Source organism: Homarus americanus, unplaced genomic scaffold, assembly GCF_018991925.1.
Source record: "Homarus americanus isolate GMGI-L3 unplaced genomic scaffold, GMGI_Hamer_2.0 scaffold45698, whole genome shotgun sequence".
Lineage (NCBI taxonomy): Eukaryota > Metazoa > Arthropoda > Malacostraca > Decapoda > Nephropidae > Homarus > Homarus americanus.
In genome coordinates this window covers 14,779,040-14,842,968 of record NW_024735554.1, presented here as the reverse complement: position 1 = coordinate 14,842,968, position 63,929 = coordinate 14,779,040, and the positions used below count along the sequence as shown (strand labels likewise).

The following is a 63,929-nucleotide window of genomic DNA, read 5'->3' as shown; positions in this document are numbered from 1 at the left end:
GTGGGTTTAGGGTGCTGAGTACTGTATAGTGGTGATGTCCCAGCCCCCTCCTTTGTTGCATCACTGCATAACATTGAATAAATACCCAATACACTTCTAAACAAAGACCAAAATCCAAGATTTAGAGTTTCGGTCTACAAAGATATATTTAGTCTAACCTAACCTAACCAAACTTTACCTATCCTAACCTAACTTTACCTGACCTGACCTGACCTGACCTGACCTAACCTGACCTAATCTAACCAAAGCTAACTTAACCCATTTATCTTGTAGACCGCACGCTATAGTAACACCAGAATTTCTTGCCTCGTCCTTCTTGAACTCTTGGCATATGTGGCTTAACTCGTTCAAGAAGTGCATGGATGCATTCCTCAGACAGTCTATACCTCTTGATGAACTCCTCCTCAGAGAGATGAGCAAAAGGATTTTGATGGTTTCTAATTACAATACCAGAATGCTATAATGCCAGCCTGAAAAAACAAAATCTAATATCTATTATATTATCTATATATTGCGGTAACTACTGTACATAAGATAAATTACGTTTAACAATAGTTTACAAGTGTGTTACATAGCTGTTACAGAGAATTTCTTCAAGAAATTTGTCCATAGTATATTTAACTTTTGTTTATTGTTGTTCCGGTGATGTAAGATATGACTGACACGATTTAAATCGAGTGATTGAAAACACCATTAATCAATTTGGGCACTTTTTTCGAACCCTGAGTTCGGACATTTCATCTAAAAAAATATTTTACGTAACCTAATGTAAACTTACAAATATTGGTAGTACCTAAACACAACCGTCACAACAACCCAAACAGTGAAATATAGCAGAAGAAATTTTTCCCATGGTAATTATCAGCGTGGGTCACAGATGACACTTATTGTACACTATTACCTCATCAACCTACCTAGTATATTTGGCTCATCTTATATCTTTCCTATATAATATATTGGCGAATTGGAAATGGCATTACGTCTATCTATCACAAAGAAAAATGCGTTTTGAACATACTTGAAGCTATAAGAGGATGAGTGTAGGAATGCAATGCTTGATAAAAACGGAGAAGGGCGGTGGGGTGATGAAAAATCTTCGGAGTTGAAGGTAAGACATCACGGGGGGAGACGGCGGTCTTCTAAAAATATATACATTTCCATTGGAACCGGTTATTTGGATACTTAAATATTTGTTTTATTAATTATCTCATCTTAATTTACATATATTATATTTTAGAGATGTTTTCTATTCATATATAACTAGTTTGAACATTCGGGTGCCTACCCACACCTGAGGACTTTTCCCGAACTTTCCAATAATATTGTCGGACTACCAAATGGTAACCCGACAAAATTTGGTTTAAAAAAATGGATTAGCACTCGGAGGGCTTTTCCGGGTTATTAATAAGTAACCCGAAAGTTTAAAAAAATGGCCGTCACAGTTGATTCGACCAAGAAAAGCCCAACAAAGCCACCATGTGCGTTTACCCACCTAACTGCGTGACTCACTAATCCATCTTAACCTTATCACTAAGGCTTAGACTAAAACTGATTCTTAATTAAAACTACGGTGGTTATTTTCATAAAACACAGAGTGTGATTCTTAATGGTTCCTACGATATTTTTTTCTCGGATCACAGCCTCAGTTACTGTATGGTAATCTAATTCAGGAACATATGAGATTCTAAATTTGTGCTACAGTTGAGTTAAAGAAGCTAGGAGCTGTTCTCACATCCTCAGGTAACGGAAGCCATCGCATATACATCTGAGAATACAACTCTGTATTGTAGTTGAGTGAGCCAGTTAAGATATGTCCTCACAGTGTGCTATAGGCTACATCCCTCTCGAATACAAGGAACGTACCCGGATTTGACGGAAGTAGAGAGTTCACCCCTGAGTATTCTGCCTGGAAGGAGGAAACGTAGGCGGCATAATCGACACGATTTATTGAAATGGAGGAAAATTATCAGGTTTACTAGTGTTGACAGGAGGTGCTAGTAGTCGACAAGAAAAAGTCAGGTTTTTTTTTTTTTGTAGGCGTCACTCTCCTACTGAAACCTGCTGTAGCCAATTTTCGAGCCGCCTCTATAGTGTTTTAGTGGATTTGAAATTATTTTAACATACCATTATATGTTTAGTGGAGCCTATACCTGTTATAACACAACATAACATTTTAAATTATTGCAGTGTGTGTGTGTGTGTGTGTGTGTGTGTGTGTGTGTGTGTGTGTGTGTGTGTGTGTGTGTGAGGTGTGTGTTGCAGAGTGGCTCAGTTGCTGATACACAAGGTAAAAAAGGGAGGAGGGAAGAAAGGGAAGTAAGAAAGGTTAATGAGTTACTTCCTTGTCAGCTGCTAGTAGACACCTCCGCCTTCACCGGACACCTGTGACGCGTTAATGTTCTGTAAGTATGAGATAATACGATTTCAACACATTTTCGACTACACGTTCCGTTCGTCAAATCACAAAAAAAGTTATGCAGTATATTACAGTGTATATATAAAGTAATTTGTTATCCTCAACTTCGTTTTAGTTTCCATAGGAAAGAAGAAATTAGTTTTTTGGGGGGGGTTATGCTTCCAATTAACGTATCTGAATATTTACAGTAGATGCTACAATAAGACAAACAAACAGAAAAAAATTCAAGCTACCATATAGACACCGGATTTTTTTTTCGGATTTCTGGAGCATACATAAACACCCGGCGATTTTGTTTGCGATATAAGTTGAAATATATAATTAAGTCATATATTCTATTTATATACTTTTGGGTTTTCTTCGTCAATGAACTCAAATTCTGCATTATAATTTTTTCTATCCATTTATTTTATAATATGAAACACTTGCTTTGTTGGCGTCACTGATCTGTTATCAACACCTTCATTGGGCATTCGTAACAATTCTCTTTCTTAAATTCCTAAAATACTGTAGCTCAGAAAATCAGATCACAATTGTAGCATAACATTTTAAGAATATAGTAGCTCATAATTTTAGCTGACAATTTTAAAATACTGTACAGTAGCTCACAAACACTTGGATTTGTAGTTAGTGTTCGTCTCTAAGGTGTCAGCTGATGCGCTACACCTCATAATTTACCTTCTATAATAATTAGCTCTAATTTGAACGCACATGTATCGATGACGTCATGTATTTTAGGGAAGGTTAGCCCTATATAAGGGCAGGAGGTCGCCAGGGACGCCCACTCTTGTCTCTGCCAGCCACTGAGCAAAGCCATGCTGTTCGGCGCCCTGCTTGTCCTACTGGCTGTGACCTCCACGAACGGGCTCCTCACTGGCAGGCCCAACCCCGAGAGGCCAACAAGAATAGAGGTAAGACTTCTGGGATCCGGCATCCAGTTAAGCAGGTCAAACTCTTGGAGGGTAGAGCGAGTAAGTTAAATCTTTTGTTCACCAGCACTGAGAGGCTACTACGAGTATATGTTAAGCTTTTGACCTACAGCACGACTCGACAATCAGGAAAAAAACCCAGGCCCGAAGTCGAAAGTACAGTGCAAGTAGAGGTCAGAGTCGTGGCCTCCCAGTATAATATGTAGACGGTGAGGCTTCAACACTGGCAGTCGGATTCGTGGTTTCCTAGTTTGCCAGGGTAGAGGCCGGATTGAGGGCGCGTTTACACGAGGCAGGTTATTTGATCCAAGGGCTGGGCGATATCAACTAGAGTCTTACTCGCGTTGTGTCAACGACTAGCCGCGAGTAACTTGCCCCTAGAGCTAGTTGACTCGTAGATTTCCACTTGCCTGTAAGTTGGTAGTCATTCAACTTTCAGTCACTAGTGTGTTAGTGCAGTGGGTAGCTGTAATTAGCAGCGCTGGGTGTTTGACTCATAACAGTGTTCAGTGCAGTTTGAAATGTATCTTATTACATATTTTATGTTTATAGGTTCAGATAAATGTTTAATCTTGAAGCCAACTAATCTGTGACTCACGCAGCTACATATTCATCTGCGGTTTAATGATTTCTTGAGTCCATTGTGGTGTACTGTTTTTTTTTTTCTGAGTAGGGCTAAATATAATGGTTATAAGGTCCAAAACTTGCACGTGACTTAAATTTTATTGGAAGAAATATACATATATATTTTTTAGACTAAACCGGACGGCACCACTACGGGTGCGAGTAGACACCACGTGTCAACAGCCACTAATACGCTAGTGCTGCAGTACAAAGACTTCTCTCACTCGACTCCTGAGCTGGCATATCATTAGCGAGCTTTTTTGTGTAAACGCCTCCCAAACAGAGTTCGTACAACTTTTAAGATACGCCAAGCGCACCGCACAAGTCAATATATATATATATATATATATATATATATATATATATATATATATATATATATATATATATATATATATATATATAATTTTTATCTCTTTACAGTATTCTCATCTTCCTTGGTCAATTACTTCAGGGTCGGGCAATAGAGAAGGCGGTGCGTTGGGTACAGCTTATGTCATGTCGTTAAAAAGAAAAGATTAAAATACTGTAACGGAAAAAATAAAAGGCCTCGTAATGGATTAACAAATATTAAAAAAATCTCTCCTAAACTTAAAATCATAAAGCGTCCTTTGAACAGTCTACTGTATATATTTTTCAGTTAAACTTTCTTTGGGCATATTTATGTTTTTTTTCGGAGATTAGCCAACGCGGGCACAGGTCACTGACCCACATCAGGCATGGGAAATGTGTAATAGTAAAATATAAGTAAAAATAATAATAATAATAATAATAAATAATAATAAAATAAAGAACTATAAAGAAATACATATGAAAAAAAGATCAAGAGTGAGAAACAATATATGTATGTTGTGTTGTCAATAGTACGAGAAACAATTGAAACCCTGCAATTGTGTGTAAAGGAGGGAGAAAGTCAGATCAGCAACCTTTGACTTCGTCACAATTTTCATGATGCCATATGGCAGCAGGGTCTACCATTAGACAATACATTATGCTTCCAGTATCTTCCCATATATTGTAGCTTAAAGTACAGTCAGGGGCAAAAGTTCGCTTCCGGTGGTGAAACTGAGTCACGGGAATGAGTCTCCGAACTGACTTACCCTGACTGTTTCATCTCATTTGGGGTAGATGTTCCTTCATTTTGGGCGGGAGCGAACTTTTGACCCCGACACTTCCTCGCTCCATTAGATGTAAGATCTCGTTGATGACTGTATATGGACAGTGCAGGTATATAAACACTGTATATGGACAGTGCAGGTATATAAACACTGTATATGGACAGTGCAGGTATATAAACACTGTATATGGACAGTGCAGGTATATAAACACTGTATATGGACAGTGCAGGTATATAAACACTGTATATGGACAGTGCAGGTATATAAACACTGTATATGGACAATGCAGGTATACAAACGATGTACAATCAGAAACCATAATCTCTAGCCCACCTGGGTCGGTGCTGGAGGTTAGAACAGTGTCCTTTCTGGACGGGGGCCCACTCTAACTATCACGAGGCAACACACGCACGAACACACACAGTCATAGTACGTCTGTATAGATGACATTATGTATAAGTATTGTTTATGGCATTTTATATACTGCATTATCTTCATACACGCGTAGGCTACCAATGTGAGAAATGACTCAGGGGCCTTTTGAAACACTTCGTTTGTAGTGTCAGTTTGTTTCGTGGAGGAATTGCAACGGCAGTTTTTTTACCGAGTGTACAGTCTCGTTCAAGATTCTTCAAACACTGCTGGAGACAGCTGGCAACTCCAGGCCGTTTGTTTACTATAGTATGGAGCATAATATAATACGAAACAACAAATCCCAACCATTAAATTAAGCAACGGGGAACTAAGTAACCAATCACCGATCACTTTTACATTTATTCATAATTTTTACCAGGTACTATAGTAAACAAACGGCCTTGAGTTGCCAGCAGTCTCCAGCAGTGTTCGAAGAATCTTGAACGAGACTGTACATAGACTGTACATACAAACAATGCACATAGACCGTGTAGGAATACAAACAAAGTACAATGTAGGTATGAAAATAATGTACTGTACATTGACACTGCAGGTATACAAATAATGTACAGAGACAGTGCAAGGTGGGGTCCGATGGACGTCAAAATGAAAAATACAACTCCCGCTGTCTCGGAAGAGATGACCAAGTCCTTCGCCCATTGTGTCACATTGTCTCGCAAAAAGAAAAAAAAATTGGCGCGGAGTGCGTGACAATATGAACACGGCAAAAGACCTGTCCGCGACCCTTAAAAAATGTAAAGAGCAAGAGAAAAAGGGAAAAAGAAAATCAACCTCTTCATTAACATTAAAGAAACTCATCATTACAACCTCTGAAGTTTTTAACATCCCTCTCCACACCCACCACGACTACCACTAATGATCATCTCATGAGTTTGAATGGGAAAAGTATTGCAAACTGCCTCTTGACTTAATAAACATCTAAGCTGTCTAAATTTATCAAGTGTAATGTAAGGCTATGACTTGCTTAGTTTTCGCAATATGCCTAAGCTCCCGTTTGATTAAATTATATAGGATCGTGCTGGAATGTGTATGTGATGGTGTTAGTCTAAGTATGTATGTGATGGTGTTAGTCTACCTGTGTGTGTGTGATGGTGTTAGTCTTCCTGTGTGTGTGATGGTGTTAGCCTTCCTGTGTGTGTGATGGTGTTAGTGTACCTGGGTGCGTGTGATGGTGTTAGTCTACGTATGTATGTGATGGTGTTAGTCTACCTGTGTGTGTGTGATGGTGTTAGTGTACCTGGGTGCGTGTGATGGTGTTAGTCTACGTATGTATGTGATGGTGTTAGTGTACCTGGGTGCGTGTGATGGTGTTAGTCTACCTGTGTGTGTGTGATGGTGTATGTCTACCTGTGTGTGTGTGATGGTGTTAGTCTACCTGTGTGTGTGTGATGGTGTTAGTCTACCTGTGTGTAATGGTGTTAGTCTACCTGTGTGTGTGTGTATAATAATAACAATAATAATAATAATAATAATTAACAGTTTACTGAAAAAGTTCTGCAGCCCGAAGGCTGAAAATATTCATTGGACATAATTGACTTATTTCATACAATGACATTGGTGGTTTAACAAAAGCTTTCATTAGAGAAAGGTAAAGGAATATACAGTGAACATACAGGTTAATTTTTACAGTGGAGGTCACGTAGAACATGTGAGCTGAGGTGTTGAATAGCAGACACGTAGTGTAGTAACTCCCTCACAGATGGTGTTATGAGGGACCTAACAGGGTTTAGTAATTCCCTCACAGATGGTGTTATGAGGGGCTTGACGTGGTGTAGTAATTCCTTCGCAGATGGTGTCATGAGGGGCTTGACGTGGTGTAGTAATTTTCTCACGGATGGTGTTATGAGGGACCTGACGTGGTGTAGTAATTCCCTCACAGATGGTGTTATGAGGGACCTCATGTGGTGTAGTAATTCCCTCAGAGTTGGTGCTATGAGGACCCTCACGTGGTGTAGTAATTCCCTCACAGATAGTTGTAATGAGGGGCTTGACGTGGTGAAGTAAGTCCCTCACAGATGGTGCTATGAGGGGCTTGATGTGGCGTAGTAATTCCCTCACAGATGGTGTGTGTGTGTGTGTGTGTAATAAACATATACATAATAAATTAACGGTTTATTGAAAGGGCATGGCAGCGGAAGGCTGAAAATATACAGTTACATAATTGGAGAATGGGTCTCTTGATTTACAAATAATATACAGGTAAATATAAGTGATACAAATATGATATATAATAACTAGGTGGGGAGAAGCCAAACTACAGGGCATTTCAACATTGTGACAGTGCAAAAAGTAAGATTAACTGGGAGCGAATACACTGGTTGACTACAAGTAAATGATAATTTTTTAAATGGTTGGGACTGGGCTGTTCTTATCGCGATCAGTTCGTGCTCGTATGGGCTGGATGCGGTAGTGGTGTCGAACAGCATTTCTCGGACGAGGGATCTCGGGTGGTAGTAGGAGCCGGTGTCGAGGATGGTGCAAAAGCTTCTCACCAAATTTGCAAATGAGGTAGTGGTGATAGCCAGCGAGAGCCGAGAGGGTCAGTGTGTTGAGCGCTTCTTGATATGTGGAGTAGGAGGGAGAGAAAATCTTGCATGTGTGTGTATATGTGTGTGTGTGTGCAGGGTGGTGTAATACGTCTAGTGTGGCAGCATTATGTAAGTGTTAAGGTGAAAGCTCTGCTTACTTCCTCTCGCTCTCAGATACTGCCACTGGCTAACCTTAGTGGTTAACAAGCAACCAACCTTGCGTAAGTCTTCCCCTGCCAGTACACAGCCTCTTCACCATCAAGACTACTGCGGTGCCTCCTCGTGGCAACACACGATAACTGGGTGTCTCACGTTCCCAGGCTAGACCCATAGGGGCTCTCAGAGCAGCAGGCCCCTACTAACCACTGCCATGCTTGGGGATTAACCTTGGTAGGTATAAGGCTACGGAAGTAAACCCCAAAGAAAAAATCTGAGGTGGCTCCAAGCATCAGGCAGATAATGCTTACAGGCCTCCAGTATGACCCCAACGGCGGAAAAGGCAGAAAAGGTGACCAACATGGAAACCCAACGACTAGACCAGTGGATGAAGGCAATGCAACGATAAACAGGCTACTAAAGCGAAATCCGACAAACTGTCCCTTTAACCATTGATTCTAGATGAGTTAATGGGGCTGGAACAAGTAAAAGTATAAGTTTTAGTAGCAAAACCAAACTGTCTTTCTTCTATTTATTATTAAAATATATTATATACAGTTCCAAGTGTATATCACCGTAACTTAATCACTGTAGCTATGAGTGTTAAATGAGGACGGAGGCTATGTTAAATAGCTCTTCTAAAATACGTCCTGTTGGGGTGAGGGGTTGAGTAAGAGTGCCTGTAATACCTGTCGAGGGAGAACGGTAATATGACCAACGTCTTCCTCGAGGGAAGACGGAACCATCCACGATGGCTCTCAATAACGTCTTCCTCTAGTCAAGGATATCAAACTACTGCCCGCATCAGGAGGCCAGACAGCCGGCCACTCAATGTCTTAGCTCAGCACTAAGTGACGTGACTTACCATGGGCACACCATAACACGTGCTCTGAACGTGCTACCTCATAGCTAGTGGAAAGTTATATAAGTCTAATATAATTAACCCACTTATATAAATACTTCTGCCTATACAGGCTATTACATCTCTCGGTCACACCCTCCAAGCTCAGAGGAATAAACTAAACTCAAGAAAAACCCTTTACATATATCTAACCATGTTACAAACATATGTATGTAAACACTAAACTGGGGAAACTGACACCTGTGGTTGAACAGCTATTCAAGCCTTAGTCTGCAATGCCTTATGGAGAGTATATTATGTACAATGGCAAAATTGGAGGATTCTGACTTAAAAGACAAAAACATTACTATATAACTGTCACATTTGCAGTTTAAAAAAAATGTCTTTGACATATTAAAATTAATAACATTATTAACTGCAAACGGAGACAAACAAGGATGTGTACTGGTACTAACTCTCTTTTCCATTTTCAAGGCTGCCTTCCTTACTCGTGCCAGTGCCAATTTAGCCAGCGAGGTGGACATTAAACATAAGACGACTCCAGGCAGGAACAAATGTGTCGGCCGCTTGCATCACTGAACTTGTGTGTGCAGACGACCTCACCCTTGTTGCTCACTATGATCACGAATTACAGGAGATCCAAATCACCTACGCAGATGCGTATGCATACTTCGGCCTTGAGGTTAATGCACTTAAGACTCAGATTCTCTTTCGACCTGCCCCTGGTTCAACCACACACTTCCACCATCCATCTAGCTTAACGGTACTACTGTCTCAAATGATACCCACTTTCAGTACCTTGGCTCCCACTTGTCCACCACTGCGATGAAGAGGTTCAACATCGATTCAGATGTGTATCTCAAGCCTTTGGCAGACTCCGTACCCATTTCTTCAACTGGATGGGACTGAAATTCTCTACAAAATTGCACGTGTATCGAGCAGTGGTCCTCCCTACCCTACTGAAAGACAGCAAGACAGGGGTCACATACAGGAGGCACCTCAAGCCCCTAAAAACTTTCACCAACGTAGTCTACGTTCCATCCTCCGACTTCGCTGGAAAGACAAGAGAACAAATGCCAGTATTTTCGCTGACACCAACTGTAGGAGCATCGAGGCTACTATATCCATGAACAACTACGTTGGACTGGCCATGTTACCAGCATGGACGACAGTAGACTGCCAAAGTAGCTACTTTACAGTCACCTAACGAATAGTAAACGTAATGCTGACGGGCAACTGAAAAGGTATAAGGATAATCTTAAGACAAACCTGAAAAATTGCCAAATCGACCCCCTCACCTGGGAGACGATCATTCCACACCGTAACGCTTGGAGTAGCACCACAAGAGAAAGTGTCAATACTTTCGAATTAACCCGACTACATACTGAGGCAGACAAGTGCCAGCGCCAGAAAGACGCTGCCGCCGCCCCTCTCGCACTAGATGGAGGCCTCATGCGCAACATTGTGGACAACCTTACCGATCACGTAGCGGCCTCGGTCACCACAGCTCATCAACGAAGGTGACATCCTTAATAACTCATATCATTGTATCATAGATGGATTATCGTCATACTCGATTCCGAGTGACAGCAAAGTAGTAGTGGTAGGAGTTAGTCTCCCTGTGTGTGTGTTTGTGTGTGTGTGTGTGTGATCTACGTTTGGCGTGTTCCCTCCACACTAAACGTACACACAATCAGGTAAGTATATTTACAATTTGATGTTTGACAATATGACACAACGGACGAAGGATTTTCACAACTCTACCGAGACAACTGGGGCTGCAATGTTCATTTTGAAATTCATTTGAACACCCAGAGAGATATTTTTATTTTACTGTGTGTACGTTCATCCACCCTTCAGTATTAAGGCAAAAGTGAGTCATGGCTATACATTTCAGTATTTTTGTCCAGGCGCTGCGAAATGCGGTCATCCGGCAATCCTTGGACGGTCAGGTCAACTGGAAGAGGAACCAGGTGGCTGAGAATGAGAAGCTGAAGATGGCCAGAGAAGCTTTGGCCCAGCAATACCAGGTTGAGTGGCAACAGGCCAAGAAAGAACTGACCCAGGATCAAGAGAGTAACAGACGCCCGGCCAAGGAGACGTTGGCCCAAGGGGAAAAGAAGCTGTTGGCCGAAAGGACAGCGGATTATTCAGCCACGAAAAAGGATAGGGTCGAGTCAAAGACCACAGACATGAACAGGGCCGAGTCTAAGACCATGGACACGGACGGGCAGAGAGCTTAAGACCACAGACACGGCCAGGGCAGAACCTAAGACCACAGACAAGGACAGGGCAGAGCCTAAGACCAAAGATACAGACGGCGCAGAGCCACAGACCACAGACACAGCGGGCAGAGCCTAAGACCACAGACACAGACGAAAGGGAGACCACAGACACGGACAGGGTAGGACATAAGACCACAGACAAGGACAGGGCAGAGCCCAAGACGACAGACACTGACGGGACAGAGCCTAAGACCAGAGACACAGACGGGGCAGGGCCGAAGACCACAGACACGGACATGGCAGAGCCTAAGACCACAAACACAGACGGCGCAGAGCCTAAGACCACAGACACAGACGGGGAAGATTCTAAGACCACAGACACGGACAGGAAAGATAATAAGCCCAGGGTCAAGTCGGCAGGAGAGATGGGGGTAAGAACAGCTGCCCAGACCAAAACCCAACGAGGTACCCATACCAGTGAAAGAGTTCAGGAAGAACCCGCCCATCTTCAACATCCAGCACGAGTTTAAGTGAGTCTTCAGGGTATATGGTCTGATGGGTATTAGTTCTTGCGGGTTTAAGGTCTGATGGGTGTTAGTTCTTGCGGGTTTAAGGTCTGATGGGTGTTAGTTCTTGCGGGTTTAAGGTCTGATGGGTGTTAGTTCTTGCGGGTTTAAGGTCTGATGGGTATTAGTTCTTGCGGGGTTTAAGGTCTGATGGGTATTAGTTCCGGGTTTAAGGTCTGATGGGTGTTAGTTCTGCGGGTTTAAGGTCTGATGGAATATTCTGCGGGTTTAACGGATGGGTATTAGTTCTTGCGGGTATAAGGTCGGATGGGTATTAGTTTTGCGGGTTAAGGTCGGATGGGTATTAGTTCTTGCCGGGCTACGGTCGGATGGGTATTAGTTCTTGCGGGTTTACATCTGATGGGTATTAGTTCTTGCGGGTTTAAGGTCGGATGGGTATTAGTTCTTGCGGTATAGGTCGATGGGTATTAGTTCTTGCGGGTTTAAGGTCGGATGGGTATTAGTTCTTGCGGTATAAGGTCGGATGGGTATTAGTTCTTGCGGGTTTAAGGTCGGATGGGTATTAGTTCTTGCGGGTATAAGGTCGGATGGGTATTGGTTTGCGGGTTTCAGGTCTGATGGGTATTAGTTCTGCGGGTTTAGGTCGGATGGGTATTAGTTCTGCGGTGCGGGCGGTCGGATGGGTATGGCTTGCGGTTTAAGGTCGGATGGGTATTAGTTCTTGCGGGTATAAGGTCGGATGGGTATTAGTTCTTGCGGGTTTAAGGTCGGATGGGTATTAGTTCTTGCGGGTATAAGGTCGGATGGGTATTAGTTCTTGCGGGTTTAGGTCTGATGGGTATTAGTTCTTGCGGGTTTAAGGTCGGATGGGTATTAGTTCTTGCGGGTATAAGGTCGGATGGGTATTAGTTCTTGCGGGTTTAAGGTCGGATGGGTATAGTTCTTGCGGGTATAAGGTCGGATGGGTATTAGTTCTGCGGGTTTAAGGTCGGATGGGTGTTAGTTCTTGCGGGTATAAGGTCGGATGGGTATTAGTTCTTGCGGGTTTAAGGTCGGATGGGTATTAGTTTCGGGTATAAGGTCGGATGGGTATTAGTTCCGCGGTATATGGTCTGATGGGTTTCAATCTTGCGCTTATTCGGTGTTACGGGTATATAGTGTTGCGGGTATTAGGTATTGCTGGTATGGGTGCCGGTAGGGTTGCTGGTATTGGGCGTTGTGGAAGTGCGCTGTAGGTATTGGGGTGTTGTGGGTATTTGGGTGTTGCTGGTATTGGGTGTTGCTGGTATTAGGTGTTGCTGGTATTGGGTGTTGCTGGTATTGGGTGTTGTTGGTATTGGGTGTTGTTGGTATTAGGTGTTGTTGGTATTGGGTGTTGTGGGTATTGGGTGATGTGGGTATTGGGTGTTGTGGGTATTGGGTTCAGGTATTGGGTGTTGTGGGTATTAGGTGTTGTTGGTATTGGGTGTTATGGGTATTGGGTGTTGTGGGTATTGGGTGTTGTGGGTATTGGGTGTGTGGGTATTGGGTGTTGTGGGGATGGGTGTTGTTGGTAATGGGTGTTGTTGGTATTGGGTGTTGCTGGTATTGGGTGTTGCGGGTATGGGTTGCTGGTATTGTGTTGTGGATTGGGTGTTGTGGGTATTGGGTGTTGTGGGTATTGGGTGTTGCTGGTATTGGGTGTTGTGGGTATTGGATGTTGTGGGTATTGGGTGTTGCTGGTATTGGGTGTTGTGGGTATTGGGTGTTGTGGGTATTGGGTGTTGTTGGTATTGGGTGTTGTGGTATTAGGTTGTTGTTGGTATTGGGTGTTGTGGGTATTGGGTGTTGTTGGTATTGGGTGTTGTGGGTATTGGGTGTTGTTGGATTGGGTGTAGGGTATTGGTTGTGGGTATTGGGGTGTTGTGGGTATTGGGTGTTGTTGGTATTGGGTGTTGTGGGTATTGGGTGTTGGTATTTTGGTGTTGTGGGTATTGGGTGTTGTGGGTATTGGGTGTTGTGGGTATTGGGTGTTGTGGGTATTGTTGTGGGTATTGGGTGTTGTGGGTATTGGGTGTTGTGGGTATTAGGTAGTATTGGGTGTTGTGGGTATTGGGTGTTGTGGGTATTGGGTGTTGTGGGTATTGGGTGTTGTGGGTATTGGGTGTTGTGGGTAGTTGGGTGTTGTGGTATTGGGTGTTGTGGGTATTGGGTGTTGTGGGTATTGGGTCTCAAGTAATGTATTTCTCACCATCGGTCTCGCCTTTGGTCTCACCCTCGAATAACGTTCAATCTCGTCCTCTATTCTGTACGAATTCGTCCTCGAGTAAAGTATGATATTGTCCTCAGGTTCCCGGTGGTGTCGAGAGATGAGTCTGGGGAGATGGAGGTGGAGGAAAGGCCTGGAGTCCCCCTCGAAGTACGACCTTTTGACCTCAGGAGCCGCCCCGGAGACAACGGTTAGTATCCCCCACCTCCATCCTTTCATCCCCAATGCCCTTATTTGTACAATGGTGCAGTTATACAATGGTACAGTTATACAATGGTACAGTCATACAATGGTACAGTCATACAATGGAACAGTTATACACTGGGGTAGTTGTACAATGGTGCAGTTATACAATGGTACAGTTATACAATGGTACAGTCATACAATGGAACAGTTATACAATGGGGTAGTACAATGGTGCAGTTATACAATGGTGCAGTTATACAATGGTGCAGTTATACAATGGTGCAGTATAAATGGGGCAGTTATACAATGGGGCAGTTATACATTGGTGCAGTTATACAATGGTGCAGTTATACAATGGTGCAGATATACAATGGGGCATTTATACAATGGGGCAGTTATACAATGGGGTAGTTGTACAATGGTGCAGTTATACAATGGTGCAGTTGTACGATGGGGCAGTTATACGATGGTGCAGTTATACAGTGGTGCAGTTATACAAAGTTTCAGTTATACAGTGGTGCAGTCGTATAATGGTGCAGTTATACAATGGTACAATTATACAATGGTGCAGTTATACAATGGTACAGTTTTACAATGGTGCAGTTATACAGCTTTGTTCCACATATGAGTAGCTGTTGTTGTGGTGGTAGTAATGGTGATTGAAGATGGTGATAGAAGTGATAGTAGTGGTAATAGTGACGTATAACGGTAATAGATAGTGGTAATAGTGACATATAACGGTAATAGATAGTGGTAATAGTGACATATAACGGTAATAGATAGTGGTAATAGTGACATATAACGGTAATAGATAGTGGTAATAGTGACATATAACGGTAATAGATAGTGATAATAGTGACATATAACGGTAATAGATAGTGATAGTGACATATAACAGTAATAGATAGTGGTAATAGTGACGTATAACGGTAATAGATAGTGGTAATAGTGACGTATAACTGTAATAGATAGTGGTAATAGTGACGTATAACGGTAATAGATAGTGATAATAGTGACATATAACGGTAATAGATAGTGGTAATAGTGACGTATAACGGTAATAGATAGTGGTAATAGTGACGTATAACGGTAATAGATAGTGATAATAGTGACGTATAACGGTAATAGATAGTGATATAGTGACATATAACGGTAATAGATAGTGGTAATAGTGACGTATAACGGTAATAGATAGTGGTAATAGTGACGTATAACGGTAATAGATAGTTAGTAATAGTGACATAACGGTAATAGATAGTGGTAATAGTGACGTATAACAGTAATAGATAGTAGTAATAGTGACATATAACGGTAATAGATAGTGGTATAATAGTGACATATAACGGTAATAGATAGTGGTAATAGTGACATATAACGGTAATAGATAGTAAGTAATAGTGACATATAACGGTAATAGATAGTGGTAATAGTGACATATAACGGTAATAGATAGTGGAATAGTGACATATAACGGTAATAGATAGTGGTAATAGTGACATATAACGGTAATAGATAGTGAGTAATAGTGACATATAACGGTAATAGATAGTAGTAATAGTGACATATAACGGTAATAGATAGTGGTAAGAGTGACGTATAACGGTAATAGATAGTGGTAATAGTGACATGTAACGGTAATAGATAATTAGTAATAGTTACATAACGGTAATAGATAGTGGTAATAGTGACATATAACGGTAATAGATAGTGGTAATAGTGACATATAACGGTAATAGATAGTAGTAATAGTGACATATAACGGTAATAGATAGTGGTAATAGTGACATATAACGGTAATAGATAATTAGTAATAGTGACATATAACGGTAATAGATAGTGGTAATAATGACATAACGGTAATAGATAGTTAATTAAGAGTGACGTATAACGGTAATAGAATTGGTAAAGTGACGTATAACGGTAATAGATAGTGGTAATGTGACATATAACGGTAATAGATAGTGGTATAGTGACATATAACGGTAATAGATAGTGGTAATAGTGACATATAACGGTAATAGATAGTGGTAATAGTGACATATAACGGTAATAGATAGTGGTAATAGTGACATATAACGGTAATAGATAGTTGGTAATAGTGACATATAACGGTAATACATAGTGGTAATAGTGACATATAACGGTAATAGATAGTGGTAATAGTGACATATAACGGTAATAGATAGTGTAATAGTGACATATAACGGTAATAGATAGTGGTAATAGTGACATATAACGGCAATAGATAGTGGTAATAGTGACATATAACGGTAATAGATAGTGGTAATAGTGACATATAACGGTAATAGATAGTGGTAATAGTGACATATAACGGTAATAGATAGTGGTAATAGTGGTAGTGACATATAAACGGTAATAGATAGTGGTAATAGTGAGTGGTAGTGGTGGTGGTAATTAACCAAATTAATCCATTGAGCTTCGCCTCGATACTACTAATTCTAATTTCCTCTTTCTCCTTATTCTCCTCCTCCTCCTTTTCTCCCTGTTTCTCCTTCTCCATCTTTCTCCTCCCTCTCTCCTGCAATTCTTCTTCCCACACTCCTCCTCCCTTTTCTTTTCCCTCCTTCTCTCCCTCGTTCTTCTTGTCCCCAGAGCGTAAGTCCGGATGTGGTCGGGTGTTCACTGCTCTGACAGGGCTCATCACCTCTCCCGACTACCCATTCTTCTATCCCAACGACATGTACTGCGTCTACAAGATCATAGTGAGTAGTGTATTCAAGGGTGTGTGATCGTACATGACAACCCTGGTCTGCTGAGTGTTTGTTCAGTTATACAAATACGACTCTTCTCGCCTTTGACTACTTCTACTACTACTACTACTACTACTACTCTTTTGGCATCCAATCTCCCCTTATACACACCTTTTCCACTCATTTTATTACCTAACTATCCTAATACATAATTATTTACCCATGCTGAGTTAGTTGATCCACATATTTATCTTTAAGGCATTCGGTGACTTTTGCCTCTTGTGACTGTTGTTGGTTTATATCTTGTTCCCCTGAGACACAGCAGAGCAGACCTGAGCAAGAAAGATAGGCCGACACCTCATCCAGCCTGCAACGTAACTTATGGGTTGCTACTTCTGTTCTGATAACACTTCAGCCAGTCTGACGTAGAAACACCTTACTCTTGGTCCCTGATGTCGTGAACATCAGAGGAGTAAGGCTGCCTTGGTCCACATTCTAGATTATCTCTCCATACACTACGTTCTTTTCGTTCTCGTTCATACTGTGTGCACGCCTCGAGAGACAGGACATTGTGACAAGCAGCGAGGGGATTGAATATATCAAAAAAGGCCCGCTGTCTGCCGTCCAAAATACTCGAGCCTTACTCTGGCTACGTTGGTGGTGTTGGCAGTCCTGTGATTGAAGTGCTTTCCATTCACTGGGAGGGGAGGGGGGGAGGGGGTTGGCTCTTCAGTGAAGTCATGGCATATCTTCTTCAACATATTTGCTGCCAAGTCCCTTCTTGCACACTATGGCATGGTTGATGTCGGAGGATGTTCCACACACGCATTGAGCGGGCATGCCTTCCACTGGCCAACCGTACTGTAAATTCTTGTTTGCTGAGGCTGAGAACCTTTGTTCTTATCGATAGAGTTGTTAGCCATTTTGAGGCGCCCACCTCATGCGCTACCTTTACTTTTTTCTTTACGATCTCGGACAGTTGTTGCATTATTGTTGAAGTTTGTCACTTTGGGTGTGTTGCCATTTTGTTGAAAGGGAGCATCAGATTTTGTGTAGTTCGTTGGTGTCTACCTCACTTGCTGCATTGAATTTATTACAGTATGTGCTCAGTGAGACCTGCCGTGAGCTTGACAGATGTTCAGCGGCATCAAGCTCCTCTGGGTTAGTGATTCCCATTCCTCCTTGTCTCGGTGGTAGTGCAAGGAGTAATCCTTCTGTTGGGGTAAAGTGGTGGATTTTCACTAGTGATGGAATAAATGTGTTCCTGGTGGATTCTTCTAGAGGACGGAGGAGAAGCTCGATGTCAGGGATAGTGCACATCAGGCAGTGGCTCAGTCTTAGCAATTTCCGACTACTTCTACTACTTTTTTTATGGCCTCCAACCTCCCCTTATAGCCATACCCTCTCCACATATTTTATTACCTAACTATCCTAATACAAAAGTAACTACCCCCTAGTAGGGTGTAATATACGGAGGCGATTTTTTTTTTGAGTTTGAAAAATCGGCCCATGGTATTAATGATGAAGTTCGGCGCAGAATCATGTGATACTAGATTTGAAAAAGCCATTTTTGCTAGGTAAATTTAACTATGAACTCTATGAAAATATTCAGTATTCCCACCCTTTACCAACACCACTCAAATAGCTATTGAAAGTAAAAGTAAATGTATCAGGTTAATTTATTAGATGAAATGATCCAGAATAGTGAAACGAATGATCTTGACATTTATTAAATTTAATATTCCTTTAGAAACAAAAATCATCAAATACAAAACCGGTTTTACTACTACTAATTCGGTGTTGCTGCACACCATAGAGAACAACATGTTCTTTCTTGCTTCTGTTTCTACTCATCACCTCCTGCTGACCACCTGAGCTCGGATGTAGCCTTCGCCTCTCCTGGCTGTACACGTGACTGCTGGCCTCAGCTCACTTGCTGCACACAACGCTCATACCTGGGTGCAAGTGAGGCCAGGCAGGACATGCATGGGGTTGTCCAGAAAGCCCTTGACTTCACCATTGGTGAGAAGCTGCAGGTAAGAGGTGGGCTCACTGCCAACCTGGATGTTATCCAGATCTATGAGATCAGTGAGGGTCTTGGCACCTAGATTGACTTCAGGAGTCTTCCTGACCCTGAAGGAATCGTCACCAACTGATTCGTCATGCCCAGATCCTCTCATAAGTCTCATATCCAAGATCTTTTTGACTGCCACTCTTCTCTCCTCCTCATCCTTACTGCAGAGCATTGTCTGCAGAACTGCCTCAGGATGAGCATACCAGGAAGATCTCCTCACAGTCTGCTCCACAATCTGAACAACCTTCCTTGGCTGACTCCTCAGGAGCTCAAGCTGGAAGAGAGCATGCCTCGGACCTTCGGAGAACGATGACTTGACCTTGGTGTTGAACCAATTTGGCAAGTAGACACTCACGATGAATTGGACAATAAGTCTCAGGTTGTGAAGCTGGTTCCCTTTCAGTTTATGATGGGCGACCCAAATTCTGCAGAACCTGAGAGCGTTGTGAGAGCCACCTAGAATGTGAGACTGGACCTATCTGCAGGTAGAAAACAGAGTCCTATCAGGCATGACCCCAGTTTTGATGGCACTGCAAATCATGTAACCATAGTACTGGTCAGTACTCAGGTCGTCAATGACAGTATGTGCAAGCTCAACGAGTGGAGGGCCAACTGTGATTTTTTCAAAGCTCGGATTTATTTCTAACTCAGTGGCAGAGTCCAGCATCTTGCCAAGAGGACCAGACCATCTGTTGTTTGAAAGTCTTGCCATCCAGCTCCTGGATCAGATGTCTGAGTGGCAACTCGTTGGTGTGGAGGTCACAAACAATCCAGACCAGCTTCTTCCCAATCTTCCGCTCTATCCACTGTATGACCCCCCCCCTTGCCACCCTGTGTTCGTGTTGGTGCTGTCCCCTCCAATGGCCCTGCAGGGGTCTGGTCTACGTTCCTCTCTCTGAGCCAGTTCACAATGTTATCTGCCACCTATCTCAGCTGGTTTCCTGATGTCATCTTTCTCTGGAGTGAAATACCTAAATACTTCCCTCCTGGTTCACTGCAGCAGGGTGGTGTTCCTCCTTCACCATGGCAGGGAACAACTTGTCCAGAATCTCCAACTTTCATGAACACTTTAGTGTCATCCCTTCTCCCATCAAAGAACAAACAATTGATTCCATTTCTCTTATCCCCTTATCAAACTCCTCTTCTAGGTTACTGACAAGTTTCTCCTGAGCTCTCCTTACTTTGTTATGATCTATCACCAGGTGAACATCATCAGGTGTTATCAAACCACCGTCAGTCCAGGCAGCTGTTGCTATCTCTGCAGTTTCTCTGAGACCAGTGTGGTGTCGCATGCTGGCCAGAGCTATGCTCGGGATATCTTTCCTATTTCGAATCTTATGCCTGGAAGGTTTTGGGATCATTATTTTTCTGGAGTTTGGGGACAAAGTCACCATTCTCCTGATCAGCACTCGGATCAGCCATGGGGAAGTCATTAAACTCTGAATCAGCTTGGCTCAATCATCGGCCTTTTACCTCACCTAAGGCACTTCCTCAGTCTCTTTCCTCAACAGCTCTTCTCCTCTTCTGTCTCTCTGTGGCAGCCTCCTGTCTCTTGGACTCCGGAATATCTTGGCTAGAAATCATGAGAGCCCCTATACTGCCAGTCTTCTCTCTCTGTGCTTTAACAAATGCCAGTTCGATCACAGGAATCTTCAGTTCACGCTTGCAAATACAGGAGATGTGGGCCTCGGATTTACAGTCACGATCGCATCCAAACTCAGGACAGAGAACAATTGGGCACTTGCAAGTAATTATGTTAAATAACTGGTCCAGTTGCTTGGCAAAGCTGTCCTTAACTGCAAGTTTTCCTCTCCCAAGAGATATATCTCTTGCCTTTTCCCAACTGGCTAGCAGTCTCTCACTAATCTTCTTCTGACTTGTTATGACTGGAGGCTTGAACTGAGCGTTAGCCAGAGTGTACTGTGCCAAGACAGCTTTTGGTCATATCACTGGCAATGTCTTTGTTTGTGTAAGTTCTTTTGGTTCTTTTCACTGATTTGCCTGATTAAAACACCGTATCTCAAAGCATCTCTCTCAATGTAGGCAACTCCGACTTCAGGGCTCTCTCTCCCAGACCCAAAGGTAGTGACTGAGATGGCTGGATTTTTGGTTCCTCGTCCTGACTGGCAGCCATCGCAAATATTATCAACTTATAAATGCATCAGAATCTGAAACAGAAAAAAATATTGTTAGTTGGGTTGTTAAAGAATGAAGTCAGAAAGCAATGTTCACTATTTAATTGTAATGCACTAATGCAGCTGTACGTTAGATTTTCGATAAATTTCACGCTAAAATTTACCTAGTAAAAGGTTGCAAAATATTGAAACAGAAATTATTTTCTGTTTATATACACTAAAATCTACCAAAAAAGTGATGGGCCATTAGTTTTAGCTGATCTTCCCTCCTATGACACACCCTACTACCCTAGTTGAGTTAGTTAAGCCGCATATCTATGCGACATTCAGTGACTGTTGCCTCATAGTCCATGTCTGCGACTGTTGTTGGCTTAGAGGCCGATGATCTTGTTTCTCTGAGGCAAAACAATGTAGACCTATGTAGAGAGAAGGGCAAGCAACATCTCAACCAGGCTGCGAACACCAGAGGAGTGAAGCTGCTTTGATCCACATTCTGGATTCTCTTGGCTACGCCCTGTTCTTGTCGTTCTCGTTCCTCCTGTGTACAACCTCGAGAGACGACGACTGCTGCTGCTGCTGCTGCTGCGGCAGTGGCGGCGGTGGCGGTGACGGCAATGCCGACGGCAGCGGCGACAGAAAATGGTGACATAACAGCTATTCTTAAGCCTTTGAACATCTTATATCTTTGAGTTAAAATGTAAGATATAGTTCCAGAGAGAGAGAGAGAGAGAGAGAGATAACACATGACCTGTCCCCAGCTGCCAGAGGAGTACACAATAGGGCTGGACTGCGCCTACATAGAGATACAGCCTGGTACCCACGGGTGCGAGAACGACTACCTCTCTGTGTCCGACAATGGGCCCGTGGAGGTGAACGGCCCACAGGAAGAAGGAGAATCTAGGTGAGTGCAGTGCCGTTCCCTGTCAGAGTGGGTGTGTGTGGGTGAGTGGTTGACTGAATGTATGGGAGCAAGTGAGTGGATGGGTATGGGTGTGTGGTTGGGTGAGTGGATGGGTAAGTGAGTGCATGATTGGGTGAGTCGATTTGTGTGGATGTGTGGTTGAGAGTGGACGGATGTGGGTGTGTGGTTGGGTGAGTGGATGGGTGTGGGTGTGTGACTGGGTGAGTGGACGGGTGCAGGTGCGTGGATGGGTGAGTGGACGGGTATAGGTGTGTGGTTGGGTGAGTGGATGGGTGTGGGTGTGTGGTTGGGTGAGTGGATGGGTGTGGGAGTGTGGTTTGGTGAATGAATGGGTGTGGGTGTGTGGTTGGGTGAGTGGATGGGTGTGGGTGTGTGGTTTGGTGAATGAATGGGTGTGGGTGTGTGGTTGGGTGAGTGGATGGGTGTGGGGAGTGTGGTTTGGTGAATGAATGGGTGTGGGAGTGTGGTTTGGTGAATGAATGGGTGTGGGTGTGTTGGGTGAATGAATGGGTGTGGGTGTGTGGTTTGGTGAATGAATGGGTGTGGGTGTGTGGTTGGGTGAGTGGATGGGTGTGGGTGTGTAGTTGGGTGAGTGGATGGGTGTGGGAGTGTGGTTTGGTGAATGAATGGATGTGGGTGTGTGGCTGGGTGAGTGGATGGGTGTGGGTGTGTGGTTGGGTGAGTGGATAGGTGCGGGTGAGTGGTTAGGTTAGAGTGGATGAGTGTGGATGCGGAAGGTTTGGTGTAGATAGATAGATTCCAAGCACTAAATTAGGTTCAAAACCTCGAGGTACAAAATGAGACTAAAGTTTAGACACTGTTGACAAGGCCACAAATTTGATTCTAAATTTCAGACTACTGGAATGATTAGGCCCTGAATTAAATTCTGAAAGATTTAGATTATAAAAGGTCTTGGAAATTGCTAAAACCATGTGCTCTGAATTAGACTCTGCAAGACAGAGTTAGACTGAAAAAAACTCAATTCAGCCTCTAAAAAGATGTGAATCTGACTCTAAAAAGGCTCTCAATTAGAATCTGAATTTCAGGTACTGTGGTGACAAGTCCCAGGCGTTCTACTCCTCCAGCAGTAACATGACGCTCGTGTTCAAGAGCGACAGCACCTACAGTTACAAGGGGTTCATGTGTCGCTACCGGGCACTAAATGCTAACGGCACAGGTACAGTATACGTCCCTCTCCCCTCTGTGGCTTGTGCGGAGTATCGTAATGAACTAAAATGACAAAAAAAAATTGCTGGGTAATCATCCCGTGGCAGTATCGTATAAACAACTAAAACAACACAAATAATTATCGTACCTAGAGAGTATCGTAATAAAACAAATTACCCAACTATCCGACCAGTAAAATTAAACCATATTAAAAACCGATTTACGAGGATCATTGAATAAATCATATGTTAATTACGCGGTAATGAACGGATTACCTCGTCCACTTAGAGGATTAACTTATCGTACATCAAGACTTTCATGTTTGTAATGTTTAGGTCATAGTAACATAATGTTTAGGTTATAGTAACACAATGTTTAGCTTATAGTAACACAATGTTTCGGGCATAGTAACAATGTTTAGGTCATAGTAACCGTGTATAGGTTATAGTAACACAATGTTTAGGTGAGAGTAACACAATGTTTAGGTCATAATAACACAGTGCTTAGGTCATAATAACAGTGTTTAGGTCATAATAGCAGTGTTTAGGTCAGAGAATCACAATGTTTAGGTTATAGTCACACAACGTTTAGGTCATAATAACACAGTGTTTAGGTCATAATAACAGTGCTTAGGTAACAATAACAGTGTTCAGGTAATAAATAACAGTGTTTAGGTAACAATAAGTGTTTAGGTCAGAGTAGCACAATGTTTAGGTTATAGTAACACAACGTTTAGGTCATAATAACACAGTGTTTAGGTCAAAGTATCACAATGTTTAGGTCATAATAACAGTGTTTAGGTCATAATAACAGTGTTTAGGTAACAATAACAGTGTTTAGGTCATAATAACAGAGTTTAGGTAACAATAACAGTGTTTAGGTCATAGTAACAATGTTTAGGTGATAATAACAGTGTTTAGGTAGCAATAACAGTGTTTAGGTAACAATAACAGTGTTTAGGTAACAATAACAGTATTTAGCTCAGAGTAGCACAATGTTTAGGTTATAGTATCACAACGTTTAGGTCATAATAACACAGTGTTTAGGTCATAATAACAGTGTTTAGGTAACAATAACAGTGTTTAGGTCATAGTAACAATGTTTAGGCTATAATAACACAGTGTTTAGGTAACAATAACAGTGTTCAGGTAACAATAACAGTGCTTAGGTAACAATAACAGTGTTTAGGTCAGAGTAGCACAATGTTTAGGTCATAATAACAATGTTTAGGTAACAATAACAGTGTTCAGGTCATAGTAACAATGTTTAGGTGATAATAAAACAGTGTTTAGGTAACAATAACAGTGTTTAGGTCATAATAACAGTGTTTAAGTAAAAATAACAGTGTTTAGGTAACAATAACAGTGTTTAGGTCATAATAACAGTGTTTAGGTCAGAGTAGCACAATGTTTAGGTTATAGTGACAATGTTTAGGTCATAGTAACACAATGTTCAGGTCATAGCAACAATGTTTAGGTGATAATAACACAGTGTTTAGGTCATAATAACAGTGTTTAGGTCATAGTAACAGTGTTTGCTCCACAGGTGCCGATATTATAGTCTCCAACGTCACCAAAGAGCAACACCAGGTCATCTGCACAGGCCCTGGCGAGTGAGTATTGGTGTGTGTGTGTGTGTGTGTGTGTGTGTGTGTGTGTGTATTGGTGTGTGTGTGTGTGTGTGTATTGGTGTGTGTATGAGAGAGAGAGAGAGAGAGAGAGAGAGAGAGAGAGATACACAAAAACTAAAGGAAAACGAAAGAATGACAGAGATGAGAAAGATATGACTGGGTGAGGACGCACACAAAATACCATTGTTAGTGATGAAACTCACCAAGTTTTCTATGACAGTCAAGGATGGGCGGGACGGTGCGGGGAAGCCTTCGGTGTTAATAGAATCGTGGGCGGCGCGACGACCCAGGAGCACCAGTTCCCTTGGATGGTAATACCTTTAATTATATAATGTGACTGTTAAAATTACTATTGGTACTACTACTTTTATTACTACTAATATTATTATTAAAACTACTATTGGTGCTACTACTATTATTACAACTACTATTGGTGCTATTACTACTATTATCAAAACTACTATTGGTGCTTCCATAACTGCATGTATAGTAAATGCTACCCCTACTATTATTGCTGATACTAATTGTTTCCAAGGGTTCAGAGTTAAATGAGTAACTAGAATAAGTTCATTAATAGTATAACTAACTCAAATAGACACTTCATATTATTATTATTATTATTATTATTATTATTATTATTATTATTATTATTATTATTATTATTATTATTATTATTATTATTACCTTCGGAACGACACAAAGATATTGGGAAGGGTAACAGGTCAAGATGATGTCTCAACCATGACAAAAAATCTGCACGAGCTGTTCAAATGGTCTCAGGACTGAAAAATGCAGTAACGCGCGTATCTCTCCTACTTGGCCCGAGCACTACCAAACATCACAGGTTTCCCGGACTATGGTTACCTCCTGTACTAACATTGGATAGACCAACCACCCGAACGACGAGTAAGTTGATAAGTGGTGAAAATTACAACTATTATGTTTATAAAAATTTTCTAGATACTGTTGATAAGGAAATAGATCTAGGGGTTGTGATAGAGCACTATTAAAGGCAACGCAACAATTGGGGGCAGCAGTGAAAAAAGCCAGCCAAGATTTAGGAATTATAGAGAGTTACAGTCACGACAAAAAGATCAACTCCTCCCTCGGCCTCCCAAACTGAACCAGTATCGACCCCAAATGAGATATAACTGTTCACCCGTACCCGACTAACAACTCTACAGACAAGAAACAAAATGCATATCTCATAGGGACATTACAAAAATCTTGAATGGGCTGGAAAACATGAACCCGAGCCATTTTTTCGTGATGTAATGCATCATCAACACGAGGGGACATAACTTGAAGCACGGCAAGATATCATGCAGAACGAACATAGTGAAATACTTCTTCACACAGAGGCTGGTAGATGTGTGGAACGGTCTACCAACCCAAGCTGTGGAATCGAGAAGAGTACTGGGTTCAAAAGGAGCCAAGCCAAGGCTATCAAGAACAATGAAAACACACACACACACAGATAGGTAGATAAGTTTAGCGAACACACAAAATTACATACATACATACATGCTGTCACACGGAATCGAGTATGACGATCATCCAGCTATCGTAAAATGATATGGGATATTAGGGATGTCACCTAGGTTAGTGAGTTTTGAGGTGACTAAAGAGGCTGCGTCGTCCACATTCATTGCACATGTGAAGGGTTCCATCTACTGTGGGAGGAGCGGTAGCAGCGTCTTTCCGACGTTGGCGCTTATCTGCCTTGGTTTGCAGTCGGGCTAACTCGAAAATATTGACACCTTCCCGTGTGTTGTTCCTCCAAGCGTAACGATGTGGAGTAATCGACTCCCAGGTGAGGAGGTCTATTTGGCTTCTTTTCAGGTTTGTATTATGACTATCCATATACCTTTTCAATTGCCCGCCAGCGTTACGTTTACTATTCGTTAGGTGACAGTAAAGTAGCTGCTTTGGCAGTCTACTGTCATCCATGCGGGTAACATGGCTAGTCCAACGTAATTGTTCATGGATAATGGTAGCCTCGATGCTCCTACAGTTGGTGTCAGCAGGAATACTGGCATTTGTTCTCTTGTCATCCCAGCGAACTCGGAGGATGGGACTACGTTCGTGAAAGTTTTCAAGTGCCTTCAGGTGCCTCCTGTATGTGCCCATGTCTCACTGCCATATAGTAGGGTGGGCAGGACCACTGCTCGATATACATGCAACTTTGTGGATAATTTCAGCTCCCTACAGCTGAAGACACGATTTCGGAGTCCGCCCAAGGCGTGAGATGCACATCTGATCCGAAGCTGAATTTCTTCATCGATCTGTGCGGTGGTGGACAGATGGGAGCCGAGATACCGAAAGTGGGCAACATTAGAGAGGGTAGTACTGTTAAGCTGGATGGATGGTGGAGGTGTGTCTGAACCAGGGGCAGGTTGAAACAGAATCTGAGTCTTATGTATATTCACCTCAAGGCCGAAGTGTGCATATGCGTTTGCATAGGTGTTCAGAATCTCCTGTAGGTCGTGTTCTGTGTGAGCAACAAGGGTGAGGTCGTCTACATACTGAAGTTCACTAATGGAAGCTGCCAACACCTTTGTTCTTGCCTGGAGTCGTCTTATGTTGAAAAGACCCCCTTTTACCCGGTACTCGATGTTCACCCCGCTGGCTAGATTGGCACTGTCACCAGTAAGGAAGGCAGCCAAGAAGATGGAAAAGAGAGTCGGTGCCAGTACACACCCTTGTTTAACCCCTGGTTGGATGGGGAAGAACTCTGACTGGGTGCCGTTGTGCAGAACACTGCCGTTCATGCCATCGTGGAGTTGCCTCACAATGGCGATGAATTTTGGTGGGCAGCCAAAACGGCTGAGGGTCCACCAGAGGGCTTCCCTGTTGACCGAGTCGAAAGCCTTGATTAGGTCGATGAAGACCATGCACAGGTCACGACACTGTTCTCTGCACTTTTCCTGTATCTGGCGGGCAGCAAAGACCATGTCAATGGTGCCAGTGATGGTATAAAACCACATTGAGATTCTGAGATGAAGTTGTCAGCCTCACGAAGAAGTCTGTTTAGGAGGACTCGGGATATAATCTTGCCAGCTACGGAGAGCAGCGAGATCCCACGGTAGTTGCCACAATCTGACCGGACCCCCTAGTTCTTATAAATATTGACAATGGAGGCAACTTTAAGAGCTTGGGGGATTTCCTCCTTTTCCCATATATTCTCCATGAGAGAGTAGAGACGGCTGGTAAGTAGAGGTCCTCCTGCTTTATACACCTCGGCTGGGATTCCATCAGGCCCTGAGTCTTTGTTATTTTTCATCTGTTTGATGGCAGTAGCTACCTCATCCAGGGATGGAGGATAGCTGAGTTGGGTCAGCTCTGGATGTTGAGGGACCTGCTGGGTAGTCTGGACATCCACATCGGTGTTTCAGTTGAGCAATGAATGGTAGTGCTCTTTCCAGTGCGGAAGGAGGCCTTCATAGTCTTTAATTATGTGGTGACCGTCAGATGAGCGAAGGGGGGGCTGTGCCACGAGTGACTGGCCCATAAAATGTTTTAGTGGAAATGAAAAATTCGCACATATTGTGCTCATCTGTAAGTTTTTGTGCTACACATGCTTTATTTTTAAGCCAGTTGTTCTTTAGATTGTGAAGTTCCTGCTGGGCTGCCGCTTTCTTCTTGCGGAAGGTATCAGTTTGGTCCGAGACTGAGGGTTGTTCTGCCAGTCAGTAAAAGCAGCCCGTTTATCATCGATGTGTACTTTGATTGCCGCGTCATTTTCATGAACCCATTCCTGGTGTATTCTTTTGTACTGGCCGAAGGTCTCTCTGCAGGTCTTTGTCATAAAAAGTATTAAGAGTATCCCATTCGACACTGGGATTCACGTTGATTGCTGTTGGGTTGTTTATAAGCCCATGATCGAGCTGCTCTCTGAAAGCATGTGATACCACTGGATCCTCCAGACGCTTAATATTAAAACCTCTTCAGGAGGCATGCTGCCTTCGCCGCTTTGGGGCAACGTGAAGTGAGAGCTTGGACCTGACAAGTCGATGATCAGTGTCACAGTGATCTGAGCCACGCATGATACGGGTGATGAGGACATCTCGGTGATCTCTTTCTCTGACAGTGATATAGTCAATGAGATACCAGTGTTTGGCTCGTGGGTGTTGCCACGATCCCTTGAACTTGTCGGCCTGCCTAAACAAGGTATTGGTGATATGAGGTTGTGAGCAGCACACTTGCTGAGAAGGAGTAGGCTGTTGGGATTACACTTACCTAGTCCATTTCTCCCTATGGTTCCCTGCCAATTGTCAGCATCTCTGCCAACTCTGGCATTGAAGTCGCCAAGGAGCACAACCTTGACTTCTCTGGGGATAGAGATTAGCACTCTGTCGGTCAGCATAAAGGCCTCCTTGATGTCATCCTTTGCATCCAGTGTTGGGGCGTATGCACTGATGAAGAAGGCATGACGTGTGTGATTTAGTGAGACTCGAAGCGTCACGAGGCGCCCGTTGATCCCAAAAGGCATTTCAGTTAGCCTGTGTAGGATGCGTTGGCAGATGGCAAAGCCAACTCCATAAATGTGGTTTCTCTCCACAGCAGACTTACCCTTCCAGAAGAAGGTGTAGCCAGACCCCCGTTCTGTGAGTAGGCCCTCATCTGGGAGCCGGGACTCACTGATGGCTGCTATGTCGATGTTATACCTAGACAGCTCTTTTCCCACAGGGACAGTTCTTCCATACAGCGACCATAAGAGGTTGTATGGTTTGTTTTTGTTTGGATCTGTGATTCTGATTGTATTTTCGACCGCATAAGGATGACCTTACTGGGTGCGGTTGCCCAGTCAGGTTAGGTTTTTAGGCAGGCTATGTTTAGGGCATCTTTCCTAGTCCCCTCCCCTCTTGCGGTGAGCAGAGTGGCTCCTCGTAAGAGCTGCTCAGTCGCACAGACTGGACCGGATTGCACTGCTGCCTAGATCCCAGTGCATAAAGACCATCTTTTCTGTGCTGCTCATGTGCAGAGTTGTGACTAGAGACTCCCGGCAGTCATCTCTGCCTGTCCCCGTCGCGTCTCGTCTGCCGCCATAGGACTTTTGGGGTGTATAAGAGGTTTGATGATGATGAGTGGTATGATGAACTGGGTGATGGCTGCACGTGAGTTGATTTATGTGGTGAGGCAGGAGCGCAGGCTGCAACCACACATCTTGGCTCTCCCTTTTCCTGATCCAGTGATGCAAGTGTTGCAATGACTGGGGAGAGGGAGAGTTCCAATGGACTGCCATTAGCCCAGTTTGTTGGGTTTCGCCTTAGTAACCTGTCCAGTAGGCATTGCCTTCGTCCACCAGTGTAGTTGTTGGGTTTCCATGGTGGTCACCTCTTTCGCCTATACCACCGTTGGGGTCTTGTTGGAGCTCTGTAAGCAGGTCTGCCTGATGCGTTGCTCCACCACAGATTTTTCGTTCGGTGTTTACTCCCGTAGCTTTATACCTGCCAAGGTTAATCAGCAAGGCAGCGGGGCCGTGGTTGGTAAGCGCCAGGACGTGTCCACATGCCAGTGAGCCTGTGCGCCATTCCTCTGGGGTCCACTGCTACTCTGAGATTCCCTGCTGATTTAGCCTGGGCACACGTGTGTTGCTACAAGGAAACACAGCAGGAGTCTTGATGGTGAGGAGGCTGTGTACTGGCAGAGGAAGACTTATGCAAGTTGCTTCCTTGTTCCCCACGAGTGCTAGCCAGCGGGGACAGCTAAAAGCGAGAGGGAGCAAGAAGTGCTTGCACCTTAACACTAACATAATGCTGCCACACTTGACGCATTTCACCACCCTGTGTAGTGTGCGTGCGCACACAAACATACACACATACATACATACATACATACATACATACATACATACATACAAACAAACAATAGTTTAAATAAAAAATGGTTTATGATCCAAAAAAAAAATAAAAATAAATAAATAAATAAATAAATAAATAAATAAATATAAATAAATATATATATATATATATATATATATATATATATATATATATATATATATATATATATATATATATATATATATATATATATATATATATATATATATATATATATATATATATATATATATATATATATATATATATATATATATATATATATATATATATATATATATATATATATCTTGATAAGTTCAAGGCAGCTATAGATCGTATTAGGACTAAGGGAGGGATCCCTATCATATGCAGTGTCCTGCCTAGAAGGAGAGTTGGCAGTGAATGGTTGTCAAGGGCAGTTGGTGTCAACGACCGTCTTGACAGATATTGCAAGTCAATATCTGTCCCATTCATTGACAACTGGGACAACTTCTACGGCAGAAGGGACCTTTATGCTAGGGATGTGGTACACCTGTCTCGGGATGGGGTGGCAACCCTGGCTGGGTCTCTAGAGGGGGCAGTTCAAAGGATATCGAAGTCTTTAAACTGCTAGGGGAACGTATGGGCACGGGGGTGGGGGAAACTGCAGTGGGAGCGGGTAAACAAAGTAAAAGATTACAGGGAAATAGTGTTAGGAATGATGACAAACTAAATTAAACAGGGAGTTTAAAACTAAATGCGGTAAAGGGAGGACTCAGAACACGACTAACCTAAATGTCTACTACGCGAACAGTAGAAGTATGAGAAACAAAATGGATGATATTAGGGCCTTGGTATGTACCGAAAAAATCGATATAATAGCATTCACTGAAACATGGATCAACCTAGACTCACGTGAGTTACCTGTCGAATACCAAATAGCGGGTTACAAATTGTTCCATACAGATAGGCAGACCAGGAAAGGAGGCGGAGTAGCAATCGATGTTAGGGATAATCTGAAGTGTGAAATAAATAAGGAAATAAAATCTGAGCGGAATACAGAAACAATTTGGATAGAATTAAGCGACAGTAGGGAAAAATTAATCACAGGAGTAATATATAGACCTCCCAATCTTGATAGAGTCAATGAGCGACATATCTGGGATGAATTGCGCAGGGCTTCCATACACAACAAAGTCTGTATAGTAGGCGACTTTAACCTTGGCCAAATAGATTGGACTGACCTTACGGGTAACTCAGAATCAGAGGATTTTCTCGAGACCATCCAGGACTGTTTCCTCGGTCAACATATAACCGAACCCACACGGGGTAATAATATACTCGATTTAGTTCTGTCGAACAGAGAAAACCTCATTAGCAATGTCGAGGTAGGGAACGAACTTGCAAACAGCGATCACAAAGAAATTAGATTCCAGTTAGATTTTCAGGGCAGACGAAAGGAAAATTCCACTGAAGTACCAGATTTCAGAAGGGCAAACTTTGACAGTTTAAAGAGGCAGCTGAGAGAGGGGGTGTCGCGCTTGGCCATGAACCTGACAGATGACTCAGACCTGATAATGAGATCTGAGATTGCCAAGTTCCACGACAATTTAAATAATGAGCTACTTAATGCACAAAGGCAGAACATACCATACAAAAAACTCATATCAGACAATAATGACCCTAAAGGGATAAATAATTATTTAAAGAACATCATTGGCCAAAGGAAGGCTATAGGTAGAAGGATAAAGTGTGGCGAAATTTACCTCCAGGATTATTATAAGATATTGGCGAGTAGGGTTAAAACCGAGATAAGGAAAGCCAAGAGGAATAATGAGGTAAGGATAGCAAGGGAGGCGAAGACAAACCCCAAAGGATTCTACCAAATGTATCAAACTAAAACACGAGAAAAGATTGGACCAATACGGTCAGATACCGGCGAGCTCACTGATAACAACGGAGAAATGAGCAATAATTTGAATAAATATTTTTCAACAGTTTTCACCACCGAAAATCTAATCATGATACCCGAGGCACCGACTCTATTCAGAGATAGTGAAGAAAACAAATTAAGCGAGATAGTAGTGACTAGTAACGATGTTAGTAAGCAAATAGACAAACTAAAGCCTAATAAGTCACCTGGTCCCGATGAGATATTTGCCAGAGTATTAAAGGAATGTAAGGAAGAGCTTAGTATGCCCTTAGCAAAGTTGTTTAACATGTCCTTAAAAACAGGTGTACTGTAGTACCAGAATCCTGGAGGGTAGCGAATGTAATACCGATTTTCAAGAAAGGGGATAGATCACTATCCTCTAACTACCGCCCAATCAGTCTAACATCAATAGTAGGCAAATTACTGGAAGCAATCATTTCAAACTCTATACGAAATCACCTGGAGAAGAACGGATTGATCAATGATTCCCAGCATGGCTTCACAAGCGGACGTTCTTGTCTAACTAATCTATTAACATTCTTTTCATCAGTTTTCGAATCGGTGGACGAGGGACACAATTATGATGTGGTATATCTCGACTTTAGCAAAGCCTTCGACAGAGTCCCCCACGAAAGACTAATTAGAAAGGTAGAAGCACATGGCATCAAAGGTAACATCCTTAAATGGATTAGGGCGTGGTTACAGGACAGGAAACAGCGAGTGAGCATTAACGGCACTAAGTCCCATTGGAGCAACGTCACAAGTGGAGTTCCCCAAGGCTCAGTACTTGGACCATTATTATTTATTATATACATAAACGACATAGATATCGGCATAGACAGCAACATAAGTAAATTTGCTGATGACACTAAAATAGGACGTGTTATTAAATCTGACGAGGACTCCACAAAACTACAGGAAGATCTAAACAAATTTTTCGAATGGTCTGAAAAATGGCAGATGAAATTCAACGTGGACAAATGTAAAGTGCTCAGTATAGGAGATGTAAACAGGGAAACCAGATACCAGATGAACAACGATGCCATAGAGAAATCCGACGAGAGAGATTTAGGAGTAATGATAAGTAGGAACCTTAAGCCAAGTAAACAATGTGTTTTTGCTCGTAACAAGGCTAATAAAGTACATGGGTTCATACAAAGGAGTGTTAGTTACAAGACTAGCGAGGTCATCCTAAAACTGTATCTTGCGCTTGTGAGACCACACCTGGATTACGCAGTTCAGTTCTGGTCACCGTATTACAGGATGGATATAGAATCATTGGAAAGAATTCAGAGGAGAATGACAAGACTAATCCCGGGCATTAGGAACCTTGAGTATAGAGACAGGTTAAAGCATCTTAATTTGCACTCCCTCGAGAGACGTAGAGCGAGGGGCGACCTGATAGAGGTGTATAAGTGGAAGTCAGGGCTAAACAAAGGGGACATTACAAAGGTACTCAAACTATCCAACCAGGAGCGAACTCGTAACAATGGTTTTAAATTAGACAAATTTAGATTTAGGCGTGAAATAGGTAAACACTGGTTTGGAAACAGAGTAGTGGATGAATGGAACAAGTTACCAAATATCATCATTAACTCGAATACGCTGAATAGCTTCAAACATAGGTTGGATGCTTATATGAGCAATAGGGGTTGGGTGTAAACGGGACTGCCCAGTATGGGCCAATAGGCCCGCTGCAGTTTCTCCATTCTATATATATATATATATATATATATATATATATATATATATATATATATATATATATATATATATATATATATATATATATATATATATATATATATATATAACCAAACCAGAACATTTAATCGAAAAATATTGTGTGTTCTTGCCTATAATTACAAAGGAAGAAAGTTTTATAAAACCAGAAACATAAAAATTAAATACATACTAATACGAACAGTAAATGTGCACTCTTAGCCCTCTATAAAAATTTCACGAACGGTCTGTTAGGAGTCGCCAGTAGCTGTTCCATAGACGTAAAATTGTAACTGACGCTCACACCGCAGTGGGTCAGGGGACAGGACTCCACCACGTGATGAATCGGACTGAGTAATTTTAGTCTTTAACGCACTTATGCCGGACTGTATGAAATTATATTCAATTGTGATGAGTTCCCTAACATACCCTGAGGGCGAGGACTGTTTTCCTGGTACGAAAGGGGGGTTCAACAAGGTTACTCCTTTCATGTCACCTACCCGGGAAAAATTGTCGCTGTTTACAGTATGTCAGACAAGATCACATCAAGGCAGTTCCCAAATCTACAGTACATAACACAGACCATTACAGGTTGACAGCCGTACACCCAACAGCTGCTTTACTCCTCAGTTACACGATTTAATTACAGGTTTCAGGACCCCATTTAGCCAAGATTCACATCCATATAAGATGGACGACATTACTGTTGAGTCAAAATTCTTTCGCTTTAACACCAGAACATAAAGCCACGACAAAAAACAAAATAAAACAGGTCGCAATTTTCTTTCAACATCTTAATTAGGTCATTCATGTATAAGACAAAGTCAAAACAGCATGTTGGGGATCCTTGTCGCACGCCGATAGTGGCAGTTACCATAGTTGTGCCAATCACGCTGTCTGTCACCTGGTACACAGCCGCTATGGCACCCAGCAACATTGCAACCACAACCAAACACCCCAATCAACCGACTCATCACACTGAACAACAAGCATCTTAGCACTTTATCATAAGCCTGCGAGATGTCTACAAAAATAAAATAAAATAATTTCCTATCGTCTTACAAGGTCGGTCATCAACCGCAGAACATCATGTTTTATGCAGCCTTTTCGCGGTATAGTGCAGTGCCAACCAACGCTGCAGACGAGAACAGAGTATCATGTCATACAGCTTACCTATATTGTTAATCAAATTAATTCCCCAGTAATTACTAGTTATTGCCCTATCGCCACGTTTAAAATGAGTGATCATCAAGCTAAACGCCATCGTGAAGGGTAATTCCATGGAAAAGAATTGCGTTAAACAATGCAGTGATGGTGACAATCCACGGGGCAGGTAATAATTTAAACACTGCTGGGGTCACCCCACCAGGCCCACAGGTCTTGCCGCGGTTTTAACTTATTAATTTGTTCCTGTACGTCACACTCAATAATTGGGTCCTCTAGCATAGAGACAGTAGTTTTTGTTGGGATACTGCGGGTCAACGTCACACACACCCGGAGGATTGAATATGTCTTCAAATAAAACTTTAAACTCCTCGCCACTAACCCTTTTGATACAAATGTACCCTCAGAGCGAAGGGAAAAAAAAGCGTAAAAAAATATTTGACCTTCCATTTTTTTTCTTACAATGCAAAAATACATTTTATGCAAGACATGTGAGTACATGTAGATGCACACATACACATGTATGTTTTTCATCGATACAAAACACACAACACACACAAATGTTCCAAAACAGGAACGTGACAAAACAAAATTGAAATAGTAAGTAACATGGTACACGGGTTTGTATACCAACGTGTGTGTGTGTGTGTAGGGGAGGAGAGGGCAGCATTTTATGTTGGTCATTTGAGTGATATGCAGCCATGGAGGGGTCGCGTTTTGACAATATTTTATCTAGGCTATTAGCGTACGGTAGTTCTCCCACCTTTGGTTAATATTTTGGCTAGTTTTCTCACAGTCTATTTAATTTGTATACTGAAGTTAGGTCATCTTGCTAGCGTGTAAACGGTGGTGATGTTTTGTTGTCACTACACAAACGTGATGATAAACTGGGCTCTAATTATCGTAAAGTATTTTGAGTAAATATCATTTCAGGACCAGTCCTAACATAGGGTCATTATTTTTGTCCACTGAACCCCTGACTGAGAATATGCATTGTAGTAAGTTGTGTCTCCAATTAATGGCAGGTTTTACGAGTCACAGCTGTACACCGCAGAGCCAGAACAAAACACAAAACAATGGGTGTATCTCTCTCCCCCCGTACCCGGCGAGGAATCCTTGACAGTCACATATTGCAGGATTTTGTGAAATAGTTTTCAAAAAAATTCTAAGGACATTAAAGAATTTACCTTACGGTGTAATGGCACATGGGTTGGTTATCAGATGAAAGGAAAGGCTCCTGGAAGTAGCAGAGTCCATTTATTTTTTACTCGAACAGGTGTGTTTCCCGCTGCAACTCTCCTCCATTTCTGTTATTCGTTAATATTTCAATTTTACAGCCATAAATATTTCCAGGTATTAGAATGTCTAGATTTTCTGTTTCATTACATTTAGGCTCGCTATTTCATCTGCGCATGTTTTGTTTTATCAGAATATTGTACAGGCTCACTTGCTCACAGAAGTTTCGTTTACAATGTAACAAATAATCTGGTAATTTCAAAGTCCTTGTCAACTAGGTGACTTGGTAAAGTAGTTATCAGTTGTATTTTTAAAGTATTAAATAACTAATTTCACTAACGTCCTTTATTCAGACAATCTGTTCGCATTAGTTCGCAATATTGAAATAGTTTTGACAAGTGTCACAAGCAGAGAAACGCAATATTTACAATTATTGTACTGCAGCGAGCAGCCAATGTTTACAAGCGGGAAGACAGAGTTATGGTCCTTAAGACAAGTGTTCATACTGACGAAAACACTCTTCATACAAGAAGGATATATATGACATGTCAACAGTAGAGAGCCGTTAAAGCCGAAGAGACATTTCACAATAAAAACATTTTTACTTGATATATTAATATCACATATCACTGTAACAGAGCACTGGCACTTCACTATTTCGCTACAATGCACAGATGTTACGTTTGTTTACTTAAACTTTGAATTTTTACGGAAATAAAACAGCAACACCCACACCGTGTATAACTTATTTCTGCACAAGCGCACTGCTGTTATTTTTGCTCCTGCTTTTGTTTCTCTCGCTGCAGATATTTGCTACTTCTATTACGTCTCTCTTTGCAACTAACTATTATTTTTTTTATTATTATTCTGCTGTTTGTACTATCTCTACTATAGGAGTTAGGATTGTACGCACTGCCTCATTTACACTCAATTGCAGGGTCTCAATTGTCTCTTACTATTGACAACACAACAAATATAACCGTACTCATTCTTGATATGTTTTCTTCATTCTATTTTATACTCCTATGTCAGTTGATATTAATATTGAAGCGGGGCCTTCTCGGATGGGTCCCACTGGTCGGGAAGGTTGTGGACCCCAGGGCCGGCCTGACCATCATCAAGTTACTGGGGCCTCAACTGACGCCACCGCGGATGCTGGAGGATCGGCTTTTTTCACACTTCATTTTTTCAACATTCACGGCCTGAGATCCAATTTTCCTTCTGTGGAGCACCATCTATTAACCTCTTCCCCCGACCTCTTAGTACTCTCCGAACTTCAACTGTCCAAAGCAGCTTCACCCAAACCTTTTCAAGTCTCCAACTACAACCTTTATACCTCCTTCCGTTCTAAGGGAGGTGTATGCGCTTACTGCAACACGTACACCCATAGCTCGACTCACGGATCTTGAATCTTCCCTTTATGATGTCATTTGGCTCAAAATATCTCTACCAACTGTGATTATTTTTTCTTTGTTTCCTATACTGTTCTTCCAAGTCTACCATCTATTTCGAACTCTTTGACTATCTCACTTCTTGCCACGAGTTGTTGCTATCCACACACCCCAACACCGAGATCCTCTACCTAGGGGATTTCAATGTACATCAAATTGAGTGGTTTGGCTCTGCAAGGGGTGACCCAGGTGGAGCTGAAGCACTCTCTGTTTCCCTACTTAAAGATTTGGAACAAATAATCAAACACCCTACACGCGTTCCTGATCGAGACGATCAACTTGCTAACATTCTTGATCTTTGTTTTGCCTCTAAACCCTCACGCTATTCATACTCAATTTCTGCCCCCTTAGGGTCTTCTCATCACAATCTTATTTCTATTAAATCAAACTGGGCACGACCACCTCCCCCCACCCCCTCTAAACGTCAACTATGGCACTATCGGAGGGCAAGCTGGCAATCTTTGCGAGAATTCTTCACTGACTTTCCTTGGGATGAGTGTTGCTTTTCCACTCGGGAAGCCTCGGTATGCGCTGACAGAATTGCTGGGGTTATACAGGGTGGTATGAGTGCATTTATCCCATCTTCTACCAAAACTTTCACATTACAATCATGGTTTCATCGCTCCTGCTCTCTTGCATGCAGGGTGAGAGATAGGGCATATCAAACTATCTCCTCCTCCTATTACCCACTCCTCTTTCATTACTTCTAGGAATCTTTGTAAGGCTATTCTTCGTAGGGCTAAACGGAATTTCATAAAAAGAAAGACCGCTGTCCTGACTAATCCTTCCTCTAGTAAATCCTTCTGGTCCTTAACCAAAAACATCTGTAACAACTTCTGCACTCCTTCTTTTCCTCCTCTCTTCCGACCTGATAACTCTATAGCCAACTCTCCTCCTGACAAAGCCAATCTTTTTAGCACCTTATTCTCCTCTAATTCCACCTTAGACAATTCCCACTCTATCCCTCCTACCCCTGCTCCTCCTACTGAATCTAAGCACTTTCCTATAATCTCCACTCGCAAGGTTGCTGGTGTGTTATCCAGGTTGGGTGTGAGTAAGGCGCATGAACCGTACGGAATACCCCCCTCGTGTTCTGAGGGAGTGTGCTGAAGCTCTGGCCCCTGTGCTTGCTCGCCTCTTTCGCCTCTGCCTCAAAACCCAAACTTTTCCTTCTTCTTGGAAGCATGCCTTAGTTCAGCCCATCCCGAAGAAGGGTGACCATTCTAATCCCTCTAACAATCGCCCCATTACCCTAACTTCATCCCTCTCTAAGATTTTCGAAACTATCTTGAACTCCCATTTTCTCCGTCACTTTGAACGCCATTCTCTTTTTTCGGATCACCAGTATGGCTTTCGCCAGGCGAGATCTACTGGTGATCTTCTCTCCTATTGCACCCCTCTTTGGTCATCCTCTCTTCGGGATTATGGGGAAACTTTCGTCGTGGCCCTCGACATCTCCAAGGCATTTGACAGGGTATGACACAAGTCTTTGCTTTCTAAACTTCCCTCTTTTGGTTTCTCTCCCCCCACTTTGTTTTCTAATCTCTAGCTTCCTTGAGAACCGATCCATGGCAGTTGTTGTCGAGGGATCAATCTCTCGCTCTTTCTCTACCAATAGTGGTGTCCCAAAGGGTTCTGTTCTTTCACCTACTCTCTTCCTTCTTTTTATCAATGATTTACTTCACACTACAACTAATTCTATTCATTCTTACGTTGATGATTCTACTCTTCACTCTTCTTCACATTTTACCCTTCCTCCTAAATCTCAAACTAGATCTGTTTCTAGAACTGATATCATTACTTCTATCAATGCGGATCTGTGCAGCATCTCTGAATGGGGAGGTACAAACTTGGTTAAATTCAATAGTAATAAAACTCAGTATTTAACAATTACACTTTCTAAATTAGATGATCTCCCACCAATTACATTTCAGGACGCTATCATTCTGCCAAATTGTGAAATAAATATGCTAAGCCTCACCATTTCCTCCAATATGTCCTGGAAATCACACATCCTTAATATAGCTAAAGCTGCCTCCCGAAAGTTGGGAATGCTGTACAGATGCCGTAGCTACTGCACTCCTGAGCAGTTGCTACAAGTATAAAGGGATTCATTCGTCCAAACTTGGAGTACTGCTCTCATCTCTGGGGTGGTTCTTCTTCTGTCCAACTGTTAGATAGAGTGGAATCAAAGGCATTTCGTCTTATTAACTCTCCTCCTTTAGTCGACAATCTCTCTTCCCTTTCTCTTCGCCGCAATGTTGCTTCACTCTCTCTCTTTTACAGGTACTTTAACGGGCAATGTTCGGTGGATTTGTCATCCTGTGTACTACCGGCAAGGCCGTGGGCTCGTAACACACGTCTTGCCCGCGGTGCCCACCGTTTCTCTGTGGATGTCGGTCACACGAGAATAACCCGTTATAGTACCTCCTTCTTTCCTCACACAGCCAAACTGTGGAATGCTCTGATTTCTTCTGTGTTTCCATTCTTATACAATGTCTCACTTTAAAAAGATGGTTTTCCGGCATCTTCGTGGTGTAGATTAACACAATAATATAATTTTTCTTCCCTATTTTCAATTTCTTTCTGTTCTTATTTTTTCACCCTCTAGGCCCCGTTGTGGGTCGTTTGACCTGTGCACGGGTGGGATAATTCCCGTAAAAAAAAAAATCATAGACGGTGGCCACCACACAGGTTAATAACTGACAAGGGGTGACTGGACACAGTATCACCCACACGACAGTAAATACATATCATTCCTCTCACCCGTTGTCAATTACGTTCCGCTTGACCTATTAAACTCGCCCTAATTTACCTCCCTCCATCTCTGACCTCTAACCTCAACTTAGTTTACGCTCGCTTTCTTTCCTAACTCACCTCCCTCCTCCCCAGTCATCGGTTTTCCCTCCTTCGTGACGCTATGATTGTGTTTTCCCTTCCATGTTGTTCAGAGTCACACAATTAACCCTCAGCGACCACGTTATGAATATATTTATGAATTTTAGCAACCTGCGATAGGATGGTTTGTAAACAAGGTGTACTTGAGTCTCGTCTGACGACTTAAACTAATGTATTTCTGATGTTTTATAAGTTTATTTTGATCGCCTGAAGATTAGCCTTCCTCAGCTTATTGTTTTACCTCATCATTAAACACACACAGTCACATTTTACCTGATGAATAAACACGTTAACGTTAGCTCAACCTAACCTAACCCATCCAGAAAGTGTTACAGTGTTAAATCATCAGGTGTAATAAACTTGGGGTGGGGCTAATCTTCAGGTGATCCCTTTACGGCCCTGTTGTGATAGGAACCTCACGTACTGAACCAACACTGAATTATTGCAGGTGGCGGTGCTGAAGGAGTGTGGCCGGGATATGGACCACTACTGTCACATCTGTGGTGGCACCGTCATCGCCTCCCAGTGGATCCTGACAGGTGCCCACTGTATCGACGGGTGAGTCCTCTTTCTACCTGCCTGCCTGTCTGCCTGTCTGTCTGTCTGCCTCATCCTCTTGACCAGAACAGGACAAGTCAAATTCATGTTCTCGTTGTTTATGTTATTGGGGGGAAACGGTACTGGTGACTTCTAAGAAATATTTTTATTTTGTCTCTCTGAGGGGTGAGAGATACCTCCCTCTATCTCTTTGGGGTTCTCTTGTCTCTCCAAATACCGGAGTAATTAATTATACGGTTAATAATATCCTGAGAGACAACAAACGGGTTTAATTGTATACTTAGACGTGATTGGGTAGATTAATTTAAAGTTGGTATATGATTAGCTAGCTCAGTTGTGTCCTGTTCTCCGACTGGTCGGCTCCGTTACTTCCCATTTTGTAACTGATTGGATTAATTGCACGCTGTTATGTGATTGAGTACGTGCTAAAAGCTGATTGGTTGGGTCTGTTGTCGTGTGCTTTGTGATTGGCTGGGTAATGTTATTGTGTGTTTTGTGATTGGGTGAGTCTGTTGTCGTGTGTTTTGTGATTGGTTGAGTCTATTATCGTGTGTTTTGTGATTTGCTGTCCGTTGTCGTCTGATTTGTGATTGGCTGGGTAATGTTATTGTGTGTTTTGTGATTGGGCGAGTCTGTTGTCGTGTGTTTTGTGATTTGCTGAGTCTGTTGTCGTGTGCTTTGGGATTGGCTGAGTAATGTTATCATGTGTTTTGTGATTGGCTGAGTCTGTTGTCATGTGCTTTGTGATTGGCTGAGTAATGTTATCTTGTGTTTTGTGATTTGCTGAGTCTGTTGTCGTGTGCTTTGGGATTGGCTGAGTAATGTTATCGTGTGTTTTGTGATTGGCTGCGTCTGTTGTCATGTGCTTTGTGATTGGCTGAGTAATGTTATCTTGTGTTTTGTGATTGGCTGAGTCTGTTGTCGCGTGCTTTGTGATTGGCTGGGCGATTTCTGTCCTGAGTTGTGATTAATTGAACAGTACTCTTACTTCGCCTCCTGATCTCCAGAGTGTACGTGGACACCCTGGCGTTACTGCTGGGGGACCACAACCTCTATATTCTGACGCCGTCGCAGAAGTTCTTCAGGATCGAGGAGGTGTTCATCCACCCTGACTTCAACTTTCCTATGCCTCTTAATAACGACATTGCCCTGGCTAAACTTCCCCAGGAGATAGCCTTCAACCGTGAGTCCTTAGAGAGAGAGAGAGAGAGAGAGAGAGAGAGAGAGAGAGAGAGAGATCAATTCCACTACTGGACTCATAAACGATTATGATTTGGAGGTACTTAAGCACCGATCTATATCTATCTAAATGAATAAATAAACACACACACGCACACACGCACACACACACACGCACGCACACACACACACACGCACACGCACACACGCACGCACACACACACGCACACGCACACGCACACACACACACACACACACACACACACACACACACACTTTTATTCAGTATTCTCTACCATATGTTCAGTGTTGTTGTGATAGAGCTTACCTCTGCCACCAGGATACATAGCACCCATCTGTCTACCACCGAGGAACTACGAACACCTCACCGACCGACTGCCTACCTTAGATGCTGAAGTGTTGCTCAGTGAAAGAAACTATGACCACGGGGAACACGGGGACCACGGGGGCCACGGGAACCACGGGGGCCACGGGGACCACGGGGACCACGGGGGCCACGGGGACCACGGGGGCCACGGGAACCACGGGAACCACGGGAACCACGAGGAGAGGGGATGTATGTACTCTACTCTCACCTTCTCAAGAATACAATTATAATTTTTGAACTCGTGAGTACGATAACTTGATCCGATCTCTTGAGGACGATGAATTGAAGAGGATAACTTTATTCCATGGATTACGACGACTTTATTCCTTGAGTTCATTAACTTTATGATCTCGACTACGATAGCAATAGCAATACCCCGAGTACCATATCAACCATTTGCTTAAACAAAAATAACCGTTTTATTACGATACCTTGACCCCTTTTAACCCTTGTGGACATAACATTTAATAAGATAAAACCTTCTTTGAATACAATAACAATCCCATCATGACATTGACTTTATTCAATATATACTTCTGAATTACTACCTTCCCTTGCAGTATCGTTCGTCACCCAGTACATCCACAACCTCTTCAACAACCGTACTGTGTCCGTCTACGGCTGGGGTGTGGTCAGTGACAGTAAGTGTCTGAAGAAACAAGGAAATTAATTATTATAATCTAATGGGAACAGTTTGCGGATTTATAGAATATGGCAATGGAAGAACAATTAATTTATGGTATATTGTAGCTCTACTTTCTAAAACTTGGAAACTTTTTACGGCATCGCCTTAAGGAATCTTTTCTTTGTAATATTTAAATAATGTTTATTATGAAACTTTTCCTTTACAAAAATCATAGATCCAAAGAACAATAATATACCAAATTAACACTAGATCACTGGAGGTGACTTTGAACATTTATTAAGAAAAAAACAGCTTCAGTAAAAAGGATGGTTAACTGGTAGGAGTCATGGTTAACTGGTAGGAAACAAAGAGTCAGCATAAATGGATTTAAGTCAGACTGGGGTGCGGTCAAAAGCGGAGTTCCCCAGGGATCTGTATTAGGCCCTCTGCTGTTTGTTATATTCATTAATGATCTTGATTTAGGTATAACTAGTAAGATTAGTAAATTTGCAGATGATACCAAAATGGGGAGAGTGATAAATTCAGACAGGGACTTTGAACACCTTCAAAGAGATCTAGATACCTTACATGAGTGGTCAGTAGACTGGCAAATGAATTTTAATACTGATAAATGCAAGGTACTACAGATAGGGAAGACGAATACAAACGTTAAGTATAAACTAGGTAACACGGAAATAGAAAACTCAGATTGTGAAAAAGATCTAGGTGTATTTGTTAGCAACGACTTGAAACCTAGAAAACAATGTATTAGCGTTCGCAACAAGGCAAACAGGATTCTTGGGTTCATATCTAGGAGTGTGAGTAACAGAACTGCTGACGTTATCTTGAAACTTTACCTAGCATTAGTGAGGCCACACATGGATTATGCGGTTCAATTCTGGTGTCCTTATTATAGAATGGACATAGATTCTTTGGAGAGAGTACAAAGAAGAATGACAAAAATGATCCATAATATTAGAAACCTTCCATATGAAGAAAGACTGAAAAGCTTAGGCTTGCATTCATTAGAGAGGCGTAGAGTTAGGGGAGATATGATAGAGGTGTTCAAGTGGGTAAGTGGGATTAACAAGGGTAAAATGGAAGATGTTCTGAAGCTCAGTATTAACGAAATAACTAGAACAAATGGCTTTAAATTAGATAAATTCCGATTCAGAAAGGATATAGGCAAGCACTGGTTTGGTAATAGAGTTGTGGATATGTGGAATAGGCTACCGAGTGCTATAGTAGGATCGGGGACACTAGGGAGCTTCAAGACGAAGTTGGATAGGCACATGGAAGTGCTGGGATGGGTGTGAAAGGGATCTGCCCTGTATGGGCCAGTCGGCCTCCTGCAGTATCCCACTCTCTTATGTTCTTATGTTCTAAAAGATTTTATAATAAATATTTAAAACCAGGAAGATGCAGTATTTTTCATCACCCGGGTATTTCTGCTCACCACCACCAGATGGACAGCCGGCCCAGAGACTTCGCGGGGTGGAGGTGACTGTCCTGCCCAACTCCGAGTGCCAATATTATTATGGCTCCTTTGTCAACGAGACCATGATGTGTACGTCAGGAAAAGGTGGTCACGGGCCCTGCAGGGTGAGGAGAAGAGAGAAATTATAATAATCTGTATTTTAGACATATAAAGGTGTCTCAGAAAAATTTACACATACTGCTTTACAGGTTCTCGTGGAGATCGCGTGTGAATGTTTCTATATTTCAACAACGACATTGTCCTCCTCTGTTAATGGGTGAGGTCTCCAGCAAGTGAGGACAATGTTGCTGTTATAACACAAGCCTTCCAGCAATCTCCATGATACCTGTAAGGCAGAGTGTGTGTACATTTTTCTGAAACAACTCTGTATGCGATGATAACATATATAGTACTGTACATAAACTATATTAATTGATAAACTTGATAGGTGTTTATTCTTTGTTAACACCTAAGTCGATATTTTTCCTCAATTCATTCATTATAGTCTTTCAGCATTCATTTTACATCATCCGTTTTTCTCAACAAATATTTTTTTTTCATCTTCACTTCAAATTATCCTTTTGGATTTGTATATTTTTCTCTAGTTTTGGATTTTTTACTTCATGTTATATATTCTAACTCTCAAATAGAGATCACTTACGATCTTAAAACACAACCACCCATAGTGTCAAACCACCATACCACGTGTTATAACCTGTAAATCACAAAAAACCAATAACAACGAACCACTAAACTACGTGTACATCACAACCACCAATCACAACACACCACAACCACTACTCAGCTTCTCGGTGCCCCTCAGGGAGACAGCGGGTCGCCTGCGCAGGTTAAGATGAAAGATGGACGATGGATGCAGATCGGGGTGTTGGTTTTCGGAGCGGCCTACGGGTGCGAGGTAGGCTTCCCGTCCTGTAATGCAATGCTTCCTCTCTACGTCTCCTGGATTGAGTTAGTTACCGGCATCTCCTTCGACCGGTACTACTAGAGGACGACCTGCAATTAGTGGTGTTGGAGGACGACCTTTAACCAGTACTATTGGAGGACGACCTTTAAGCAGAACTATTGGTGGACTACCTTTAACCAGTACTATTGGAAGATTACCTTTAACCAATAATATTGGAGGACGACCTTTAACTAATATTATTGAAGGACGACCTTTAACCAATACTATTGGAGGACGACCTTTAACTAATATTATTAGAGGACGACCTTTAACCAGTACTATTGGAGGGCGACCTTTAACCAGCACTATTGGTGGACTACCTTTAACCGTTACTATTGGAGGACGGCCTTTAACCAGTACTATTGGAGGACGACCTTTAACCAATACTATCGGAGGACGACCTTTAACCAGAACTATTGGTGGACTACCTTTAACCAGTACTATTGGAGGACGACCTTTAACCAATACTATTGGAGGACGACCTTTAACCAGCACTATTAGCGGACTACCTTTAACTAATATTATTTGAGGACGACCTTTAACCTGTACTATTGGAGGACGACCTTTAACCAGCACTATTGGAGGATTACCTTTAACTAATATTATTGGAGGACGACCTTTAACCACTGCTATTGGAGGACGAACTTTAACCAGTACTATTGGAGGGCGATCTTCAACCAGTACAACAACTAGAGAACGACCGTCATCCAGTATTTCTACTATCTAACGACCTTCAACCAGCTAGGATTGTTTGCGTACGACCTTCAACCAGTGCTATTGGAGAACGACCTTCAACCATCATTACTACTATTAACGCATGATCTTCTACCACTCCTAGAGGATTATCTACTCCCTACTACTTTTACCAATACCTGTCAACACCTCCCATCTACTACAAGGTGACTGGACGAGGAAGAGTAGAAGGCGTACTGATGCTACTGTGTTGTAACGACGACAAGATGGTGACAACAACATACTTTAAATACTAATACTAATACTAATACTAATACTAATACTAATAATAATTATAATAATACTAATACTAATAATAATAATAATAATAATAATTCTCCTATAACTTTATTTCTTAAATGTTGACAAAACTGAACCAAATTTCTTAAGCTAGGATGAACGACGTTTACATTGACAGAGCAGAACTAACTGTGATAATTACGTTTGTTGTTTTTTCTAAGGTAAAAATATAATAGGATGAATTTGTTGTGGTGTGTTGTGTGATTTTATGTTGCAGACCAATAAAAGGAAATGTTCCAAAGGTGATGTGATTTAATTGTTACCTTTATAGTGGTGATGCGGTGGGAATGGAGACGAAGGTTGTGTTTCTCTCTCTCTCTCTCTCTCTCTCTCTCTCTCTCTCTCTCTCTCTCTCTCTCTCTCTCTCTCTCTCTCTCATTCCCTTTTTGTCTATATTACAGTCTTTTTTCTCATTCCCTTTTTGTCTATATTATTTTCTCTCTCTCTTTTAACTAACACATACACATAAACACAAACACAAACAGACATAAACAAAGATACAGGGGTGAGGGACTCCATAGTTGTTGTTGTTGTTGTTGTAATCAATTTCATATTTTCATTGGGATCACTTTTTTCAGGTCGAGCGATTACCAATATGGCGGATTTGGGGAGAGGGATTTGTGGAAGGGGAGGGATTTATAGGGGGAGTGGGGGGAGAGGGGAGAGGATAGGCAGGTGCGTGGGAGGGGAGATGGGGGGAGAGGAAGAGATAAGGGGAAGGAAAAGGAACGAAAGAGGATGAAGGTAAAAGGGGAAAGAAGGAAGCAGAGAGGAAAGGGAAGGAAGAGGAAAGGGGAAGTGAGGAGAGGGTGACATGAGGAGGAAACAAAAAGGGAGAAGAACAAGAGCTAAAGGAGGAGGGGTTAATCACCTGTCTGAGGCCAAAAGGTTTGATGGTATTTTTTAAATGTATATTATATGAGTAGGTCAAAATACCATTTGTTACTTGATACTCCCTGGCTAAAAACCTGTGGCAAAGGGTTAAAAACTGTGCCGCGCTGTGGTGACTTTTTTTTTATACAAACAGGGAAATAACGTCGCCATAATTTAAATATGACCTTATTATTTGTGCAGTTGTGTTGGAATTTATAAAAAAATAAAATAATATATATATATATATATATAAAAAAACATAGAAACAAAGACATTTCATATTAAAACATAAACACCATAGAAGCAGTTATCACATATTAAAACAAAATTTTTGATATCGTGGGGCACAGGTAGAAAAAAAAATAATATCCCTGATATATATCATTTTAAATTCATACAGAATCACACTTAAGTACAAGATAAACTGTAGACAAACTGTGTATTTGTTTACAATCTTTGAATTATATGCCTATGACAAAATATGGTTATATCATGCCGTACCTGCACTCTAAGGGTATTAAAGTGCATCAAAACAAAGGTACACTCATGATTCTTATACGAATAATAATCAATCTCAATCTTCTTATGAAGCAATCATATAGTTCATATTTATCACACCTCATACCCCAGAGCTAAATAAACAACTAAAGCAATTCTATTGTAATTCAAATAGAATGTCGTCCACAACATTATATAGTTACAAAATGAATTGAGCATTTGTGAGTACACATCAGTCAGAGTCACAATTTGACTCACCTGATGATTCATATGTTAATTCATCTTCACTAACATCTGTAGATAACGTGGTTGTGTCATCCATTGCTGCACATATTTCCTGTGGAATCCGATCACCTTCAACCATTTTATTGTGCACCACCCATGTTTGAGTTCCCAGCCACTGTCTTCTGCTTGCCACTGTACTGAAGTTGTTGTGTCTGCCTTCTTCCATACTGATGCTACAATACATAGTGTTTATGTTTAATTTTTTCAACCAAAACTGATCTGCATGGAGGAAGATGGCTCTGATCACTACAGGTATGCTTAATATTTTCAAGTGGATTCCGATGAGTAGCAGGTGCATTATTTTGCCTAAACACAGCAAATCTTGCATCATTCACAGTTTTAAACTTTCCTTTCTCATAGAGAGTGCACACAGATGATTCTAATGACATGATCACATCTAGAGATACTTCTGGATAATCCCCAATCTTGGAAAAGGCTTTCTGAAAACACCTTAGACTTTTCCATACGAGCGGTACGCCAGCATCCTGTAAAAGCATGTATTGCTGGTAAAGGAGAGCAGATGGTCTCTCCTAAATTAGCAGCAAGGGCAGTAACATTTATATATCTACGAGAGTTGTTGCTGCTAAATCCAAGGTCCATCCTAACTTTGGTAGTACCAGTACCCTTTGCAACATGGTAAAGAAGGATCATTAATATATGTGTCATTTGCTCTAACACTAACCTGGGCATCTGTCATGGTTTCCTTAATATGGTTCACATGCAAATTAATCGTGAGTCAGCTTCCTCATGCTGACGCCCAAGTTCAGGTACAATCTGCCGAAACACTGATCCTCTTTTTACTTCAAATTTATAACACACTTCTTCTAGTGCCAGATAGATTTCATGACCGTCTATCATTTCTTTGTAGGTGTCCTGTTCCCAGCCAGCTGCAAGGAGTTTGTACAGTGATATCTTGAATAGTCCGAATGACAGTGCTTGGTTGACGTTTTTTAGTCGTTTCTGTTCAGGGTCAGCAGTAACAATGTTGACCTCAATTGCGCCAAGCATGTGTCGTTCATTGTCTTTGATTGATGGACTTGTACAAGTATCACACACAAAGTCCACGCATCTAGCATGAGCACACAACTTTGACAGCAGGACTCCTGCCACCCCACCATTGGCAGCAGGGAGATCTACCAAAGATCTGATGAGAAACATTGCATCTGTAACACAAACATCGACTGTGAAAGGAAGCTGGCTGTTTACTTTCGTTTCAAGTTTCTTTTGGACTGCAGTCTTTCCTGTTTTATTGATTAACCCCTTAAGATATGCCAGAGATGCAGGTACAGGGGTGATAGGGCAACTCAACACTTTAGAAAGATCAGTACCAATTGCTGTGGCAGGTATAAAAACCTTCCCAATAGGTCTTTTGTTGCTTGTATCTCTTGGAACTTCCATATCTTTCCCAGTTCACTTGACTTTTACTCCCTCCGTTGCAAAGTTCTTCACTCTACACCGTGGTATTGGTTTTCAAATTTAATATCATCATTAAAGCATCCAGTTCAAATGCAATACACATTTTCATTACTAACAGCTTCTATAAAGGGATTGAGCCTTGATTCAATGCCTGTGATCAGTTTTTGCAGGTCATCATTGTCTCTTAATTATGTAAAATTTGAGCTCGTGGGATAATTCCTCATGCTGTTTCATTCCTAACATGGACAGTAGAATGCCAACAATTACTCTTTGCATTGCTCGAGTTATCATCCATCTTTGGCGAGCTCCAATTGACTGGCTAAAAGCAGAAATCCCTGTCAGACAGGAAGCAGCATCTGCATTGATTGTTTGTTCCAGTGTTTGATCTACTGGTGTCCTTGCAATTTTTAACGCGCACGAACACACACACACTCACACACTACTACTACTACTTTACTGTCACTCGGAATCGAGTATGACGATCATCCAGCTATGATACAATGATACGAGTTATTAAGGATGTCACCTAGGTTGGTGAGTTCTGAGGTGACTAAAGAGGCCGATACGGGACCGGCAGGGTCGTTCACAGATGTTGCACATGTGAAGGGCTACATCTAGTGCGGGAGGGGCGGCGGCAGCGTGTCTCCGGCGCTGGCGCTTGTCTGCCTCGGTATGCAGTAGGGCTAACTCGAAAGTATTGACACCTTGTGTGGTACTCCTCCCAAGTGTTACGGTGTGGAGTAATCGTCTCCCAGGTGAGGGGATCAATTTGGCACTTTCTCAGGTTTGCTTAAGACCATCCTTATACCTTTTCAATTGGCCGCCAGCGTTACGTTTAGTATTCTTTAGGTGACTATAAAGTAGCTTTGGCAGTCTACTGCCGTCCATGCGGGTAACATGGCCAGTCCAACGTAGTTCTTCATGGATAATGGTAGCATCGATGCTCCTACAGTTGGTGTCAGCAAGAAGGAGGATGGAATGTAGTTGATGAAAGTTTTCAAGTGCTTTTAGGTGCCTTCTGTATATGACCCATGTCTCGCTGCCATATAGCAGGGTGGGGGGGACCACAGCTCGATATACCTGCAACTTTGTAGATAATTTCAGCTCCCTAAAGCTGAAGACACGGGTGCGGAGTCTGCCAAAGGATTGAGATGCACATCTGATCCGATGTTGAATCTCTTCATCGATGACCGCAGTGGTGGACAGGTGGGAGCCGAAATACTGAAAGTGGGTAACACTAGACAGGGTAGTACTAGTATGCTGGATGGATGGTGGAGGTGTGGCTGAACCTGGGGCAGGCTGAAAGAGAATCCGAGTCTTACTCACATTTGTAACGACCACGGTCATACACGTCAGTTAGCGCCAAAATCAAATGATTCATATTACGCTCAATAGCCCACAAAACATGTAACTGCTTTCGTTTGAGTTCTCCATCTGAGGAGTCCGTTTTCTTATCACTTCAAGACACCTCAGTCCTCCGTTATCCCATTTTCTCTGATTTACTGAAACCAACTTCTCTATAAAATGAATTTGAATGTGAGAGAGAATACCCTTGTTTTGAGTCAACTTAGATATGTTTGATGACAGTTAAAGCATACCAGATCCTTTGTGAGTGATGTTGAACACTTTAACTGTCATTATTGTCAGTAACATTGGGTAGGTAAGTGAGTGTTGAGTCTGCCAGGACAAACGATACCCGCGGTTTTCGTTCCCTAAGAATGACCATGAGTTTCCAATTGCTACTGAAGTCAGATTATTTTGTTGCCCAAACATCAGAGAATATGATGGTTGTAGTTTAGAGTTTGTCAGTTGTCTATATAAGAAAGTCATTAATCTCCTGAACTATTCTGTCAACCTGTAATCTCCAAGATCTAACGTCTCCCCGTGAATAGCTGTTTATACGTGCACCATGGCAGCTTGGGCCTCCATATTCATACCAGAAAGGTCGATCTTACCAACAACATACCTTCTCTACCATTTTGGATCACCGTATACTTAATTATGAACTCCGGTGTTCCTTATCAGGGTATATTCCTATGTCTATTCATATAATCTAATCAGAGGTTGAGCTTGCCAGGAAAAGGTGGAATATACACGTTGATAACATCAATTCTGCGAGCTCAGGCCTGAGGCGAACAAGGAGCTATTCACGGGGAGACGTTAGATCTTGGAGATTATACAGGTTGACAATAGTTCAGGAGATTAATGACTTTCTTATATAGACAACTGACAAACTCTAAACTACAACCATCATATTCTCTGATGTTTGGGCAAACAATAATGACAGTTAAAGTGTGCTATCATTGTCATTCCTAAAAACCCCATTTAATTCATATTACGCTATATAACATTCAAATGCACCGCGCTTATAGAACCTCAGAAAACGGGAAACATTGATAAAGGACAACTCACCTACTCAATGTTCCTAGACCATGTGTTGTATTGTACCCAGGTACAGTTATATCATATTAAGTGTATGTATTCATAGCATTAAGGAGAACTCAGGGTATGCATAAGATGAATGTTAAAGTCCAGTTGAGCCGGACTAGTGTACTGTAAGACTAAGTGTGGATCAGGGTTTGAAGGTCATACTATTTACGTCTGTGAGCGTGTAGCGAACATAACTTCCACAGATATCATATGAAAATACATGAGAACCATGATCTGGAAAAAGGATAAATGTATCAGAACTATGTGAGGTGTTGGAAGTGATCCAGAAACTATACTTGAAAGGAAATATCTTGTATGCGTCGGTATGAACTTAATACACCTCGTATCCTCACGTGACGTATACCCACGACAGGTACAGTGATCAGAGAATCTTGTCTGTGTTCAAATAGTGCAATGTGTGAGAGGAGGACCCCTCATTACAGTTTTAAGTGAAGTTGATACACCCCCGCCATGAACATTCAGCCTTTGTTTCAAGGCGCGTCATGTACCCGCCTTGGGTGCCACGTTGATATTAACCCCATGAATTTTCCCACGAACTAGCAAACCAAGACCTTACCTTGGTGTGTAATTTATGATTAAAATATGTGTTTATAAGGCATGAGTGACAATATACCGAAAAGTGTTCAGGTGAGAACCATAAGAAAAAAAAGTGAAAATTAAGGATTGGAAACTGTAGGCCTACGTGATGAGGAGCGGCGGGGCAATGCCCTCAGTCTTCCTCGTTCTACCGTCACCTCAGGTTCCATGAGGTCGGAGTACCTTGCCGCCCGGCCGCCATTATCCCTTTGAGCGTCACGACAGGTGGTGACTACTCCCCGCTATGCCAATCCACTGTGAACCTGTGGATTTCCAGCGCACCACTCCAAAGGAATAGTCACAAATGAGGAGACCGTGAGAAACTCTGCGGTCGTCACTTGGAGCGACCTATAATACCAAGCGTAGAAATAGTGCTGGTATGTCTCTAGGTGAAGCCCTCGTCGTTACCCACCGAGGGCGGTGTGCGAACGAGGTGCCTGTTGTGTATACCTAAAAGTCACAAGGAGTCCCATACTTGCAGGTATGGAGTGTAACATGTGTGTTGAGATGGTGCTACTATGTATGATAACCGACGGTGCTAGATTCCATACAGGTGGAGCAGTCTGATGTGTTAAGGGATAGTGTAAGAAGGAATGACCGAGGTAAGGTGGTCACAGATTGTTATGCAATAAGTAGGTGGATGACACGCCATCAATGTAAGAGTCTGGGGCCCATCTGGGTAACCACACTTTCGTTGTTCTTCTGAGGAAGGCCAATTCATGTATATGTTTTTTACCAGTATGTTATATAAGGAATAAATCAATTAAGACATGTTATGGTTTCACCCTTCTTTACCCTTATCGATCTGGTCAATGGAAAACCTAACCCAATGCCTAGTCCACTCTGCACGCTACCTAACGAGCTACATGCTGTCCAGAGGGGGTCTGGTGGCAGCTACCCTTAGAAATTAAGATTAGAGTTAAGTCATCCCCTTAGACTTAATGACCCCAGAATCTGGCAGTATTTACTTTTATCCTCTTCGCCACTGATCGGCTTGTTAGCCGCTTGGGCGATCGGTCACGTCTCTTTTCCTTTATATTCTTCACCAAAAGGTCGGCTCGCTAGCCGCCCGGGCGATCGGTCACGTCTGTCACGCACTGTTGGCAAATACTGGGCATGCACCGGCTCCTGAATGTACCTGAACCCGCTCCAGTGTTGGTCAAGTCACTCACAAAGGATCTTGTATGCTTTAACTGTAATCAAACATATCTAAGTTGACTCAAAACCAGGGTGTTCTCTTTCACATTCAAATTCATTTTATAGAGGTTGGTTTCAGTAAATCAGAGAAAATGGGATAACGGCGGACTGAGGTGTCTTAAAGTGATGAGAAAACGGACTCCTCAGATGGAGAACTCAAACGAAAGCAGTTACATGTTTTGTGGGCCATTGAGTGTAATATGAATCATTTGATTTTGGAGCTAACTGACGTGTATGACCGTGGTCGTTACATTTACCTCAAGGCCGAAGTGTGTATACAGTACACATTCTTGTTTTACCCCTGTTTGGTGGGGGCGGGGGGGGGACTCAGACTGGGTGCCATTATGCAGGCCCCTGCCGTTTCTGACACACACACACAGACACACACACTTCATTTTCTAATAATTGTTAGTTAAGAAAGTCTAAGATATTTGTTTCATTTGTTCCTGTCTTTGTCTTCCACCCTCTCTCTGTTTCTCTTCCTATTTGTGGTTCTCAACCAATGTTTCCTCTAAGCTGCGCTTGCGTGGGCACACAAACAGTTAATCAAGCGCCGCGCACTTAATTTTGCCATCGGCATATAACGTTAACGACTGTGGCATCTCTTTTTCGTATTAAATAAACATCTTAAGCCACTCACCTTGTTAAGTGTCATTTTTTTTATTCTTTACTTCTTACATAACCAGTGTGGCCGATGTATACCAGTTTCGTCTGCTATGTGAACCAAAAAGAGTGCGGGAAGTTCGAAGGGGAAACTGCGAATTCACAGTTAACGAACGTGCGAACAAAAAGGAACTTGTCTGAGAACTTCTTCAAGCCGTATCAGTTGTCCTAACTCTACAAAAGAGGTGACATTGCTAACTTGGAGCCATATTGTAAATAACCTTTCCTTAGTTCTAACAAACTCTACGAATGTTTGCTTTTCATCCTTTTTCAGGTTCCTAAATTTCTGTTTATACGTCTCAGGTATTTGATCATAAGCTTTAAGAACAGCGTCCTTCAACACATCATATTGACAAGCTTGATCATCAGTAAGGTTTACAAAGACAGTTTTTGCTCTACCTAAGAATGATGATTGAGCTAGAAAACTCCACTGTGAAATAAGCCAACTTAACTGTAACAATTTTCTCAAATAACAGGAAGATATTTTCAGGGTCATTCTCATCAAAACTAGGTACTAATTTAACATATTTTGGAGCATCAAAAGTAGTAGCATGTGAATTGTTTGCACTGTAAATTTGATCATTTCTAAGAAAATCCCTTTCCTTTTCCTAACTTTCCAGCTGTTTTATAGCCAATTCATGTGCTCTCTGAGCCTTCCTATCATTTATTTCTAGAATTTTAAGTTTCACCGATTCACTAGTACCTTCTTCACACAAATCTAAAACATTAAGTGATAACAACTCAGTACTAACCAAATAATCAAGCACATTCTTTTTAATCTCTGCTTTAGTTGCACCTGCTCCATACTCCACTTTATAGAATTTAGCAAGAGCTATCCAATCATCTTTCTTCATGTTTACATCAATCAGTTGTTCGATACTTGGGTTATTAGTAAATTCATTAGCATTAAACTTCATGGTTACAATTTAAACAAGTGAATCAACTGGCGTATCAACTGTTGGACCAAATAGTTAAAAAATCCGGGACAGGCCCCCAATATTTGTTACGTGTCAAAGGGGTAAGGTTTGTAACAAACAAAAGTGAAGGTAGTTAAAGAGAATTACAATATATGGTTCTTAAAATTGTATCGAAAACAACACCAACGACGGTATAATGTATGGATTGAATGCAACCCCTTTTAAGAAGTAAATACTTGATGATTGGAGTAAAGAAATTTAAAGAAAAAGTATAACTACATTTACAAATGCTTACCACTAATAACAAAGACAAAGCTAATCACATGAACATACTAGATAACTTTAAGGTTGCCAATATCACTAACAACTAAATCAATACACGATTCTAGAACAAAAATACATAAAACACTACATACAGCCAGCCAGCCTCAACAATGAATACCAAAAGTAAATCACCTGATTGATCGAAGACAGAAGTCAACTGACAACACAGGACAGTCTAAAGATCCGGAGATTACCCAAGGTTGAGTGCTACTCCAAGCCAGCTCTGAAACCCTCGGCTTTATATGGGTTGCTGACTGAGCAGACTGACATTGCACTTGAACCAACGTCTCATTTGTTAATGTTATTACAGTGTTCAGTGCCGGATTTGAACCTGTGGAGGCCCATGGGCAGCCTCTTTGTGGAGGCCCCCCTCATTATAACTACCCAAGAGGGTGGAGTGGCGAGTGAAGCGAGCCTAAACATCTGGGAGTTCCGGGGGGCGCTGTAAGCCCCCCGGAAAATTGAAATTTGAACACTTCTTTGGAGAATTTTGAAGCCATATGCAGTCATATTGAGGAAATTAGAACATATTGTAATATGTGGAGGCCCCCAGATTGTGGAGGCCCCTGGGCAGCTGCCCATTTGCCCCTCCTGAATCCGGCCCTGAGAGTGTTACCGACTTTAATACACCTTTTCACATATCCGTTGAGACATTGTTACATAACTATTTGACAAATTTCATAACCGAATGACAGAACACATATCGAATGACAATCTAAAATAACTGTTCGTTCATGCTAACGGAAGTGATTGACATAAGTTATGAAGTTGACAGACGTGAACAATAAACCGACAGTCTACATATAGTTTGAGAATGTAATAATTGGAGAATGACATACCACCAACAGTTATTTTAGATTGTCATTCGATATGTGTTCTGTCATTCGGTTATGAAATTTGTCAAATAGTTATGTAACAATGTCTCAACGAATATGTGAAAAGGTGTACTATAACTATTCACACACAAAACAAAACAATGTAATTTTAGTTAGGAAAAATATACAATATATATATATATATATATATATATATATATATATATATATATATATATATATATATATATATATATATATTGTATATTTTCTAATATTATATATATATATATATATATATATATATATATATATATATATATATATATATATATATATCAAGAATACATACTTATTTACAGTACGTGTGTAAGGGTATACAGCTCATTTAGTAATTGGTTGTCAAGGGTAGTTCTAACCTACGTTGCACGTAACAATGTTTATTAAAGTTTAAATAAAATAGTAAATTAGTTGTTCCGAAAATGACGTACAAAGTCTCTTCATTAATATATATAGCATACATTCACGTAATTTTCCCTTAAAAAAATTATTTCAATACTAAGCGATTTTATTGACATCCATTATATTTCGATAAGTCTTCACAAAAGTAAGTATAAGTGGTATGGTGTTCTCTGTATATAGTGTCTCTGTATAGAGTGTCTCTTTATATAGTGTCTGTCAATATTGTTCAAATCTTTGAGTTTATGCATAAATCTATAACCTAATGATTTTGTTTAGATCACAACGAAGATGCCTCCAAAGAGGAAGTTCCGGGACGCTTGGCTGGACCAGGAGATGTTTCAAGACTGACCAGAGCGTGTTGATGACGACCCCTATAAGGCCAAGTGCAGAGTCTGCAAGTCGGTCTTCGTAGCGAATATCAACTGCATAAAAAGACACAAGAGTTCAAAATTTCATTCAACAAACTGTGAATCAAGAGCAGATGATCTACAACCAGCAACAGATGACAAGGATGATGTTACGAGGGCCGAGATTAAGCTTTCTGATTTTGTTTGCTGAACATAATATATCATTTAATGTAGCTGATCATCTTATTGACTTAATATAAACAATATTTTTTGTATTTCCTCAACCCTCAAGGGCACATTAAAAAGAACTAATGTAAAAACTGTAATAGAAAAAATGGGTCAACACCAAAGAAGAATTTAATAAAAAATTAAGAGAAAATAAGTTTTCATTAATAATTAATAGATGAAACCACAGAGATCAGTACCTCTAAGAGCTGTGGGATTGTTGCGAGATTCTATGACTCACAGTCAAAATTAAAAATACGCTATTAGATCTTGCTAACATATACAAAAACAGAGATGTAACAGGTGCAACAGGTGAAAATCTGTACAAGATAACAATGCAGTACCTGAAAGAAAGTAATATACCTCCAGAAAATGTTACTGATTTGCATCTAATGGAGCAAGTAACATCACAGGGGTTCATAATTCAGTAGTCAGTCGCCTCATAACAGAAATGCCAGGCATCACAGCTTTGAAATGCATCTGTCACTCTGTTCTTCACAAGCAGCAAAAACTCTACCTCGTAAATGTGAAGACTTGGTAAGGAATGTATATAGCCATTTCTCACACAGTGCAAAGAGAATGCATCAATTTAAGGAATTCCAAGATTTTTGTAGTGTCAAGCCACATAAGATCCTTCATGTCTGCCAAACACGTTGACTTTCTTATCACATGGCAATTGCGAGACTGATAGAGAAATGGGAACCTTTGAAACTATATTTTACCAGTATAAGTATGGAGGAAAATTTTTACACAATTTCATCTATTCTAGAAAGTTTAAATATCCATCCATACGCCTATACTTCCATTTTCTCAATTATCTTTTGCCAAAGTTTAACAACTTAAACCTTTTCGAACGTCAAGAACCTTCAATACAAGTATTGCATAAAAGATGCAGTGATATTTACCGTGATGTATTGTGGAGTTACATGAAGAGAGATGGAGTGAACAGGATCTCAAGTATAGCAAATATAGATCCTGAAGACAACACAAAATCCCTCCCCCTTAATCAGATATATCTTGGGAAAGAAGTTCCTGGTCTCCTCCAGTCTGAAGAGTGTAGGGACAGGAAAGACACGATAGAAGATGTGATGAATAGGTGCAGGCACTTTATGATTATGCTGTATCTTGCAAAGAAATAAAATAAAAAAAGGTTTCCACTTGGAAACGAACCGACAGATGTGTTCTGTATTTTCAGTTGAATTTTTTTGAAATGAGCAGTCGAGGGTGGCAATGCCTTCAATGTTACCTTTAATGAATGCTTTCCCTGGAATATCTCCCACGAACAAACAGCAGTTGGATAATGAGTGGAGAGCCATTGACAACATAAAATTTCCAGACTAGATGAAAATTCAAAGAAATGCCGAGCTATTCTACAAGGAAATGTAAGTATTAAAGATGATTTTGGTGAACCATATTTCCCTGAGCTCCCATACTTTGCTCTGAAGATATTGTCTTTGCCCACATCAAATGTTGATGTAGAAAGAATCTTTTCCAAGGTGAATCTGACCAAAACTAAGCAAAGAAATATTCTTTCTACGCAGACTTTAACATTTCTAATCATTCCATCTAAAATGGTTCACAAATGTGGAGGATGTGTTTCATACGAGCCAAGTGAAAATTTGATTCAGTTTGTAAGAAATCCTAATGATTAATTGTAAATACCATGTATATGTATTGTTTATTACCTTTGTATTTATTACAAAATGGGGAAATATATGCACATTTTGTTACAATTTTTTTTAAGCCTTATTACGACTTCTTTTTTTATTCCATACCAAAATAAAACGTATTTCAATATCAAAATTATCGTCTTTGAATATTTTCTATTTATTTCCTGTTTATTCAGTTACTCAATAATCATACACGTTTTCTCTTATGTTACGTATGGCAACTGGCCGATGTGAACTAAGCGGCAAAACTGACTCTGGTAACTAACAAGTACATTATACAGCAGCGCACATAAGGAAACCTTGTTCCCAACCGAAGAGTGATTTATCCATAGGCAGGTAATTTTGGTAATGGAAGAACTTGAGTAAAAATACCAAACATATTTTAATAAATTTCAAATAATTCCCCAATTTCCTCAATAAGTCAATTTAATGAAGTGACGAATCGAGGTTTCTAACGGTATACAAGAAAATTCTGTAGATCAAAAGGTTTCAAAGTTTTTGACGGCTAAAAAAAAGCAATATGGTCTGACGTCATGTTGCCAAAAGACATTCTCTCTCTCTCTCTCTCTTCTCCCAACCATCCCTGCTCGCTCTCTCTCTCCTCTCCCCAGCCCTCTACACTCTCTCCCCGTCCTTCACCAGCCCCTCCTTCCTCCACCAGCCCTCTCCCCCCTCTCCCGTCTCACCCCTTCCTCCACCAGCCCTCTCCTCTCCCCTTCATCCACCAGTCCTCTTCTCTCCCCTTCATCCACCAGCCCTACACCCCTCCACCAGCCTCTCCCTTACTCCACCAGCCCTCTCCCATCCTCACCACCCTCTCTCACTTCCTCACCAGCCTCTCCCATCCTCCACCACCCCTCTCACCCCACCCTTCCTCCCACCAGCCCTCTCCTCTCCCCTTCATCCACCAGCCCTCTTCCCTCCTCCCCCACACCAGCCCTCTCCCCTTCCTCCACCAGCCGTCTCCTCTCCTCCATCACTCCCTCTCCTCTCCTCTCCCTCCACCAGCCCTCTTCCTTTCCTCCACCAGCCCTCCCCTCTCCTCTCCCTCCCACCAGTCTCTCCCCCTTCCTCTGTCAGCCCTCTCCTCTCCTCCATAAGCTCTCTCCCCCTTCCTCCACCATCCCTCTCCTCTCCCTCCACCAACCCTCTCCCCTCTCCCTCCACCAGCCCTCTCCCCTCCCTCCCACCATCCCTCTCCCCCTTCCTCCACCATCTCCCCCCTCCTCCTCTCCTCACCAACCCTCTCTCTCCCCTCACCACAACCCTCTCCTCTCCCTCCTCCACAGCCCTCCTCTCTCCTCCACCAACCCTCTCCCCTCCCTCCCACCAGCCCCTCTCCCTTCCTCCACCAACCCTCTCCTCTCCCTCCACCAGCCCTCTCCTTCCTCCACCAGCCTCTCTTCCTCCCTCCACCAGCCCTCTTCCCTCCCTCCACCAGCCCTCTCCCTCCCTCCACCAGCCTCTCCCTTCCTCCACCCCTCTCCCCTCCCTCCCACCAGCCTCTCCCCTTCCTCCACCAGCCCTCTCCCTCCTCCCCCACCAGCCCCCCTCTCCCTCCCTCCACCAGCCCTCTCCCTCCTCCACCAGCCTCTCCTCTCCTCTCCCTCCACCAGCCCTCCCCTCCCTCCACCAGCCCTCTCCCCTCCTCCCACCAGCCCTCTCCCCTTCCTCCCCTGCCCTCTCCTCTCCTCTCCCTCCTCCACAGCCCTCTTCCTTTCCTCCACCAGCCCTCTCCCTCCTCCACCAGCCTCCCTCTCCCCTTCCTCTCAGCCCTCTCCCCTCCCTCCACCAGCCCTCTCCTCCCTCCACCAGCCCTCTCTCCTCCATCCACCAGCCTCTCCCCCTCCCTCCACCAGCCCTCTCCCTCCCTTCCTCCCCAGCCCTCCCCTCTCCCCCTCCCCTCCACCAGCCCTCTCCCCTTCCTCCACCACCCTGTCCTCTCCCTCCGGCCCTCTCCCCCTCCCTCCCACAGCCCTCTCTCCCTCCCTCCACCAGCCCTCTCCTTCCTCCACAACCCTCTCCTCTCCCTCCACCAGCCCTCTCCCCTCCCTCCACCAGCCCTCTCCCTCCCTCCACCAGCCCTCTCCCTCCCTCCCACCAGCCCTCTCTCCTTCCTCCACCAGCCCTCTCCTCTCCTCCCACCAGCTCCCTCCCCCTCTCCCCTCCCTCCACCAGCCCTCTCCCCTTCCTCCACCAACCCTCTCCTCTCCCTCCACCAGCCCTCTCCCCTCCCTCCACCAGCCCTCTCCTTCCTCCACCAACCCTCTCTCCTCTCCCTCCACCAGCCCTCCCCTCTCCCCTCCCCCTCCCACCAGCCCTCTCCCCTTCCTCCCCAGCCCTCTCTCCTCCTTCTCCCCTCCAGTCCCCTCTCCCCTCCCTCCACCAGCCCTCTCCCCTCCCTCACAGCCCTCTCTCCCCTCCCTCCACCAGCCCCTCTCCCCTCCCTCCACCAGCCCTCTCCCTTCCTCAACCCTCTCCTCTCCCTCCACCAGCCCTCTCCCTCCCTCCACCAGCCCTCTCCCCCTTCCTCCACCAACCCTCTCTCTCCTCTCCCTCCACCAGCCCTCTTCCCTCCCTCCACCAGCCTCTCCCTCCTCCACCAGCCTCTCCCCTCCCTCCACCCAGCCCCTCCCCTCCCTCCACCAGCCCTCCCCTCCCTCCACCAGCCCTCTCCTCTCCTCTCCCTCCACCAGCCCCTCTCCCCTCCCCTCCACCAGCCCCTCTCCCTCCTTCCACCAGCCCTCTCCCCTTCCTCCACCGCCCTCTCCTCTCTCTCCCTCCCCACCAGCCCTCTCCTCCCCTCCACCCAGCCCCTCTCCCCTCCCCTCCACCAGCCCTCTCCCCTCCCTCCACCAGCCCTCTCCCTCCCTCCACCAGCCTCTCCCCTCCTCACCAACCCTCTCCCCTCCTCCACCAGCCCTCTCCCCTCCCTCCACCAGCCTCCCCTCTCCCCTCCCTCCACCAGCCTCTCCTTCCTCCACCAACCTCTCCTCCCTCACCAGCCTCCCTCTCCTCCCTCCACCAGCCCTCTCCCTTCCTCCACCAACCCTCTCCTCTCCTCTCCCTCCACCAGCCTCTCCCTCCCTCCCACAGCCCTCTCCCCTTCCTCCACCCTCCCCTCCCTCCTAGCCCTCTCCCCTTCCTCCACCAACCCTCTCCTCTCCTCCCTCCAGGCCCTCTCCCCTCCCTCCACCAACCCCTCTCCTCTCCCTCCACCAGCCCTCCCCTCCCCTCCCTCCTGCCTCTCCCTCCCTCCACCAGCCCTCTCCTCTCCCTCCACCCAGCCCTCTCCCTCCCTCCACCCCTCTCCCTCCCTCCACCAGTCCTCTCCCCTTCTCCACCAGCCCTCTCCTCTCCCTCCCACCAGCCCTCCCTCCCCTCCCTCCACCAGCCCCTTCCCCTTCCTCCACCAGCCCTCCTCTCCCTCTCCCTCCACCAGCTCTCTCCCTCCCTCCCACCAGCCTCTCCTCCTCCACCAGCCCTCTCCCCTTCCTCCCACCAACCCTCTCCTCTTCCCTCCCTCCACCAGCCTCTCCTTCCTCCACCAACCCTCTCCCCTCTTCCCCTCCTCACCAGCCCCTCTCCTCTCCCTCCACCACCCTTCTTCATCTTCACACGCATCCGTTATCCCTTTTCCCTCTCTCTCCCCAGGTCTTTCCACTCCCCCACCTCTCCCAGGCTCTCCCAGGTGCCCCGGTTCGATAGCCGGATATGAAACAACAGTGGAATGAACCATCCGGCAGTCGGGCCACTAATTTAGGTCACGACTTATGGGATAAAACGACCAATTTGATTGTTTGAGTGTGTGATTGTTCATTTTGGTGGGGGTGTGTTTTGTGGGGTGTGTTTAGTGGGGGGGTGTGTTTAGGTGAGGGTGTGT

General features: G+C 42.8%; 2 protein-coding genes across 2 annotated transcripts; both read left to right on the top strand.

Moving 5' to 3' along the window:
• The first annotated feature begins 3,213 nt into the window (after positions 1–3,213).
• Positions 3,214–11,440, top strand: LOC121871539. Its single transcript, XM_042373979.1, has 2 exons — positions 3,214–3,327; positions 10,979–11,440. The coding sequence occupies exons 1-2, from the start codon at positions 3,232–3,234 to the stop codon at positions 11,309–11,311; spliced, it is 429 nt and encodes a 142-aa protein (XP_042229913.1). The 5' UTR covers positions 3,214–3,231; the 3' UTR covers positions 11,312–11,440.
• Positions 11,441–11,458: 18 nt separating this feature from the next.
• Positions 11,459–47,562, top strand: LOC121871538 (ovochymase-1-like). Its single transcript, XM_042373978.1, has 13 exons — positions 11,459–11,823; positions 14,149–14,258; positions 16,868–16,977; positions 21,933–22,075; positions 23,143–23,273; positions 24,809–24,875; positions 25,114–25,204; positions 41,553–41,662; positions 42,670–42,845; positions 43,182–43,418; positions 43,790–43,870; positions 45,320–45,456; positions 46,155–47,562. Exons 2-13 carry the CDS (start codon positions 14,183–14,185, stop codon positions 46,335–46,337), a joined length of 1,542 nt encoding a protein of 513 aa, XP_042229912.1. The 5' UTR covers positions 11,459–11,823; positions 14,149–14,182; the 3' UTR covers positions 46,338–47,562.
• The last annotated feature ends 16,367 nt before the right edge of the window (positions 47,563–63,929 follow it).

What these genes read in the sequence shown, in the direction of transcription:
- LOC121871539 (XM_042373979.1), top strand. Translation starts at nt 3,232, where the DNA reads ATGCTGTTCGGCGCCCTGCTTGTCCTACTGGCTGTGACCTCCACGAAC. An exon ending in AGAGGCCAACAAGAATAGAG is followed by an intron (nt 3,328 to 10,978) that starts GTAAGACTTCTG and finishes ATTTTTGTCCAG; the next exon opens with GCGCTGCGAAATGCGGTCAT.
- LOC121871538 (XM_042373978.1), top strand. Translation starts at nt 14,183, where the DNA reads ATGGAGGTGGAGGAAAGGCCTGGAGTCCCCCTCGAAGTACGACCTTTT. An exon ending in GAGCCGCCCCGGAGACAACG is followed by an intron (nt 14,259 to 16,867) that starts GTTAGTATCCCC and finishes TCTTGTCCCCAG; the next exon opens with AGCGTAAGTCCGGATGTGGT. An exon ending in ACTAAATGCTAACGGCACAG is followed by an intron (nt 23,274 to 24,808) that starts GTACAGTATACG and finishes TTTGCTCCACAG; the next exon opens with GTGCCGATATTATAGTCTCC.